Below are 72,089 nucleotides of genomic sequence, written 5' to 3' on the forward strand. Positions count from 1 at the left end.
GATCTTCTACACCTGTGGAAGTAATCTTGGGCGTTATGTAATTGGCTGGTATGACAATGTCCATAATCGCCTGCGAAAATGGTTTGGGGCGAGCCCTCAGTTGGACAATCGGGCCTCGCTTCCCTGCGAAGCGTCCGTCAAACTATTGTAGACTCCTACACAATTCCTCATTGGTCTTGCGTAACGTGTCATTGCTTGCTCGAGACGCGTCTATTTTCCCCATCAACTGGTCTTGTCTAAGCAGTTCTCAGCTCGAGCTTCCACCATGAGTCTCTCCTGTTCAACCCTAGATGTTGTCATTTCCTCCTGGAGAACACTCACAGTTTCCGTAAGCTATTGTAGGGTGGGGTTGTCATTCCCTTCAGATCCCAATGGACCTTGCCTTGTATTCCTCATCACGTCTAGAAACTCGAGCACAATTGTTGGTGGGATCTAGTTTTATCGGCCCCACGGTGGGCGCCAAATGTTCTCGCCGGTTGACCTGCTCGCTGGTTGACTCTAATGACAAGCTCTAACTCCGTTTGTTTCTTCACGAATTCGCCCTATCTCTTGCAGTTTTGGAACGTTGCTCTGTTGAGGCCCTACCCGTTGATTGCACTTTGACGATCAAGTAAGTACAAGGCTTATAAGAATTTAAGAAGTAGTAAGTTCTAGTCTTAGAAACAACGTACCTTAACCTAGGGTCTCAAGCCCCTTTTATAGCTTACCTCTTGTAACAACTTTCCATCACGAGAATCTAATCTCAACTGAAAGCATACTCAACAGGAAAATATTTTGTTCAAGGGCACACTCTCACGGTGTTGCAATAGAACAGAATCTTTCCTCCAGGGAGTGCGTAAAATAATAATAGAATAACCAACGGGGTACCAACTCATGCACCAACATCAGGGGTTTAGTCTGTTTGCATAGGCACCCTCTCTGTGGTGCTACACTGCTTTTCATTATAAATACAACCTAACCACTACGTGCCCCCAAACACATGGGCTTATGTTTAAAAAGAGAACACTTACTCGACCTAGACTCCACAAATACTAAGTGCACCCCTAGGTTCATAATTACTCTTCCTTAGCCGCCTAGGCTTTACATACAAAGGATTATCTTAGTTATACAGAAACAGACTTACCCATACAATCGGGGCCTAATTACATGGCTCGCTACTCTAGCCTAAAAGCCGAGCTGACTTGTCTGCTCAATGTATCGAGGTTCAACCACCACGTGTTGAGTTTTGAGCGCTCCGGTCCATTACAGATTCTCATGAGAGAAAGTTGTTACAAGAGATAAGATATAAAAGGGGCTTGAGACCCCAGGTAAAGGTACGTTGTTTCTGAGACTGAAACTGAATACTTCTTAAATTCTAGTAAGCCCTTATTGGCTTGATCGTTGGAGTGCTATCAACAGGTACGACTCCCTCTGTTTCAACGGAACTACGTTCCAGAGCTACAAGAGATAGGACATATTTATGAAGAGACAGACGGAGCTAGAGCTCTTCACCAGAGTTAACAAGCGAGCAAGTCAACCAGCGAGAACATAAGCATACCTTCGTTCTTGGGCTCTTTAGGATCCCCTGAATTCCTGGACCTTTCTGGATGTGGTGATTTTTAGGGTTTTTGAATTTGGGACTTTCATATTGTGGTGTTTTAAATTTTGTTTTTTTGACTTTGTTTGATTGTAGTGGTGTGATTCGGTAAGAAGCATGGACCAAACTCGTCGGAAAAGTGAGGGGCGTGTGGATGAAGATGGATTTTCCCTCTCCCAAGCAATTGTTCTAGAGTTTGCACGTTCTGAATGCAACTCATGGATAACAATGAATCCCAGAGTATGAGTTTGTATCATGTGTGCAGATTGAATATAACTTTATATTTTGTTTTGGAATATATATTTTGTATTGTTCTGAGTTTCAAAATATAAATTTATATTTTAGAATTTATAATTAAAAATATAAATTATATTTTGAAATATGCATTTAAAAATATATATCTTTTTAGAATGAAAAAATTAATTTTTAATATTTTATTAAAAATATTTATTTTACATATATTTTAAAATATAAAAATTTAACTTTTAATATTTATTCATTGACTCAAATTGAAAAAATGGAAGACAAAAAAGTAAAATTTAAAAATAAAAAATTTATAACAGTGAAGCCTGAAAAATATGGGGTTTGTGAATGGTAAGAGCCTAAGAAATTCTCTAGCTATCTTAATATTCCTTATTGCATTCCTACTTTTTTTTTCCTTCCCTGCAACCTTATTTTTTTTAAATATCCAAAATACCCTTCATAGTATTTTTGAATAATTCTAAAATAAGATGTTCTGTAAGAAAAAGTGTTTTCGAAATGAAAAATTTAGAAGACAAAAAATTATTTTATAATATATTTTTAAAACATATTTTTTACTTTCTAATAAATCCAAAAGTCATAAAATATGTTCCTAAAATATTTAAAAAAATAACGTGGAAATCATTTTAAAAAGTGGTAAAACAGTCTTTTTCAAAACCAGTGAGTTGCAGGCAAAAATTTGTTAGGCGGAGGAAACCCGATATATTATAGCCTAACATACTTCTTGGTCTGTATTTTTTTTTCTTTGCATGGGCTTGAGCCCAAACAATTTTATTCTTTTTAGGCTTCTTCTTCCTGCACCCCTACGTTTTTCTTCCTGCACCCCACAATTTTTAAAATTCCACAACTGACCTTGATCTATTATTTGAAAAGGAGCCCTGGATTTTCTTTGCTACTGTTCATCTTCTTCATTTATCTCAGGTGTTGGTGCATGCAGGGTCTTTGTAGTTGTGCGGAGCAAGGTAGAGAAGTAGGATCGGGATTGAGTAATGTGCTACGGATTGATGAATCCAGAATTGAATAATGTGCTATGGATTTATCAATCCAAAATATTATCGGAAATAGAAATCCGAAATTTTACCATAAACATTAATCGAAAATTTCTACGGATTCCATAATTCAGAATGTGAAAAAACATATACGGATTTTTTATTCCGTAAAATTACCGGAGTGCATTATCTGAAATATTAAAGATGAAGTGTAGAAACGAAAATCCAAAAAAAAAATAGAAGTAGAGATCCAAAAACCATAAATTTTATTTATTTTCAAGTTTACAATATCACCCTAAAGCATAAGCATAAAGAGATGTGGAGTTCTGGATTGGCGTCGCACGGAATGAAGATCTGGATTGGGAGTTGCGGTTGCACTGGGAGGAAGAAAATGAAAGTGAGAGTTTTAGGGTTTTTAGGAATTAGGGGCATTTAAGGGTTTTTAAAAAATAATAAGGAAAGTTTAGTCTTTGCACAACATTGTAGGGGTGCAGGAAGAAAAACGTAGGGGTGCAGGAAGAAACTGCCTTCTTTTTATCATTTCATTTGGGTTGAGCTCAAATCATTTGGCAAATTCTTTCTACACCCAACTTTTTTGAATCTAAATCCTAAGTATTTTTAAATTTTGGAAAATACTTTCTATTCTAAAATTGAAAATTGAAAATTAGAAATAATATATTCTTGAAAAATAGATCTGGAAGAGATTATTTTGTTCTAAAAATACAAATTTAAAAACCAAATTTCATTCCAGAAAAACAATTCCACGATAAAAAAAATCATTCAAAAACATAAAATCCAAGATTTTTATCTTTATTTCCATTTTTTTAAGAATATTTTCGTAGTTTCACACTAAAATCAAGTGCAGTTATATGGTGCAGGAACTAATTGCCAATCATTTTCTTTTTTCCCTTTTGTTTTGACCCAACTTTACATTTTTTTTTCATGAATTCATTTGTTCGAACGTTATAACTTTTTGCTATAGATCTTGTTTGCTTTTAATATATTGGTTTAATTACCTTTTTCGTCTCTATATTTATAGCCAATAGTCAATTTGGTACAGTGGTTTTTAAAAATTTCAATTTGGTCCCTAAGTTTTTTAAAATGTATTCAAAATGGTCATTTCTGTTAAATATCACCAAACGGCGTTAAGTGGTGCTTATGTGGCAGACACGTGTAAGTTACGTGGATTGTGCTTACATTACTTTGGTGAATACTGAATTAGGGTTTAGGTTATTCAAATTGGGGATTTCGAACTTCTGATTTAGGGTTTCTGATACGAGGATTGCTACCCTGGTTGGATTCTGTAGTGTGCTTCCCTGCTTCGATTCCATTCGGAGGTGTGCTCCCTCATTCGATTCTGTGGTGCAATCGTGAGTTACGATGGTGAGTTGCGTTCCCATGGTCGATTTGGAGGAGCGATTATGTGGTGCGGTCTAGAGGTGGTGAAGGGGCAGCGATTGCGATCCATACCGTGGTGTCCTAAATCAGAAATTCGAAATCCCCAATTTGAATAACCTAAACCCTAATTCAGTATTCACTAAAGTAAAGTAAGCACCATCCACGTAACTTACACGTGTCTGTCACATCAGCAACACTTAACGCCGTTTGGTGATATTTAACAGAAAGGACCATTTTAAATACATTTTAAAAAACTTAGGGACCAAATTGAATTTTTTAAAAACCACTATACCAAATTGACTATTGGCTATAAATATAGGGACGAAAAAGGTAATTAAACCTAATATATTTTATTAACTTTTTTACTTTGGAAATATTTGGTCATCGTAATGCTTCCTTTTTTTTCTTCACGTAACTAGACCTAAGTACATATCATCTACAAATAAAAATGAATAAATTCAAGATTAACACGTAATTAGTCCTATATTTTCAAAAATGTTGCTATGACAGCTTGGTTAATCCCAAGAGGTTTCACTTTAGAAAAAAATAATAATAAATAATAAATATATATATATATATATTTCATGGAGATTAGAATTAATTGAAGTTGTTGTTTCATTTAAAAAAGTGTTTTGGTAATATGAAAGTGTGGTAAATCCTTTTTTCTTTCAAAATAGAAATCGCTTCATTAATATTTTATGTGATGATTGGCTTTAAATTAGATTGTTTGGTGAAAAGTTTAATGAGATGTTTAGATGGATGAATGGAATGGTGTAGAAGATTGTTTACTAGAGATAGTCTAGTAGTGTTAAGATGAGTTAGACTGTATAGCGTATGTTTGTTGTAACTCTCTTAACGATTTTTATTTTGAATGTGTTTTTGTTATTCCTTTTTGTTTAGGTTTTATATATAGATATCATTTTAGACTTAGATGATACATTGTATTGTGGGTGGACTTTGTGTATTGAACCTTCCAGTTAATAAAGTTTCTTTTGTTCAATCTTATATATTTTTTCTTTTTTATTGTTAAGAACTCAATAATTAGTGTCGTATGTGGCAACAAAAGAAGAAAGTCAAGGTGTTAAAGAAATAGACAACAAGTTTGACATCAAGAAGTTTTCTAGGGAGAATAATTTTGGATTGTGGAGACTTAAGATGGAGGTCATCTTCTTTCAGTAAGGTTGTGTTGAAGCCATCTAGCATCTATGTCTTAAAAAGAGAAGAATGACATGAGCAACAAAGCTCAAAACACCATAATTTTGTCTTTTGATGATAAGGCATTGAGATAAGTTGCTAAGGAGAATATGTTGCGTCAATGTGGGTGAAACTTGAGTCATTGTATATGACTAAGTTTTTCGCACACAAACTTTATTTGAATCAACAATTTTATTTGATAAGAACGACCGAGTCAAGAATAGTGGTGAAACAACTAGCAAATTATAACAACATATTGAATGACCTGGAGAAAATTGAGATGAGGTTGAAGGATGATGATAAGGCTTTAGTTCTTCTTAACACCTTGCCTAAGGCATATGAACATCTTAAAAATGCTTTGTTACTCGGGAAGGAATAGACCATTACTATGGAGGAGCTGTAAACCCCAATAAGGACTAATGAGATTTAGAAGTTTCATGAGACTATTACAGTATTCAATGTCAGATGATGATCTCAGGAGGAACGGATGCTATGCATTGCAAGATGTTTATGGTCACATTCACAAGCACGACATTACAGTGGTTTGTTGGCCTCCCAGATGGCCACATCACCTCTTTTGATCAATTTTCTGGATTGTTCAGAGAACAATTAATTGTCAACCAAGCCCAACCGCCAATCTCTTTCGACCTTTTCGGTGTGAAGCAAAGACAGGGAGAACCTTTGAAGGATTTTTTTAACAAGTTTGGGGCGTTTGTAGTAAAGCTCCAGACTCAGGATGAGGCCTTGATGGTCCATGCCTTTGGGCAGGGGGTCATGCTAGGACCATTCAACGACTCACTGATCAGAAATCGGGCGAGGATGTTTGGGGAGATCTGACGACGAGTTGTTGCCGACATCGCCGCAGAAGAAGCTGTAATAATGAAGCGTGGTAGCACGTACCCAGGTCAGGCCAAGCCCAAAGAAGGCAGCCGAGCTCAACCCTTGAGGGTACATGAAGCTGCAACCGAGAAGAGGTCGGACGCACAGCGAGTGCCTTACGCACCAAGAAAGAGCCAACCCAGGATGAAGGCGAGAGATGACCTGCCTTTTCGACCAAAGTTCAGAATAACTTACAAGGAGCTGTTGGCTATACTGGGAATGGCAGAAAAACTGAGGTTCCCCCCAAAATTTGGGATCGCGCAAGGAGGTCTGGTGCGAGTTCCACAAAGCGTTAGGGCATGACGTGGAGCATTGTATAGCCCTAAGCTACCAGTTTGAAGGCTTGATAAAAGATGAGTTTTTGAAAGAGTATCATGAAGGCAGTCAAGAGGGGTCGAAGGAGGAGCTTCTTCCAGCAGACCAAGGACATGAGGTACCTGTCCACGACGAGATTAATACTATCGCAAGAGGATTTTCAGGAGGGGGATGTTCCGCCTCCAAGCGTAAGAAGTATGCGAGGGAGGTGATGGTAGTAGAGGCACGAGGGTCTGACCAACCAACCGAGACCGATCTCTGCTTTACAAGGGCTGATTTGGGAGATGTAGTCCCACACGAGGATGATCTAGTAGTGATCTCGCTCGTCACCGTGGGAAGAAGAGTACACAGGGTTCTCATTGACTAGGGGAGCTCGGCCGACGTGATGTTTTGCGTAACATTTAATAAATTACAATTGTCACCTGACCAGCTAAGACCATATAATAGTTGCTTGTTCGATTTTGCTGGAGATCAGGTAGAGGTTCGGGGGCATGTGGAGTTGAGGATGACTTTCTCAGATGGCACCTCATCTCGGAAAATCAGTATCAGGTACTTAGTTGTTAATGTTGTTTCGGCCTATAACATGATTTTGGGTAGGCCCTCCTTGAACAAGTTAGGCGTAGTGGCCTTGAATAGGCACATGAAGATGAAGCTGCCCTCCCTTGAGGGAGGGGTGATCGTCATCAAATCTGACCAGAAGGCGGCGAGGAAATGCTATGAGAATAGCCTAAAAAGAAGAAGGGGAGTATGTATGGTCACTGCCCAAGCACAGGGACCTGATATAACCACCCGAGCGAAAGCCACCAGCGAGAGGCGACCTGAGCCTGCTGGTGAGGTTCAGGAAAAAAAGATTAAAGGGAGGAAGTTCAAGGTCGACTCATCACTGGGCTAAAAGATGCAAGATCAGATCGTCGAGGTGATAGCGAGGCACCTGGATGCTCTTGCATGGACTTCTGCAGATATGCTCAGTATAGCGCCATACTTCTTGTGCCATAAACTTACTATAGACGAGAAGGTCAGGCCATTAATACAGAGGAGAAGGAAGTTCAATGAAGAGAGACGCCTGGTCATCAAAGAAGAGACCTAGAAACTCTTGAAAGCTGGTCACATAAGGGAAATCCAATACCCTGAGTGTCTAGCAAATTTCGAGTTGGTAAAGAAAGCCAATGGAGGGTGGAGAATGTGTGTCGACTGTATAGACTTGAATAAGGCCTGTCCCAAGGATTCGTATCCACTGCCCAGCATAGATTCCTTGGTGGACAACGCTTCAGGTTGCCGACTTCAGAGCTTTCTAGATGCATTCTCGGGATACAATCAGATCTGCATGCACCCCCGTGATGAGAGCAAGACCGCATTCATGACGGAGCTCTCCAGCTATTGTTATAAAGTCATGCCTTTTAGGATGAAGAACACCAGCGCTACCTATCAGAGGTTGATGGATAGGATTCTTGCCCCCATGATTGGGTGAAATGTGCAAGCATACGTGGACGACATGGTCGTCACCTCGGAAGAGAAGGATCAGCACGTCGCTGATTTGGAAGAGCTATTCACTCCAATAATTAAGTACAATCTAAAATTGAACCCGAAAAAGTGTGTGTTTGGGGTAAAGGTAGGGAAGTTACTGGGATTCCTGTTCAATGAACATGGGATAGAAGCGAACCTGGACAAGTGTGCGACAGTCATAGGGGTGAGGAGCCCCGCACCTTTGAAGGAAGTGCAATAACTGATTGGGCGGATCACCACCTTGTCCTGGTTCCTATCAGTAGGAGGAGATAAGGGGTACCCTTAGTTCCAGTGTTTGAAGAAGAACAACCGCTTCACATGGGCTCACGAATGTGAAGAGGCGTTCCTCAAGTTGAAGGATTACCTGGCTAGCTCGCCTATCCTTTGTAAGCCGCTGCCAGGTACTCCCCTTCGTCTCTACTTTGCAGTTACAGATCGGGCAATCAGCTCGGTCATTGTGCAAGAACAGGAACAGGCTCAGAGGCCCATATACTTCATAAGCAAGGTGCTGCAGGGGCCCGAGGTACAATATTAGGACATCGAAAAGGCAGCCTTGGCAATAATGTTTGTAGCTCGGTGACTTCGTCACTATTTCCAGAGCTTCACTGTAATCGTAATGACCGATCTTTCAATCTGCATGGTCCTCCAGAAGCCTGATGTAGCAGGTCAGATGGTACGTTGGGCAGTCGAGCTATCTGAGTTCGACGTACAGTACAAACCCAGGGGGCCTATCAAGGGTCAGGTATATGCTGACTTCGTGGTAGAGTTATCCTTAAAAGCCACCCAGGTAGACGGTGGAGACTTTCAGTGGGTCATTTCTGTGGACGGATCCTCTAATTAGCAAGGTAGGGGTGTTGGCATCATTCGGGAGGGACCTAATGCACTGTTGATTGAGCAGGCCCTTAGATTCGCTTTCAAGACCAACAATAACCAGGCCGAGTACGAAACGCTGGTAGCTAGGATGTTGTTGGCCAGGAATTGGGCGCTCGAAGTTTGTTGGTAAAAAGTGACTCGATGCTGGTAACCGGACAAGTCACGGGTGAGTACCAGGCCAAAGATCCACAAATAGCTTCGTACCTGAGATATGTTACACTTCTGGAGGAAGCCTTTCCAACGTTCAAACTGGTGCATGTCCCAAGGGAGCAGAATGCCTGAGCAGACCTGCTGGCCAAGCTGGTGAGCTCATGCAAGGGAGGTTGACAGAGGTCAGTTATTCAGGAGACCCTGAAGTAACCCAAGACCACTGCAGATGGACCAGCAGAGATCAGTCATGTGGAGACCTTGGAGGTCGGCTCGGTAAAAAGAAGAGGGCACCAATCGTTGACACATGAAACATTGGAGGTGCCCAAGATAAGTGTTTATGGCTTGTTGGGAGAAGAATCGTTGGACATCTTGCAGGTTAGCGTAGTGGAGACCTGGATGACACCAAACTAGCGTTACCTTGCTGATGGGATGCTTCTGACAGAACCTATAGAAGCGAAGGCGGTCAAGAGAAACGCAGAAAGATATACCCTAATTGATGGAAAGTTGTTCTGTCATGGCTACACTCATCCCATCCTCACCTGTGTAAGTAGAGATCAGTGTATCGGTATCATGGCAGATCTCCATAAAGGCATTTGTGGAAGCCATGTTGGAGGGAGATCTCTCTCCCTGAAGGTCGTTCGCACAGGGTACTATTGGCCGACTATGAGGGAGGACTGCATGAGGTATGCACAACGATGCGAGCAATGTAAGACGCATGCTGACTGGCATCATGCACCCCCAAAAGAGTTGCAATCAATACATAGCCCCTGTCTTTCCATACTTGGGGAATAAACATCTTAGGTTCATTCCCTTTGGTGATTCGTTAGATGAAGTACCTAGTGGTGGCAATTGAGTGGTGGATAGAAGATGAACCAGTTGCGTAGATAACTGCCCACAAGGTAAAGCACTTCGTGTGGAGAAACATCGTTTGAAGTTTTGGGGTCCCAAGACACTTGGTGTCTGATAACGGTACCCAGTTTACAAGTCAGTAGTTGGGCAAGTTGTGCATAGAGTTTGGGATCAAACAAGTATTTGCCTCGGTGGAGCATCCTCAGATGAATGACCAGGTCGAGTCCGCCAACAGAGTCTTGCTCAGAGGTTTGAAGAGGAGGTTGGAGAAAGCTAAGGAGACCTGGGCAGAAGAGGTGTCCCAAATTTATGGGCCTACCACACCACTCCTCAATCCACCACGAAGGAGACGCCTTTTAGTTTGGTGTAAGGGTCAGATGCCATGATCCTTGTAGAGATCCAAGAGAGCTCGCCACGATTCCATAACTTCGTGATAGAAGAATCTAACGAATGGAGGAAGACAAACCTAGACCTACTCGACGAGGTGCGAGAGCAAGCACACGTCAGAGTTGAAACCTTGAAGAGAAGGGTGGAGCTAAAGCAAAACACCAAGCTGAGACCTCGGCAGTTTCAGATTGGCGACTTGGTAATGCGAAAGGCTCACCCTTACTAGTTGGAGAATAAGTTGTCTCCCAACTGAACTGGCCCATTCCACGTGGTGGAGGTACTCGGAAACGGAGCCTACAAGCTCAAGACTTTGGAGGGTGGAGCCATACCCCGAACGTGGAATGGGGCCAACCTTATGTTTTATTTCAGTTGATATATTTTGTCAATCTTTTATGAACAAATCGAATAATTAAGGGGACACTCTTTTTCCCTTACGAGGGTTTTTTTAATGAGGTCGCCCAATGAAAAAATTGTTCTTGAAAGGTGATTTATCAGGATTCTTTGTTAACACACAATAAGGCGACTTGAACGGTGAGTTATCCCAGTAAGCACAACATGTGTATGATTGATTATTAAACGAGACGACCTATTACCCTGGTAAGATTCCAGGCCTAGGTGACCTGGCACTCGTACAATTCAGATGGGGAAACCTATTCTGAGTAAGATTCTAAGTCCAGGCACCCTGAATTGGCTTAAGATTGTTTGGCCAAGGGCAGGTAAACTAACATGCCTGGGTGTTGAATAGTAGACTTGGCGTGCAAGCCAACACCCAAGTCAGATACTCCAACCAAAGTCATTAAAAGAGTAGACTTGGCGTGTGAGCCAACACCCAAGTCAGATAAGTGCAAAAAGGTATGAAAGAAATTGTACCCTTGGTAAGATTTCAAGTTTAGGTAATGTTTATGGTGATTTAGATGGGATGACTTTTTCTCATTTAGATTTTGAGCTCAGGTGCCCTAAATTATATTTGGCCATAACTAAGATTGTTTGGCTTAATTCGAGAAGACGACATGTCTTAGTAAGACTCTAAGTCCAGGCACCCTAGGTATCCACCATGGGGTAGTACGCTCTCCTATTAGTAAAATTGTGAGTCCATATGTACCAAGCCAAGATTAGCTATAACTAAGAAGGTGTAGCTAAAAACAAGTAATGCGACCCACCTCAGCGTTGGTGAAACCACCCAAGCTTGAGCGCTCTGAAGGCAGAGCTAAGGTTAACCCTACGGGTTTGCAATCCACCATGAAGGTGTAAAGAGTAGACTTGGCAGGTAAGTCAACACCCAAGTCAGACACTCCAAGCAAAGAAAGGCGATTACTTAAGGGTAGATTTGGTGCATAGATAGACACCCAAGTCAGATACTCAAGCACCTACAATGCAGGGGAAGGGTGCGCGCAGAAAGCCGACAACCCTTCCAAACACACAAGTCCTATTCAATAGGGTTAAAGGACCAGATCCTTGCTCATGTGATCAGTCAACACCCGAGTAAGCAAGACATTCTTCGCAACCAAGGGGTATGAATTATACACAGGTTAGCTCTACAGGAGCATTGTGATTCCCATATTTGGTTGATGCATTATGTTGTTAAGGTAATTAGTTATATTACCCCTAAAGATTAAATCTATGCTAGTCGATTCTTACCAAGGCATGCATTATACTAGTCGAGGTGTACCGAAACCAAGAAAGTTAAATAAGTAAATTAATGTACATACAAGATATTAGAAAGTTTGAAATTGTTCAGAGGGCTACGAAGGGCGGCTGGTTACAAAGAAACGCTACTCATCCACAAGCTGCCAGTCCACCACCGTCTGGCCTAACCAAAGTTGAGAGAAGTTCATCCCGGGATAGATTCCTAAGGTTTGGGCAACGACGTCTTCAAAGCCCGCTATGTATGAATTAACAACATCATCAATGAGGGCTTCCCTTTCTTTCACCAACTCCTCGTCCTTCTGTCAGTTCCTCATCCTTCTTAGCCAGCTCCTCCTTTAGCTTCTCCACCTCGGCTTGGAGCTCCGTGTTCTTGTTGGATATTTCTAAGGCCTCCTTGGACTTTTCAGCCAGGAAAGCTTCTTGTTGTGATCATTGGAGCTCTTCGTGAAGTTTGGGTGTTTCCTGCTTGAGAACCCCAACCTGTTGCAAGTGCTCGGTGACCTCGTGAGACTTCTTCTTGGTTGATCCTTTTCACTCCCTCAGCTTGGAAATGGCTAGGAAGTTTGTGGCTAAGGCCTGTCCCTGTTGCCTCACAGCTTGTTCCACCAAGTGGTCTTCCTCTAGGCCATTCAGCTTTTCCTTGGTCTTGGTGGGCAGTAGGATCTTCTCGAGGAAGGAAAGGGGATCCAAGTTAGGATCCTACAGTCCTTCCTCTAGAGCACTTGTGCCCTCGCCCTCCTGCACCACTACCATGTCGCAAGGAGGAGATGGGATTCACAGAGGAGCCTACAGTGAAGGTGCACGCCTGTCTGAGATAGAAAGGTCAGAGGGTTCAGTGGCAGCCTTCCGCCTCCTTTTGAAGATCGGTCCATAATAGGTATCCACTTCGTCAGTAGGAGTAGGGGCGACTTCAACAACAATTTTTAGCTTGATGTCTTCAGCAGGGAGAGTTTGGGCAGCTGCCTTCATTTTCTTGGATCTAGTTGCCAAGTCTTTCTTGTTAAGCTTACACAATATACTGTCTGCAAGAAAAACAGGGGAAGTTCAGCAAACATATAAGCAAGTCAGCATCAGTAAGAGTATAGGAAGAAAGGATACCAATTTAAGCTTTTAGTCCCCTTGGGGAGAACTCTTGCCTTGTGAGGGTGACTGTGTCAAAAACCACATTCAGGCTGAAGAAGAATAGGCACATTTCTTGATCCCGCTATGGCATGCTCTCCAAGCATCGAGCACCCTGGAAGCTCGGTTTCTGGGTCCAATATGAAGGGAACCCATCTAAAAGAGTTGGGTCCCTCTTGTTGCAGCGCACCTTCAAAAATTTGCCCTTGAAACCCTTATACGACTACTGGAAAAGCGACAACAATGCTCTCCCAACCACACCATTGAAGGAAACCCATAATTGGCGGCCCAAATGCTTGGCCTCAAAAAAATATAGGAAGACCTCCACATATGGAAAAAGGCCAAAATGTGTGCAAAGAATAGAGAAACCCCGAACAAATGCCCAGCTATTTGGATGTAGTTGGGCTGAAGCGACATTGATCTTGATAAGGAGCTCTTTTTCAAAGTTATACAAGGGTAGACGAAGAACAACTTTATTAAAAACAGTGGTATAGAAATAGCATAATGGACCATCAGGGTCCGAGGACTCATCGCAACAGACTAGCTTGTCCTCCTTACATGGCACTAACTTAAGGCCTCTATCGTTTTCCCTACCAAAGATACACTTTTTGGGGCATTTTCTTTTCATATAAATAACTATTTGTTCGTGAGAGGTGTATATGGAGGTTTCCTCTAGAAGGTTCTTAGGAGCCCAAGGGTACATGGTTCGGTAATCCATCATACAGAGTATCTAAAACAAAAAACAACAAGCAAATACAGACACACATTCAGGCAATGAAAGCAACACACATTCCAAATTCAAGAAAAATGATGAGACTAACAGGAATATCAATCAGCATAATCAAAATAGAATGAACACAGAGCAATTCCAACACAAGTAATATGATCATAATGAAAGCATAAGATGATTCCAGTATATAGTCATGAATTGGAGGAGGTACCTTGGTTCAAAGAACGAATGGAGGCGAGGAGATTTCCCAGGTTGAGACAGGAAGTGCGAAGATTCTGAGAAGAGGCGCGAGAGCTTCGTAGAGGAGAAATGAAATAGTGCGAAATGTTGAAGAGTTTTGAACGTTAAACACATGTTGGGAAGAGTAAGCGACAATACCTTCCAACCGTTGATGAAAGGCCACGTGTACGCTCACGATGGAATATGGTGAGATATCATCTCAGAGACACTTCGTGCATCACGCCACTACCCATAGGACATGTAAGCCACCAAGAGCGAGCAAGTAGCCTTTTCGTTGAAGCAAGCTCAGCTCGAGCCTGAGGGGCTTGTGTACTGGACCAGAGCGCTCATAGCTCAGTGCTCGGTGGTCGAACCTCAACACTTGCCATAGACAGGTCAACTTGGCTCTTGGGCCAAGTTGGCAGGCCATGTGATTGGGCCCCAGATGTATATATTAGTCCCTTTTTCGTATAACCCTCATGCATAAGGCCTAGGCGTCTAGCGAGGGGTAGTTATGGACCTAAGGGTGCGCTTAGTGCGCATAGGGTCTAGTTCAAGTAAAACATTTTCTTTTAAACCTAAGCTCATGTGTGCTAGGACATGTAAAGGTTGGGTTGCATGTATGCAGAAGAGGAGCGTAGCGCCACACTAAGGGCGCCTACATAAACAAACTGGACCCTTAATGCTGGTACATGAGTTCGTACCTTGGTGGTTATTCTGTTATTATTTTATGCACTCCCTGAGGAAAGATTTTGTTTTGTTGCAACACCGTGAGGGTGTGCCCTTGAGCATAATATTTTCCTGTTGAGTATGCTTTCAGTTGAGATTATATTCTCGTGATAGAAAGCTGTTACAAGAGGTAAACTATAAAAGGGACTTGAGATCCTAGGTTAAGGTACGCTGTTTCTAAGACTGAAACTAGTTACTTCTTAAATTCTTATAAGCCTTGTACTGACTTGATCATCGGAGTGTAATCAACAAATAGGGCCCCCTCTGTCTCAACGGAGCCGCGTTCCAACGCAACAAAGGGAAGAGCAGATTCCAACAGAGATAAACGGAGCTAGAGCTTGTCATTAGAGTCAACCGACGAGCAGGTCAACTGGCAAAAACAATTGTTATAGAAGGATTTATAAACATTAATTTCGAAGGGAATGGTGATACCAAAAAATCACCTTTTAGGTATGTTTTTACATTTTTTGGTACTACAATTTTCTAGAAATCTAGTTTGCAATCAATGATGGTTTTATCTACTACCCAGATAGAGTATATCATGCTCACATAGGTGTTGAAGGAGGCACTGCAGTTGAAGGGGATGATTGGAGAGCTGAGTATTGTGTAAGATTGTGTGATTGTTACTGTAATAGTCAAAATGCCATACATTTAACTAATCATCAGATTTACCACGAGAGGACAAAATACATTGTTGTCATACTGCATTTTCTGAGAGACATTTTTTAGTTTGAGGAGGTCAAGATCAAGAAGATAGTCTTGAAGGAAGCACATGTGTTACTAAGACCTTGTCAAGATCAAGATTCAGATAATGTTTGAAGTTAATTATTTTATCGTTTGAGGACAAAGGAAGATGATGCTGGAAGCTCTACCATGATTTGGAGTGAAGATGGAAAATTGTGATGATTGACTCTATATCATGTGTAGTAGACCGTCTGTTGAAGAGCTTAGTTAGAGGCTTAGACCGTTTGATGGAGTGGTGTAGAAAACCGTCTACTAAAGACAATCTAGTAGTGTTAAGACGAGTTAGACCGTCTATTGCGTATTTGTTGTAACTACCTTAACAATTTTTGTTTTAAATACTTTTTTGTTACTTTTATTTAGGTTCTATATACAGAGTTCGTTTTGGACTTAGACAATACACTATATTATAAGTAGACTTTGTGAATAGAACTTTTGAATTGATGAAAGTGCTCTCTTTCAATCTTATTTTTGTGTTTCTTGTTTTGTTATTCTTAAAAATCTAATTGTGTATCAAGGATATGCCACTAGTGGAAAAAAGAAGAAACAATGACGACTTATTATGACGGGTGTAGTGTACCTATCATAAAAAGTGGCGCGGTAACATTTTTGTAATAATATAAAATTTATTATGATGGTTAAAATTAGAACTAACATAGTAAGTATTTACTATATTAGTTAAGTGTAGAATCTTCACAATAAATGTTTACTATGTTATTTTTTTTATTTCAATTGACATAATTAATAAGTGTTTTAACATAGCTCTTCACTTTCTCTTCTCAAACAGCAAAAACTTTTGAACCCTCTCGCTAGGTAGTTTCGAAGCTTTTATTCCATTGAAGGAGTTCCGAAACTTCTCCTTCCATTTGTGCAATTCAAATCCTTTCGCGAGGTAGTTCTGAAGCTTCTCCTTCCATTGAGGTAGTTATGAAACTTCTCCTTTCCTTTGTGCAGTTTCTCATTTGTGCAAATTTGTTTCGCTGGGAGCTTTCCCATTTTTTCCCCTTTTCTTTGAATCCCTAAATCCTTCTCCATTATGCGACTACTTCTCCTCCTACATGCAATGTACGCTGTGGACCTCCTTGGCCTTCCGACAGCTTCTTGCAAATGCTACCTCCTTGTGCGGTGAATAGTTTCTTCATCTTCGTGGTTCTCTTTGTTTGCGTTGAAGTGTCCCGATGACTGCTTTTTCTTCTGGTGTTTTTTGCATTCACTGTAGTTATGATTTTATGTTAGGATGTGCAACTTAATGAGATTATGTGATTGTAATTGCTTAGGTGTTTGGATGTCTGATAGATAGTACAATTGAATGGGGTAGAAGGGATGAAAATGGAATAAATTGTGTTCTATTTCCATACATTCAAAAATTGAAAGATATTTCGTCATGTCTTACTCTACATTTTTTTGGCAACTCGTTGTTCATAGAGTTCTTTTTGTATATGACTTACAAATCCATTAAAGTAGAGCATATATTATTAATTAATAGGATTACGGATAGTCAGTCATATGAGAATGTATATTTATCTGTTAAATTTCCAACTGCATTGTTATGTAATCTCAAAATTATTAAAATAACTATTAGTTTTTGGTTTTATATTTAAAATCTCCAATTTATTCCAATAACTAAACATGCAATGGTTTACACTCAATCTTATTTTTATAACAAGTGTCTTCTAAATTTTAAAACAAACAGCCACCTCTTGTCTATTTCTCTAAGTGGCATAGATAATTTGATATAAACTAACACCATTTTGTGTTGTTTTAAGAAGAAGCAAATGATTAAAAGAGTAGTAGTAAAAGCACAAAGCAAATGATTAAGTGTTACTTTCTTCTAATCCTAATTACGTGGTCTAATTTGATTGGGCAGTGGTGTAGGAACGATGGAGAATGTAAAATTTGGGTAATTATTAAGTAAAATCCACCATTTTGTACATATTTCAAAGCTTTTTAGCAAAAACATAGTTCAATTCACTAGTGCAAAATATATAAACAAGTGTGGTTTATTTAGTGTGACTTTCGTAAAAAATGCGGTGACATTTTTGTAATTAAGTTCATTTACAAGTGCGACTATTAATAAAGCCACACTTGTAAATCAAGCATTTGGATTTACAAGGGCGACTATTTGTACAGCCGTCCTTGTAAATTAAAACGCTTGATTTACGAATGTGGCTTTACAAATATTCGCCTTCTTAAAACCTTTTTACCCTAATTCAGAAACACGCCACTTACATTTTGATACTCTCATTTCTCTCGCGCTTCGTTTCTCTTATGTGCTTCCTCCATTAACTGTGCTTCCTCTTTTCTTTCTCTCTTCTTTGTATTGTCTTTCTCTCTTCTTCTTCACCATTGATTTTTGTATGTTTTGCGTTTCTCTTATGTTTTGTCTTATGTCATTGCTAAGGTCATGCTTGGGAATGTTTTTGTTTGCGCTTTCTACTGTGCCTTCCTCGTCGTTGTTGTCGCCTTGCTCCGTCATATATTTGCGTTTCATTGGAAAAAAATTTATTTGCGTTTTTTGGACTTCCATTGGAATGAAATACGAAGATGTATAATATGGATGAACCCAGAGATCAAAAGAGAAGCTAAAATAATGACCATGTTCTTCCGAAAAGATCAAAATTGAGAACTTTGATTAGAAACTCAATCAACAGTGAAAAAGAAAAAAAAAACCCTAAATGCCTCTCGTAAATGCGATTTATAAATGCGGCTATGTAAATAACCGCATTTATAAATCGAATTTACGAATGCGGCTATATATAATCGTCTTCTTATCTCTTCCATTTACAAATGCGTATTCATCAAATGCGGTTATATAACCGTCCTTATAAATAAAAAATAGCCACACTTGTTTTTCTTTTCTGCAGCAGTGAGTAGGTTTTAATCATTCAACTTCACTTGCGTTGCCACCCAAATCTAATTAATTTTCTTTATGAAATTATCAAGTACGTGTAAAATATGCTAAGCCAAGTACATGATATGATATGAAATCTTAAAAGGATGAATAATGTGCTTTATTGAAGAGATATTGGTGAGTGGTTATTCACTTTTATTGATTTAGACATATAACGTGGCTTTTTAGTTTGTTCTATAAAAAATATTTTTAAATGATTAAATTATGTTTTGTTACCATCATAAAAAAAGTAATCTCTCGTTGTTAGTACGATAAATGTAAGCTTACATTGTATTTTTTTAATTACTACAGGATGAATGTAATCATTAGGATATTATCACGATATTTTAAGGAGAATAATTTTATATAAAAATGAAAAAAACGATTGATAGGGTTATTCAAGTTTCTTTTTCTTCAACGATTGGTAACCCATCCTCAATTTTGTCTAAAAAATTACGCAACTTTAAATATATTCATAAATACTAGAAGTAAGAGTCACCCTTATAGAGTACTAACACATATTATCTTTCTTTTACAAGAAAAGCGATAAAATAAAGTTACATTCGTTTTGTAGATTCCATTAAGGATAACCATTTTTAGAAAGGAACAACGCAAGTGTTAACACTTTTTTTATATGTTATTGAATTCGAAACCTTAAATTGATTTCAAAGACTTTTGTTAAAAATGGATTTTTCAAATGTCTTTTCAAGTGTTTCTTTGGTGGAGACTTTTTCCTTTATTAATATCGTTTTTTGAATATTTTTTAGTTTATAATTCTATAATTTATTTCAACAATTAACTTTTATGTGTTTGATTTATTATTTACATACTATCATAACGGAAAAGCATATGAGAAGATTGAAATGAACATCGGGGAGTATCTCACTAAAATCCAAACACATTAATTATTCATCTTTAATATTTCTAAAACATAAATTTAATTGCTAACTTTGTCGCACTATTATTGAAGACCAAAATAATTACCACGCAATAACGTTGAAGATGAAAAGTAATAAACCAAGAGTGATTAAAGTTATGAATTAATTACATTTGTTTTTTTGTAACATTCTGAGTCTAATTAATTGATGGTACGAACTTTTGAACTACATAATTTTTTTCCAATGTCTAACATTAATTGCCATGTGATATCAAAATCAAGGGCCAGATGAATATTTTATTCTTTACTATAAAGTACTATAAATTCACATGTGGTCCCCTCAAATAACTCGAGTCTGTCAATTTGTGAGACATAAATTGCAATTGCATGAATAACATCTCTAATAACTTGCTCTCTACCACTTTTTCATTTTCCCATCCTCATCTCTCTCTCTCTCTCTCTCTTCTTGTACTTCTCTTTTTGTGCATCTTCTAAAGCCTACATGAACCTCCTCTAATAAACAAAAGATACATGATTACCTTAACTCTTTCAAGGAAAATGATAGATTGAAATTTCTGTTCTATATAATTTTTTTATGCGATGAGTTTAAAAATATGATTGTATAAAATATGTGAGTTGGGATTGTATCATTACCTTTTTCAAATTCCAATGACAAGAATCGAATAAAAAGCTTTTGTGTAGTGTGGCTTTTGTTCTCGATAGTTGACAACATATGTTGCTCTAAGTTTGATTATACGTGATCCCAAATTACACATGTGCAATGTCCACTCTAGAACCCACTTCAATCCAAAAGGGGAACTATACATCACAAGACTAAGTAGTGGGGGCAGACAAATAGAATTGCACAAACCTTAGCTTTAACGTTGGGCAATCCAAATCATAGGAATTTGAACTTAGACCGTAACTCACACGAAGTTGGGACTAGTCAACAACATCTCTTGTCTACCACTCCACGTGATAGTGGCTAGGTTTGGCTTATAATATTTTATCTATATTTTTCATCTTTTTTTGTACACAATCTTGCTCCTATCCTTGCGATGTTTGAGGATGATGTTCAGGCCCACCAAGAATTGACAAAGTAATGGTCCTCTTAACTAAAAAACCACTCAAGAGTGGAAGTGAGAAGTGACAAATCGCTTCTCTCATCAATAATCAAATGAACCCTTTTTTTAACATCAACACAACAAATCAAGGGCAAAAAAAGTCTCTTAAGTTTATGGTTGATCATTGGGTTATATACTCTTGGTTTGGTAGTGACGTATTTAATTTTATGGTGAAGGAGAAAAAAATCCTGACATTTATCAAGGATCATGATCTAAGCACCTTGATTACAAGGTAGAAGGAGAAGCAAGGTAGAAACAGTTGAAGGTTTGTAAAGAGAATCAACCATATTCATTTGATCTTGTGAGTTTATTTCTTGAACATATGTTGTGACACATATGGTGGTGTTAGACACTAACATATATACTAAATTCTGACTAGTTTAACTTTAAAAACCATTTCAAAAGAGAAAACTTGAACACAACCAAAGACTTGAAACATTTGGCTTCTTCATTCTTCCACTCACTTCATACTAGTGGCAGTGAAAACAAAATTTAAGAAACAAGCAAAACAAAAGATGTTAGTCATTACAGTTGTGAGAAGCAAATGAAAGAAGAAACAGGTTGTAGCAGAAGTGAAAGAACCTTGAGTGGTGGTGCATGATGAATGAATAAGTTCAACAACAAGATGCTAAGGCAAAAAGCAAAGGTAGAAGGTTCCATTGTGAAGGATGTGTGTAGAAAGAAGCCATGAAACTCAGGATGGATAGCGCAAGAGAAGATCAAAGAGGCAAAGGGAGGAAAGAGAAGAGAGATGAGCAATGACCATCCATGGCGCTATCCCTCCTGAGCTTTACAGATTCTTCTACACTAAAAAACAAGAGCACAACAGCACAAGGTGCAGCTAATAACCCTTTTAAAAAAGCTAGCTTGCTAGCTAGCTACCATTATGTGACATTAAATGCTTCTGATGCATTGTGGGGAGGGACGTAGCAGAGGTATTTATAGAAGCAGAGAAGGGGACGTGGGAAAATTCAGACACAAAAACAAAAAAAATTTAAACAATTTCTATCAAGTTTCAAAATAAACAAATGCATTCTCTCATGCATAGTGTTCACTATTTCACTATACTTAAATTAAAAATTATGTCTGTTGTTGTCTTAGGAGACATAATAATTCATAATGTTTTTTCTAATTATGCTTAGAACAAGATAGGGATTCAAAAAATATAAATATCATTCTTAACTGAATTGATTTTTTTTTTTTTATAAATTGAGGAAGTGGATCTTATTGTTAAAATTAGAGGAAGTGTTTTTTTTCTAGTACTCATCTTAATATTTAGATTTAGTTATTTTCTGTTTTCAACATGATCTCTCCTATAAAAACAATATTGTTTATTGTACACTTGAGCACTTAATGTTGGAGACTTTTATGGAGTACTTTTATTCATCACGTCATAAGATACTAACTCCTTCATGTAGCCTTAATTTTGATTAGTTTAATTTCAATTAGATTATCTAAATTAAAAAAAAAATTGTCATATTTTAAAATATTTGTCCAACTAACCTGGTCTTTACATTAAATTATCATAATAACTTGGTCAACTTTGTAACATGTGATGAAGGGTGAGAAATAACTCATCAAATAGATGTCTATGATCTTAGCTGAAAAGTATTTATAAAGAATTAATTTAACCTAATAAATACGAGACACTAACATGTGTGACTCTTTTGGTTATGTGATGTGTAAATTGTTGTAAATTTAAATAAAAAAATAATCTAATAATTATTTTTAAATAATTAAGATGATTTTTATATTTAGGAGATTAAACTAAAAAATGAGTAGTAAAGGTATATATTTTATAAAGTTCTTAAGTAAATTGTTGTTACATAGGATTAAAAAATTTGTTTTGTTTTGTTTTAAAATTTAATTTCAATTTTGGTCTTTATCGCTACTTTGTATTGGTTAAATGATGAATTTTTCTATGAATAATATGTTAGCCCCTAGTATATGTATGTATTTTGTGTTTTTTTCCTGGTCTTCCATAAGTTTTACAAGTTCTTAGTGATTTTTATTCCTATAAATTTTTTATTATAAATTATTTCTAAACGGTCAATTATTTATTAAGTGATTAAGAGTAGCAAAGGTGAAAAATGTAATTTTAAAATATTATTTTGTCAAAAAAAAAAAATCAATATAGTGTAGATAATATTGTTTTCCTTGTATACATTATGTAACATTATATACTCTTTCTAAAAATTGAAGTGTTAATATATTTCATGGTATATGTCGCTAATGAATGTAATGAGAAAAATTGATAATTAATTGAAAATGTTCAGATTTATTAAATCACGAGTAATAAGTCAATCTATATAAAAGACATGAGACAAATTAAAATTTTAACACAATAAATATATAAGTCTTTTTTTATATATATATTACTTGTGTCACTCCCTTCTCCAGATATTCTCAATTTTATACTTAAATTTCTCATATCATTTAAACTTTTTACATTCAATTTCAAAATTCATAAAGGCTAAAGATTAATACATAGAGTTTATCTTTTCTAATTGTTTGGGCTTGGTAATCATAAGGTTGAAAGAAAAACAATCCTAACTATATTAAAGAGAAGCAATGCTATTTGCCTCATATTGATTACTTTTTTCTTCAAACAAAATAACCTTTTAAAAACATACACGTTAATTTTACTCAAATTGTAAAGGAAAGAAAATGTGAATAGGCACATATAGGTGGAGAATATTTAGAAAATACACATGTTATTCTTAGTTAATCCCTCACACAGTCAAAAGTTAAGTATTTAGAAAACAAAGAATGAGTTGCAGTTAGAGGGCAAGTGAAAAGGTGAGGGCAAGTGAAAAGGTGGAGTACTTAGTAGCATTAAGTAATAGGAATTCAACATGTAGTAATAGAAATCAAATTTTTAGAAACCAAAATAATTAGTTGTAATAGTAATTAAATTAGAGATCATTTTAAAAATTAAATAAAATTTTGGTTTTAAAATTAGTTTTTAGTATTGTTAAATAGTTTTTAAATTGATATCTAATTAACAACCAAAGTTTTAGAGACTAAATTTAAAAATGAAATAATTGGTAGTTAAAACCTTGATTGCTAATTAGATACCAATTTAAAAACTATTTAATAATAATAGAAACTAATTTAGAAATCAATTTTTTATTTAGTTTCTGATTTCTAATTTAGTTACTATTGCAACTAATTATTTTGATCTCTAAAAATTGGTTTCTATTTCATGATTTTCTTACGGTGATATATATTGATAGAGTAATGATACATTAACAACCAACATTTTTATACAACTCTATTATAATCTTTAATAATATTATTTTAATATTTTTTTATATCATTTAATTATAAATTTATTTTTTATTATTTATATTTGAAAAGAATCAGGTGGTTGCTTGGTTGCGTAGATGGGTGGGTCTAAGTTATTTCCAATTTCACACTGTGTCTTGCTTTTGTCCTTTGAATACCCCTGCCCACTCCAATACACTCCATACTTCCCTCCCCATTCAACCCTACGTACGGCTTTCCAACTTTTAATTTAATTACAATTATGAATTCTTTTCATCTCTTGCATTCTCAATTTTGGGTAACACAACATGCTTTCTACCAATTCCCCCTCTTCTTGTCCTTCCCTTGCTCCCTCTTTTTCATCAATCAAAACCCTATCATCATATGTCTATTTTTTTTTTCACCACTCTACTTTTCACACACCTAACTCAACATTATTATATTCTCCATTTACCCCCCCCTTTATGTGTGCAACGTTTTTCTTCTTTTTCTTCCATTGTTTTTGTACTTACATAGTGCCAAGTATTTTATTTGTGTAACTAATTTAGGGTTTAGGATGATCTAGTGGATCACTTTTAATAGACTTTTTTTCCTTTTAACTATTATATCTTTATTCATCTATGTAACTCAAAATCAAAATTTTACTTAAGAGGATGAAATATATTATCTTAGAGTTGTTAAAATGAAGTTATTTAATCATAAGATGATGAAAAAAACGTTTACATCATGTGCTTGGGATTCAGAAAAGAAAGTAAAAATAAGAAATAAGATACATGGAAAACAAATAAAGTTTCAAACAAAAATATACATAAGAAAAAAAAATAATGTTAAAGATTATGTCTTCGTATGGAGTTCTCGGACTCTTTTTTTCAAAAGTATCATCTACCTATATATAATTTTTTTAAGTAAGTAAAATAAATAAATAAATAAAAAAGAAAGAAAATGAAAACAATTAGTAGTATAAAGGAAGGGAAAATAAAAACTAAAATCAAAGGAAAGAGAAAGCAAATTTGTCTTTAGGGGTTGTCTTTAAGTTAACTCTTTTTAAACGTCACTAGCTATGCTTGACTCAAGAAAGAAGTTTGAGCTAGTACCTTAATGTCAAAACTCATCTTTTTCTACATGAATTCAAAAGCATCAAAAGTAATCTCTTCTTCATGTACCATTATCAATATTGATGAGGGCTTGTGTAACTGTCATGAAGGGTCCTCTCAATTTAAGGGCTGACAGGGAATTTAACATTTTCATATGTACTTTACATATGCAATTGGAGTTATAAAACAAAGATAAAGTGACATTTAACGAAAGAGTTAAAGTAAAAAAAATATAGTTAAATATGAACAAAATTTAAAACAATTATTAAATCCTTGGGAAAAAATTATCAACAATATAAATAAATATAAGCAGTTAAATAGTTATATGACATGAGTTTCTGACAACAACGTTATTAACTTGGCAAATGTACCAAATGGTGGCAAATAGTAAATAGACAAAAGTCCAATTATCGTATTAACAAAGATTTGCTACATACTTATTTAATCAAAGAGAATAAAATATAGGGGTTTGAATTTTGAAAAAAAAAACAACATTTTAAAGCATAAACCATAATAAAGATAAAAATACAAATTTAGGGTTTTGATATAATAAAAAAAATAATAATAAAAAATATTAAAATAACAATAGCGATAAAGTTAAAGATATAATGTATTAATGAGATGTCAGATATTGATTTCACAATCTAAAAAATTTATTTAAACTTGATTACTTAAAAGGAAGATTCAAATCCTATGGTGAAATTTTGTAGTCATTATTAAAGGATACGGATACCAGAGTTATTGAAGGATCCAAATATTAATTGAGTATCTTTTCGAATTATCAGTTGTTTCTCTTTACAGAGGAGAATAATTTGGTGTCTTTTCTAATTATCAGTTTGTTTTCCTTTATAAAAAGTGAATAACCTTTATATTTGTCTTTGTGTATTATGATTCTAGTATTTAATTATTGACTCTTTTCCTCTTTAGTTAAACGTAGAATGAGTGTACTACTTGTATATATTCAGACCATTTGTTTTGATTTCAATAACAAGAAAAGAGAGATATTCATTCTCATATCTTTTACCTTCCTTTTACTCTTTTGTTCTCTTTTGTTCATTTTTGTTATATTTCGTAATATGGTATCAGAGCTCTGATTAGAGCTCTGGTTGCTACATTTATCTATGGGTGAAGTTGTTGATCCCTCACAAGATCTTTGTTCATCTTACCCTATTAGTTCATCAGATAATTCATCCTTGAATAGAGTTTACTCTCTCATTACACAACAAGAGAGACAAGTTTTTGGTGATCAATCCAAGGCAATGATTGCTACTAGCAAAGGAGGTTATAATAACAATGCTACGACCTATGGCATAGGTGGTGGATATGGAAGAGGAAGCTATGGAGGAGGATATACTTCTAAAATTTGCAGTTATTATGGAAAGACAGGGCATACCATTGATACATGCTATAAAAAGCGTGGCTTTCCACCACATTTCAAATTTAAAAATCAGAACCATCATCAGAGTCAAGCAGCCTTTCACAATACAAATTTTAACAATAATGAGCAGAATCATGAAGGTTCAAAGTCAGAAGTGGGGTCTCAACAAATTGGTTTTACTCCTGAGCAATATCAAACATTGTTAGCTCTTTTACAACAGGTCAAATCCTGTGACAATGTTTCTAGTCAAGTCTCTGTTTTTCCTTCCAATATGACAACACAAACTGGTAATAACTTTATTTCTTCTTTTAGTTCTTAGATTATTGATAGTGGTGTTATTGATCACATTTGTTCATCCTTAACTTACTTCACTTGGTATCATCAAATTGATCCTATTTATGTCAAATTACCACATGGAAATCAAGTCATTGCCAATTATTCAGGAAGTGTTTTTCTTAATCAAAATCATGTCATAAACAATGTTTTGTATATTCCTTGCTTCACTTTTAATCTTCTTTCAGTAACAAAATTGATTGATAGACTATCTTGTGTTCTTACCTTTGATTCTAATGATTGTCACATTCAAGACAAAAAATCCTTGAAAATAATTGGTTCTGCTAAGATGCAAGATAGAATTTATATACTCAGGATCTCATCTTACCAGAAATTTCAAATTAAACCCCTTGAATCGACACACATCATCAATACTGTTAATGTCAGTGCTAGTGATCTAGAAACCCTTTGGCATTTTTCGATTAGGTCATATTTCAAATAAATGTATTGATGTTATCAAGAATAAATTTCGTTATGTTAAATATAACAAATCTTTTGTTTGTGATGTTTGTCATTTTGCAAAGCAAAAAAGACTTTCTTTTTCTATTAGTACATCTAAATCAAAAAATGTTTTGATTTGATTCATGTAGATATTTGGGGACCATACTCAATACCATCAATTAATGTTCATAAATACTTCTTGACCATAGTTGATGACTATTCGAGGTGCACATGGATTTTTCTTTTGAAACAAAAATTTGAAGTTGTTAAGATTTTGGAACATTTTGTTATTTTTGTTCAAACACAGTTTGAGACAACAATAAAAATAATAAGAAGTGATAATGGAATTGAGTTTGTCATGACTAATTTTTTTGTTAGTAAAGGAATAATATATCAAACATCATGTGTCAATACTCCACAACAAAATAATATAGTTGAAAGGAAACATGGTCATTTATTAGATGTAGCAAGAGCTCTTATGATACAATCTCATTTACCCAAAATTTATTGGTCATATTTTGTGATACATGTTGCGCATATTATAAACATGCTTCCCACACCTGTTTTAAACTATTCTTCTTCTCATGAAATGCTTTTCAAAACTGATGCAGATTTTAATGGATTAAAGGTGTTTGGTTCTTTATGTTATGCTAGCACTTTGTCAACAAATAGAAGAAAATTTGATCCAAGAGCATCAAAATGTGTTTTTATTGGTTTTCAAAGGGGGACAAAAGGATATATTTTGTTGAATATTCAATCAAGAGAAATTTTTGTGTCTAGGGATGTTGTCTTTTATGAACATGTTTTTCCATACCAAAGGGTCCAAGATACTAGCAATGAAACTAACAGTTATGACATTAATGATCAAATTTTGTTTGCTGAAGATCAATTTGTCTTAAGTCAGCCATCACAAGCCATTCTTGCACCTTGTGATAATACACCTTGTGATAATGTTAAAAATAGCAATGATAGTAATTGTGAGTCAGAAATTGAGGTTTCAGAACAAGATTGTTCCGATATAGATCAAAACCTCAATGAAAATCATGATATAGAACAAAGTTCTGAATAAGATCCATCTGTCCGGATGAGCACAAGAATAAAAAGACCACCTGAGTATTTAAAGGATTATCATTGTAATATTAATGTTTCCAGTACATCTTCAAGAGTTAAATATCCTTTGAATTTTGTTTTGTCTTATAGCAATTTATCACCTTCTTACAAATCTTTTGTTATGTCTCTTTCTTCACATGTTAAGCCAAACACTTATTCTGAAGCTATGAAACATGACTGTTGGAGAAAAGCTATACAATGTGAGATATCTGCTTTAGAGTCAAATCAAACTTGGGAGACTGCTCTTTTGCCTAAGAACAAAACTACCATAGGTTGCAAATGGGTATTCAAAATAAAATATAAGGCTGATGGGACAATTGAAAGGTATAAAGCAAGGTTAGTGGCAAAAGGATATACACAAACAAAAGGCATTGACTACCTTGATACTTTCTCTCCAGTAGCAAAGATGACCACCATAAGGTTGCTTCTTTCTTTAGCTTCTATTTATAATTGGGAATTGAAACAATTGGACATAAACAATGCTTTTTTACATGGAGATTTGAAAGAAGATGTATACATGGTTGCTCCTCCTGGATTGACTTCTATTCCACCAGGAAAAGTTTGTAAACTAAAAAAGGCTTTATATGGCCTTAAGCAAGCCAGCAGAGAATGGTTTGCCAAACTGTCATCATTTTTGCTTTCTATGGGATATACTCAATCTATGAATGATCATTCCTTGTTCATTAATTCTTCTGAATGATCTTTTACAACATTATTGGTATATGTGGATGATATAATATTGGAAGGAAATGATAAAGAAGAGATTGCTCGAATCAAACAAGTCTTGAATCAGACATTCAAGATTAAAGATCTTGGGAATTTAAGATATTTTCTTGGTATAGAAGTAACAAGAAGTAAGATAGGAATAATGGTAAATCAAAGGAAATATGCATTGGAATTATTAACAAATGCATGTCTTTTAGCTTGCAAACCTGCACCCACTCCTATTGATAATCATGAAAAATTCTCTTCTACTAGAAGTGTTCCTTTCACAGATATTCAAGCCTACAGAAGATTGATTGGAAGACTTATGTATCTCACTAATACCCGACCTGACATAACATTTTTTGTACAACAACTTTCTCAGTTTCTTGCTAAGCCTACAATTGCTCACTATAATGCAACGATTAGAATTCTCAAATATATCAAATGGGCTTCAAGTCTTGGTTTATTTTTCTCTTCCACTACCTCTGTTCATCTGAAAGCCTTTTGTGATAGTGACTGGGGCACCTATAGGTATTCAAGACAATCAGTGACTGGTTTTAGTGTGTATCTTGGGAATTCTATCATATCTTGGAAATCAAAGAAGCAAGGAACAATATCAAAGAGTTCTTGTGAAGCTGAATACAGGGCAATGGCCACTGTTACATGTGAAATGCAATGGCTAACTTATCTTCTTCAAGATTTCAAAGTTCTTTTTGAGTAACCATCTCTTTTATATTGTGACAATGACTCAACAAGATACATTGCAACAAATCCAGTGTTTCACGAGCGTACAAAACATATAGAAATAGATTGTCACGTGGTCTGGGAAAAATTAAAGAAGGGTCTCATCCATTTGCTTCCCATTTCCACCACAAAGCAACTGGATGATATTTATACCAAAGCTTTAAGTCCCCAATCTTTTAAGAATATTTGTTCCAAGCTGGGTCTCATCAATATTTCCTCCCCAACTTGTGGCGGGGTATTAAAGGATACGGATACCAGAGTTATAAAAGGATCCTAATATTAATTGAGTGTCTTTTCTAATTATCAGTTGTTTCTTTTTATAAAGGTGAATAACCTTTATTTTGTCTTTGTGTGTTATGATTCTAGTATTTAATTATTGATTCTTTTCCTCTTTAGTTAAACCTAGAATGAGTGTACTACTTGTATATATTCAGACCATTTGTTTTGAATTCAATAACAAGAAAAGAGAGATATTCATTCTCATATCTTTTACCTTCCTTTTACTCTTTTGTTCATCTTTCGTTCTCTTTTATTCATTTATGTTCTCTTTCGTTATAGTCATGTGTTGTACTAGATATTTTACCTAGATAATATAATTTACAAAAGGGTTTCCAAACAATAGTTAAAATTATGAAATTATGATTTTGTTGATTAAGTCAAACAAGCAACGACAAGAAAAAATAATTAACTAAATGATCAATTTTGTTGAGAAGGAGAAATTGAATTATATGAGTCATACAACTACATCAATCTCTAACAATATGGTGCTTAGTCACTCATGGGTTCACACTTACACTAACACTAAAAGAAAAAAAAAATACTAATATGTATATCATAGGGTAATACCCCGTGGTACAAGGTTGTATGTACAAGATTGTCTTTTATGTCTTGTCTTAGTCCTAAATTTATAACAAGGAAAATGGCTTTTTGACACCCATGCTCCACCCTATATCCCTATAAATATTAATATTTTAATTATTTTTAATTTTTTTAATTTTGAAAATTATTGTAATATTTTCCATTCTACTTATATTTTCATTAAGAAGATTTTTCTTTTTTCTAAAATTTTCTTTATTATAAATATTAATATTTTGTTGTGGGTGTAAGGTGGAGTAGGGTGTCAAAATATCATCACCCTTTATAACAATTGTAGTTGAGTTTTTTTTTTTCACAACCCCTTAAGAACGTCTTTTAGGTAAAGTATTGATAGCAACAACAATGACATAGTGTTCATGTGGTTCTAATGAATGTTGATTTGAAGTGTGAATGACACATGCTTATTGCTTAAACGCCCTCGAGACTTGGTTAAACAAAAGTCATTCACAACTTTCTGATGCAAGAATGTATTTCAACTTTTGGTACCATTTTTTATCCCTTTAGACCACAACTTATATTCACCAAATGTTGCAAGTTTCCATTAAAAGATTCCCAAAAATTTACACTTATAATTTGGTGTTCAAAATACAGACACTTAAGAAGTAAAAATTTATCTAGAACTCGTTGAGACCCTAAATGGTCTAACCCTGTAAATCTCACTAAACATTCTAGTACCAGTAGACCATGTATGAGTTTTAATGATAACAAACAATCTAAGTGTCTTATATGCTTATATGTTTTTTTGATACCATAAACCATCCAATGAGTATAACAAGTCTCACGATAGATGGTTTAATAGACCATATGAGTTCTTAGTTTGAATTTAACGTATAAAAAACATAACAATAAAATGTTTTCTCAATAAGAGTGCTCATTTGTTTTTGAGAGTTCTTAATGGGGGAGATTATGAAGGTATAACCAGGGTGGTTTATGTATTCGTCTATAACTAGAAGTGGTTGGTGTACTCGGTTTGTAATCAATTGATTGTTAATGGAACCTCTTAAGTAGTATGCTTAAGGGAGAACTAGACGTGGCGTGTTTGTTTAGGTGAACTAGTACAAAATCTCCTGTGTTGTTTTTTCTGATTGTTCACTAGTTTTGTCCAGTTCACTAGATGCTCTAGTCTAGTTGTCTATTATGAGAGTCTAGGCTCTATTCAAACCCCCACTAGTGCAAAAGGCTCATTTACGATAATACATTCACAACGCTTTTACGGCCAGATGTTGTCCTTCAAAACGCGATGGTATTTTTGAAATTAAATTACTTTAAAAAGGCAATTATGAGGTAAAGCCACCGTTTTACACCAAAGCGTTTAGTCTAAAACTGTAGATATGAGGTAAAGTTGCCATTTTACAACAAAGCGTTTCGTTTAAAACGACGACTTTACCTCATAGCCGTTGTTTTAGACGAAACACTTTGGTGTAAAATGGCGGCTTTACCTCATAGCTGTCATTTTAGAGTAATTTTATTACCCTAATTCATAGTGCGCTAGTTACGCTTTCATATTTCCTTGTCTTATGGCACTTCATTTTCCTCTTCTTTGGTCTCTGTGCTTCTTCTTCATCTCGAGCCATTGTCATCAAAATGTAAAGCTTACCAGAACATTCTCCCAGATCATGTTCTGATCGACCTCTGACACCTCATCCCATGAATTAATCAAAATGGAGAGCCTTTCACGAGAAACAACTCCAAGATAGCTCATAAACTCATCTACTTTACGACCAAAAGCCACTCCAATGTTAACGTCAATGTCAACACGTGTCTTATCACCAGCAGCACGTCTCAATGCGAGACGCTTCAATCTAGTAGGTCCTCTACTGCCTCATCCGAATCGAGGTCTGATTGGGGTCTGATCGTCATCCATGTCTCTGTTAAAAAAATTAGGTAACAAACATTAGTTAATCTGCATCGAATTAAAATCATATAAAAATAATACATAAAATTCTAAATGCTTATTTACGGGTTGCATGTGGGTTGAATGTTCATATGTAAATTCCTTCACTGTGGTCTTTACGGGTTGCATGTACATCACCAAGTACATCGTCATCTTTATTAATTATCATTGGTGTGAATGAACGGGGGTCACCATTTTCAATATCATCTATGGCCTCCCCTTGTTTTTTCCCGTGTAAAACGACATACCAATGTTCTGACGTAGGATCTTTCACGTAGAAAACTTGAGATGCTTGTTGAACCATTATAAATGGCTCATCTTGATACCCTATCTTTCGAAAGTCCACTAGTGTGAATCCTGATTCAACAATTTTAACCCCACTTTTATTGCCAACCCATTTACACTTGAAAACTGGAACGGAAAACTTAGTGTAGTCAACCTCCCATATCTCTTCTATAAACCCATAGTATGCCATTGATCCAAGTACTGGATTTGTATCTTTCGAAGTCGAAAACTACATTGACTCGGCTTCAAGAGTAACACTAGAATTTTGAATTTACTCTTTTCATCTATGGACTTCGTGTAAAATATACAATTATTCACTTCGTACGATGTACATGAGATGACATCAAACTTCAATCAAGCAGCCAACCAGGTCAAGGTCTCTGATGTCGTTGAATCCTTGAACACCTCGTCTTTAAACCAAGGCATGAAAGTTCTATTATGTTCCATCAAGACCCATTTCTCTACTTGTCTTGGGTTAGTTGCCTTCACAATGGATTTATGAGCTTCTATGTAAGGTATAACTTCATTTGTGTTATTCAATATGTACCAATGTTCTTGCAAGACTTCTGATCAAGATTTTCTTACAATATTCATGTTGAACCAAGTGGTGTTCAAGCTTTGAAGAATCCAAACCCTTTGAAGGATGTTGGAGCCTTGGCTGTGCTTGCTGTTGCTGAGCTGTTTTAGTTAGGATCTGGGGTAGTTTGAGTATTGTAATCCACTTCTTGATTGAATCCAAAGCATAGGCATTCTCAATCTTTTTGAAAGAAAAATGTTTTTCAAACTAAGTTAAAAACAACCGATTGTTTTGTCGAAACAACCGATTGTTTATACTTAGATGTTTTTAGAAAAGATTGAAAACTGTTTTTCAAATGGTTGAGTTGTTAAAACCAAAACAACCGATTGATTCGAGGAAACAACCGATTGTTTGTTTTGGTACCATAACAGAAAAACTGTTTTATCTTTGACTGAGCTTTAAATGATTTAACTGCTTACGCTCCAATCTTTAAATGCTTTGACCAATCATTAAATGCAATTAAAGAGTTTGTTAAGATTTGATAACAAACAACATCTTTGAATAAATTCAGAAAAAAAGATTTGAGTAATAAGATTTTGAATAGAGTTTTTGAGTTTTTCAAAGAGTTGAGATTGCTTAGAGCTTGTGATTGATCAAAGTGTGTGGAATAGGATTTTGGCTTGTATTTATTTCAGATTATCTTCTGTAACAAGTGTAATCCTTGTACTCTATTGAACAAGTTTCGTTTGTGTGTTTGCTGAGATTTGCTGTGTGTTCTTGAGGGGATCAAGATCAGCAATCTTAGTGTTGGTGTGTTGGCCAAGAGAAGTGTGTGTCTTGAAGGGATCAAGGTCACTTTCTTGGTTGTGGTGTAAGTGATCAAGGTGTGGTTGCTTAGTGGATTTCCTCAGTGGTTTCTGAGAAGACTGGATGTAGCTCTGGGTTTAGAGTGAACTAGTATAAACATCTGTGTGCAATCTCTCTATCCTTAATCTCTTTAAATTCAGTTTTGATATTTGTTTGCTGGTATAAACAACCGATTGTTTCTGTGAAACAACCGATTGTTTTTCTGGTACTGCTGTTTTTGCTTACTGTTTTGGTAAACTGGATTCCTTATCAATTGTTTCTTGAGAGAATTTCATTCTTGACTTAAAAGTTTGCGAAAACCCTCTTTAAACAATTCACCCCCCTCTAGTTTAAAGCCATCCATTCTAACAATTCACACCACGTAAACATTTACTTGTTGAACGCCTGTGGTGACATGAATTAGCTAGAAGACCTATTGGATTTGCTTTAGTCATGTACTCTGAACAAAATTCAATACTTTCTTCAGCTATGTACCTTTGAATCATTGAAGCCTCTGGACGATAATGATTTTTCACATAACCTTTCAAAATTTTCATATACCTCTCTTACCAGATGCACCGCTAGATGAACCATGATGTCAAAAAAAGATGGAGGAAAAAACATCTCCAATTCACACAAGATAACAACAATTTCATTTTGAAGTTCATCTTGTTTTGATGGATCAATGATTTTACAACATATGGAAGAGAAGAATGAGCACAAATGGGTTATGGTATGTCTAACATTTTTTGGTAAGATCCCACGGATAGCTACCGGCAACAACTGTTGCATCAAGATGTGGCAATCATGAGACTTCAACCCAATTAACTTCAAATCTTGCATTGACACTAGGCTCTTCACATTTGAGGAATGTCCCTGTGGCACTTTCACACCTTTTAGACATTGACAAAAACTAATTTTTTCATCTTTTGACATTGTGTAACAAGCTGGGGGCAAATATGTACGCTTACCCATTTCTATGGGTGCCAACTCACCGTGTATGTTCATCTCAATCAAATCTAAAAGAGCATTTAGACCATCATTCGTCTTCCCGTTAATGTTAAGAATTGTACCAATTAAGCTATCACACACATTCTTCTCAACATGCATTACATCTATACAATGTCTGACTTCTGACCTCGACCAGTATGGAAGATCAAAGAAGATTGATTTCTTCTTCCAAATGTTTGTCACAGATGACTTTTTTTTAACTTACTGAAGGTGTGGTCTATGTTATTTACCTTTTCGTAAACCTCAACACTGGTTAATGGATTTGGTGGACCATTAGCCTCTTGGTGTCCATTAAAGGTTTTTTTCAACCTCCGGTAAGGATGATGATATCAAAGAAACCTCCAATGCAGAAGATATACTGTCTTCCTTCCATGTTTCAATTGTTGAGAAGTAGTGTCTTCTTCGCATATTGGACATGCTTTATGACCCTTAACACTATAACCTGATAAGTTACCATATGCCGGAAAGTCATTGATGGTGCAAAATAACATGGCATGAAGCTTGAAAGTTTCATTAGCAAATCCGTAAAATACTTCAACACCTTAGTCCCATATTAACTTCAAATCTTCAATTAGAGGACTTAGATAAACATCAATATCATTCCCTGGCTGTTTCAGAACGGATATCATCATAGACAACATCATGTATTTTCGCTTCATGCACAATCCAGGAGGTAAGTTGTAAATAACTAGTAAAACAGACCATGAACTGTGATTTGTACTCATATTACCAAACAGATTCATTCCGTCTGTAGCTAAACCAAGTCAGATATTTCTTGATTCTTTACCAAATTCTGAAAACTCATCATCAAATTTCTTCCACTAAATAGAATCAGCTGGATGTCGTTACATGCCATCACATTTCCTCTCATCTACATGCCATCTAAGATTCTTAGCATCGTTTGGGTTTGCAAACAAACGCTTCATCCTTGGAATGATAGGAAAATACCACATAACCTTCATTGGGGGTCCATGCTTTTCTATATCTTCAATAGTATCATCATCTTTTTGTTTCAACTTATAACGTGATAACCCACACCTCTGACAACTTTTCAACAATTCAAAATCTTTCCGGTATAATATTCAATCATTAGGACATGCATGTATCTTTTTATACTCCATACCCATTGTACAAAGAATCTTTTTGGCCTTATAATTACGATTAGGTAGAGTATTTCCCTCTAGAAACATATCCTTCAACAACTGAAGCAATTATGTGAAGCTTTTATCAGTCCATCCATTTATTGCCTTCAAATTCATCAATCTTAACATCGCCGACAACCGTGTGAAGTTAGTTGATCCAGGATACGATGGAGTCTCTGCATCGCTTGACATACTTCCATATCCATGCGCTTTTGCAAAAGACTCAGCTCCTACATCACGAATCATGTCCTCCAATCGATCATTATCTACATCATCGTGTACTGCTTCATCCATGGTGGACCCCATGTATTCTTCAGTTACGGAAACACGTGGTAAATTTAATAATTCACCATGCCATGTCCAAGTTGTATAAGATCGAAGAAACCCATCACATAGCAGGTGCTCCCTCATTATATTAACATCCAGTATCCTTCCAAACAATTAATGCACAAACACCTGATCTTTGTTCCATCATGACCACTATTAATCACGTTACATTGTGCAAATTGTATAACGTCTTCTACTCCTCTTTCGTACTCCTCACTTATACGAACAAAATTCATCCAATTTCGATCTATTATATATTTTGGAATGGTTAGGATTTTTATATCAGTGTTTTATCTTACGCGTTTGCCGAGGGTCGAACACCCTCGGACTCAATACCAGAACGTATTATTGCCAAAGATAACATATAAAGTAACAACTAACTACTAAATAATATAAATTTTAATATAAATTACATAATACATAAAAAAGAACAAATTCAAAATATAATAAGTACTAATACTAAATAATATAAATTTAAAAAAATAAAAATTATAATACATAAAAAACATACAATTTCAAAATATAATCAATACTAAATAATATAAAATTTAAAATATACAAATTATAATACATAAAAAAAATTAAAAAAATTTAAAACAGCACACCAACCTTGTGCGTGAACCAACGTTGGAGGTGAAGAGTGGTAGGGGAGCGCGAGCAACAGCGGCGATAGCAGAAGCGGTGGCGGAGCAACCAATGGAATAGTACCTTCGACCACCAACGCAAGGAAACGAAAGCGATTCAAAAACAAACATTTGTGAAGATTGGGAGGAAGAAAGCGATTCAAAAACTTATAATGAAGACTACGAAAGAGATGAACTTCTTACGCCAGCGCAAACGAGAGGCAAACGAAAAGGTGAACAGTGAAAACGAGAGGCAAGAACAGAAAGAAACTACAAAAGTTGTGAGGCGCGTAAAAAAATTTAGGGTAAAAAGGATTTACAAATGTGGCTAAACGTAAAAACCGCATTTGTAAATCAAGCGATTTCATTTACAAATGCGGCTGTTTGTATAACCGCATTTGTAAATCAAAGCGCTTGATTACAAATGCGGTTTTACAGATAGCCGCATTTGTAAATCAAATTAATTTAAAAAATGCCACTGTGTTTTTTACGAATGCGTTTAAGCGCAAAGCCGCACTAAATAAAGAACGCTCTTTTCTTCATTTTGCACTAGTGATTTTGCTAGGTGTTAGCGGTGCTGTGATGAGTGCAATTGCAGTTGGACTTGGGTTTTACATCTATTATGATCTTCAAAAGAAGAAGAATTATCTCCATGCAGTAACATCATCTGTACTACGTAATTCTAAAGGAATCCCACATAGTTCTTCTTTAGAAGACTCAAAGAACTTCTTTAGTGAACTTGAAGTCCACTTCTTCACCTATAGTGAACTTGAAGATGCCACAAACTTCTTTGATCCTGACAGAGAACTAGGAGACGTAGGATTTGGAAAAGTCGAAGGATTTGGAAAAGTGTATTTTAGTAAAACGTGATTGTTTGTCTAATTATAGAAAATGGGTGTGAGTTACACTTAAAGAAATGTAGATATTTTAAATGTTAGCAATATATATTTAAAACCTTCTATTACTTTCTTTCAAGCACTATTATCATTATTAAATGAAAATTTAAAATCTCTACATTTTAATAAATATTATCTAAATAATAGTATAAGTATTACATTTCCCTCCTTATTATAATGATATTAAAAGATTTATTTAACGTGGTTTATTTAACAACATGGCTTATAGAGAAAAATCGTTAGACTATTTCGGTTTACCATTTTTACTATTTGTCATCTACTTTTTTATATATGCACCTCCTATAAGTAATGGGGTTCTCAAACCGTTGGAAATAGCGGAGATTTTCAAACCGCTGGGAATAGCAAGGGTTTTCAAACCACCGAAAATAATGGAGGTTTCAAAACTGTTAGAAAGTGATTATTTTTCAAGGGTTCGTAGAAATCGTCGGTAATCTATTAGCAATGTTGGATCTTTCAGGAGAAAACATAAACTGTGGGTAACACACTTAACGGGGGTTAAAACTGCCGATAATGCAAAATATAATTCCGTTAATTTTCTTTTTTTTAGTGTATATTGGATTTTTGTTTAACTAATTTGAAAAGATGAATTTTTTAATGAAAATAATAGAAATTATAAATAATTGAACTGTTTTTACAAATATTACAATACTAAAAAAAGTGGTCTTTTTTTAACATTTCTTTAAAATTTAAATGTTTAAAAATATATATTTTAGTTTTTTTTATCATTTATTTTAATTTTCGTGTTTTAAATATATATATATATATATATATATATATATATATATATATATATATATATATATATATATATATAAATGGAAAAAAATTAGACCGAGTACATTTTTTCTTAAAAAAAGAAATAAAATAAAAAACTGCAGAAAATCAGACAAAACCAATAAAAAAAAACCCTCACTCACTCACATAAATCACACACTCTCTGCACACACTTTCTCACATTTCCTCACCACACATTCCTCCCCACACTCACAAAAAATACAGAGCTACTCATAAGAACAATACGACACATGCTGCTTACGCTACTCTCTCACCCATTCTCTCATTCACCTACAGCACACCCACCACCCTCACTCCACTCCACACACACCTCTCCACTCACTCTCTTCATTCTTCACACACATAAATATCACACCACACTCCTTTGCTCGCAGATCTCATTGCACACATTCTCTCACTCACGCCACCCACACACTCAAATAATAAGAGGAGGCTGAAGCGATTGTGAAGAAGAGGGACTGCTAGCAACAGATGATGACGAGATGAACGAGCCTGCGAAGGCCTTCCACATGCATGGCGTTGGCGGTGGTGATAGCGACGGTACTGGAGTCTTCCAGGGTGCTGTTAATGGGAACGTGACTAACAAACACGATGCAGAAAGGGATTGTATTGGACAACGCCCGGCTCTTCGTTGTAATGGCAGCAGCAGGAGCAGCTTCACTTAGATGTTATCAGTTCTGGTAAGTGTAACCAAGCTGCAGTAAATAACAGTCTAACGCAACCATTCTGGAGAAGTTGCTGGAAAAGTGGAGTAGTTTTGTCTTTTTTTTATTAAAATAGAATTCTTTTCGAAAAAATTATGTCGAGGTAACGATTTCTTAAGTGTCAAGGTGAAGTCGTATAAAATTATGTTAAGACAATACGATTTTTTAGTCAAGATAAGTCGTATTAATGTATATTTTTCTTTGTGTATTAAGCTATATATCCTGCATGCGGCACTTGTTTTTGTGTAGCTTTTCTTTTACTTTGTCTTATTATCTGTGTATACAAGGGTTGCAGGGTACTTTTTTTCTTTTGCTTTGCATGAAGGATGTGTGGTTAGGCCAGGCCACCATCCTTACGGTTTCCTTCTTTCTTTCTCTGCCCATTACGCTTTTTGTATGAGCATGTGAGCAAAGCTACAATCTAACTTTATTTTTCTGTTTCCTTTTCTTTGCCCATTTCCGTGCCAACCATGTGAATGTGGGGGCTTTTTCTTCTTTCTTTTCCTATCATCATGCATGCAACTTTCTTTTGTGTTTTTCTCATATAGAAGCAACCAGCCTCTTGATTCATGTAAGATAGTACACGCGGGGCCTTCAATGAACTAAACTACCTAAATGGTGTAATTTTAAATTTTTATTATTGATTTGGACAAAAATATTTTTTTTACAAAATTGGGTTAAGTTGTTTTGCATGAACACAATTTTAAGTGAGAACTTGGAGATGAGGAAAGAATTTGTTGATGAAGAGAAAGTTGTGGCCATAGTACACGCTTTTCTGAAATTATTTTTTTTGAAATCATGTGTCATGTGCACAAGTTTGTTAATTTATGTTAATTAACTGAATTTGTGTGTGGGTGACACAATTTTAATGAAGAATAATAGAGCTGAAGTTGTTTCACCCATGCATAAGTTTATTTTTGTTATTTTTTTATGTTTTTAAAAAAAGAAAAGAATTAGGTTAAGTTTTTTTTTTTAAAAAAAAACCAATATTTTCATTTAAGTTATTGGTTTATAGAGTTTATGGTGGAATAATTTGATGACATGAAGCGGTTAGGTTTTTTGAAATATATATTATTTGTGAAGTTTATTATTTATGTAATTATGTTGTATTTTTTATTGTTTGAATTGAAGAAATTTGTATATATAAATTTATTGAAACAAGAATAATGAAAAAACAAAAATAACGACATTCACACAAATAGTGAGATTGTTTTTTATTACATAAATGAAAAAGGACTATGGGAAGAGGTGTCACATGGTGGTCTCCTTCTCTGCTTTTGTGGTCGTCATGGAGGCACAAATTCGATTTGTTATGGACTATCGTTAGTAGGTTCCGATTGGTTTTGGTCAGGTGGTGGATTATCAAACCCTTGTGAGGCATGGAAGGATGATAACAATGTGATGGTGAAAGTGAACGGTATGTTGATGGAGGTGTCATGGTGGAAGTAACAAATATGTTGGACATCGCATAAAACATGTTTTCGTGTGATGCAAATGTATGGAAACTAGGTGGAAATTGTTGGTGTGAAGGGTGGGAAAACATACTTTGTTGATATTCTTAGTACCAAAACATATGGGTTGGTTGACGAAATGGTTGGTGAGCATTAGAAGAAGGCCCAATATGATAGTTATGTCGTGGAAATGAATATGGTTGTTGAGCATTAGAAGAAGGCCCAACATGATAGATGTGCGAGGGCTCTGAATATGGTTGTTGAGGTGGTTGCGGTGTGTCGTACTGTTGAAGAAAATGTGTTAGTTTTTGTTAAGAAAAAGTATAATAATGCAGAAGGGTTTTTAAAAAAACTTACAACATCGTCGTATTCTTCTTCTGGCAGAGAAATGTATCAGATAGTGTATCTGATATACCATTGCATGCATGGGGTACTATCACGCAAGTGACTGTTTCCACTGAAATCAGTTCCTTGAATAACACGGTTATGACGATCGCTCCACATTGTTATCCAAGATGCATGATATTGTGACCAATATCTATAAGTTCTTCCCCTCATGTCCTTCTTGTGCAGTTTATCGAGGTTTAGAGGCTTAGTTGAATACTTTGCCAGAAACCAAATTGGTGCATAACTTGATCAACTTGATGTATTTCAACCGTGGCAAAACAAATGAGAGGAACAACAGCGTGACTCACTGGAGATATTTCAACGGTTATCATACGACTCAACTCATTGTGGTAATAAGGAGTCCATAAGAACTGTTAACAAAATTGTGGTTAGCACATGTGCAAAAGTGATCTATTGTGGAAAATTGAAAAAGAATAAAGAGTAGTTGAAGTTGTGAACCTATCTTGGCTTTAGGTCATCCATTTTTTTGTGTAATTGAAAAAGAATAAGGAGTAGTTGGATTCACTTTAAAAAAAAATTATCATTAGAACTATGAGATCCTTGATTTTTCTTTGTGAATGAAAATACCTAAGAGCAATGTCAACCCTTGCCACACCCAAATAAAAAATTCAAATATATTTTCTCTATTTTTTACATGCATTTTTGTTTCTTTTTTTGGGGGAAAATAAACATTTTTAAAAACCAAATTTGTTTTGCACATTTAATTAAAAGTACAATCTTAGGACGAACGTTGTAGGGTGCTATCACATTCCCTACATGTAACTGACTCTCGAACCCTAAATCCGATTTCATAGACCATTTCTTTTAAAGGTTTTTTTTAGCTTTCCTTGATAAACTTTAGTGGCGACGCCTTTGTTTTTCCAAAGTTTTTTTCATTGTCCCGTCCTGACCCTTATTGTGACAATTAAGCCCAAAAGTGTTTTATTATAAGGTTATAATTTCTCATCGTTCAAGCCATTTATTTTAAAGCATGATTTTTTTTAACAACACCATTTTGATGTGGTGTCTTGTGAGTAAAAATGTTATGCTTAATACCATAGATTTTGCAAAGCTCTCGAAAGTTTTGATTTTCAAATTGTCCATCATGATCACTTCAGACAATGACAATTGATAATCCCTTTTCACATTTGATGTTTTTCATGAATTTAGAAAAGACTTTGAAAGCCTAGTACTAAAGTGTATCAGCTAATAGATTTTTCTAAAGATTTTGCTTTTGATTCAAGAAAGCTATTTGCACTTTTTAACTTGTGACCAATAACAAAAAGCCTATTTTTCTCCTCATGTGTTTTATGAAATGCAAGTAACAGTGATCATAACTTTCAAAGTCAGTAGAAAAAACACTTACTGAATCACTGTTCGATCCTTCATTACTGGCCATGAAATAAAGATTGGCCATTTTACTCTCTGCAGAGGTATCACTGGATGAAGACATGTCATTGTCTTCTCATGATATATATGCTCTCTTGCCTTTGTCCTTGTCTGTTTTTCTGTTCAGTGATTTCTCCTTGTTTTGATTGCTTGGGATTGGCCTTTTCACTCTCAACAAAGGTATCACTGGATAAAGACATGTCATTGTCTTCCCATGATATATATATGTTGAAGAAGAGCTTTGATGACTCCAAATCTCCCTGGATTGCTTGAAGGTTGATTGTAGCTTAGTTGGGTGTGTTCTGGGGTAGTTTGAATTTGTTAACTCACTCTTCGTTTGAATCCAAAGTTTGTTTAATTCAAATCTTTTTGAAAAGAGTGTTTTGTGAAGAAGTAAAAAAACAACCAGCTGTTTTATCGTTTCAATCAGTTGTTTCGTACTTAAGGTTTTTGAAACTTGGCAGATTTGAATTTGGTTGACTTTGCTGTCAAACCAATTTAATCAGTTATTTCGACAAAACAACCGATTGTATTTTTAACTGTCTTAACATAATTCTATTAAGTTTGTTAAATCTTCTTTAAATGATTTAAAACTGATTTGGCTTTTATAATAAGTGTTTTCAACTGCTAATTGGAGTATAAATGTTTTGTTATACGCTCCTAGAATTAAGGTTACAAGATTAGTTTTTGAAATCAAGTTTTCTCCAAGATTGCTTAAGTCTTTGGATATTTTCTCTAAGAGTGAAGTAGGACTTGCTGTGTACTTTGATTTAATTTGTACCAGGTATGATCAATCCTATTTCTTCTTGATTTGTAATTCTGTAAGTACTGGTGTTCACAGAGTTAGAGGGTGTTTTGATCTGTGGTGTGTTTATGGTGTGCCAAAGGAAGTGTGTGTTCTTGAGGGGATCAAGATCACTTCTTTGGTGGTTGTGTGTTTGTAATCTGGTTTTCGATTACTTAGTAGATACCTAGAGGTTTCTGAGAACTGGATGTAGCTCTTGGTATAAGAGTGAACCATTATAAAATTGCTTGTATGATTCTTTCTCTCCCTTAACTCTTGTATATGTATTTTTAGTTGTTTTTACACTCTGCTGATAAAACAACCGGTTGAATCGTAGAAACAATCGGTTGATTTTCTGGAACTCAACTAAAACTATTTTTTATCTTGTGTTCTTTGATTCCTTTGGCTGTGATTCTTCTTTGATTTTCTTCATACCTTCAAAACTTTCGAAAAACGTTTGAAAACAATTCACCCCTCCTCTTGTTTAAGGCCCTCAATTTCAACAATTGGCATCAAGAGTTAGGTTCTTGAAAGATATTCAAGTTGATCAAAAGTTTTGAACTGATGGCTGGTAAACTTCTTTTTGGGGAAGGTGCTTCTATAAATAGACCACCACTATTTTGTGGTGTGAACTACCAATTTTGGAAGGTACGAATGAAAATCTTTGTTGAATCTATTGACAAAGGTATTTGGAATGCAATTAAAAATGGACCTTTTATTCCCATGGTTGAAGATGAAAAAGTTATTTCTGAAAAACCTTGGTCCTAATGAACTGAGCAAGAAAGTAAGAAAGCTCAATATGATTGCATTGCTAAGAACATTATCACATCTGCTTTAAGTTCTTATGAGTTTTTCAGGGTATCTCAATGTGAGTCTACAAAGGAAATGTGGGACACTCTTGAGGTGACTCATGAATGGACAAATGATGTGAAAAGGGCAAGAAAGCATACTCTCATACAAGAGTATGAGATGTTTAGAATGCAGAAGGGTGAACCCATTGTTGAAGTGCCAAAACGGTTTACCCACATAGTAAATCTTCTTATGAGTCTTGGGAAAACTTTTGATAAAGAGGAACTCAACATCAAAGTTCTCAAGTGTCTTGATAGGTCATGGCAACCCAAAGTCGCTGTCATATTTGAATCAAAGGATGTCACCTCCATGACCATTGCCTCATTGTTTGGAAAGCTAAGAGAGCACAAATTGGAGATGGATAGGTTGAATCTTCAAGAAAATGAGGATAAAAGGGTGAAGAAAATTACATTGAAGGCTATTGGGAACAAAAATTGTAAAGACTCAAGTGATGAAAGTGAAGAGGAAACATTTAGCTTTTTGTCCAAGAAATTCAGCAAGATCCTCAAGAAGAGAAATAACAAAAATCACCTATCCAACATGTATGACAACAAGAAACCTATCAATTTTAATTCTAACCAATATACTTGCTTTGGATGTGGTGAAAAAGATCATATTAAAATTGAATGTCCTAACAAAGAGAGGAAAGACTTCAAGAAGCATGATAAGAAAGGAAAATCAAGAAGAGTTTACAATGATAACTCCTCAAGCTCCTTTTCAAGTGAAGAAGAAGAAGAAGCAAATTTATGTTTAAGGACAAGGCAAGAAAGTGATGCAAGCAGTGCAAGTTCCAGCTCTTCTATTGATAGTGAAAATTATAGTCAACTTCTCAATGCTCTTAAGGAAACACATGAAGAAGCTAACAAACTGACTCTTTCAAACAATAGGTTAAAAGGGTTGAATAATTGGCTGGAAAAGAGAGTCAAAGTCTTGGAAGAAGAATTGGAAATCTTGAAAACTGATTTTGAAAATCTGAAACAGTCTTACAAAAGATCTTCTTGCAAGAATGACTCAAATGTTTGTGAAAATTGTGAATCTCTTGAAAAGAAGATTCACTATCTTGTGAAAACTGTGGACAAGCTTTCTAAAGGAAAATCAAAATTTTGAAACTATCCTAGCATCTCAAAATTATGTTTTGGGAAATCTGGACTGGGGTTTAATCCCCAGAGCAAGAAGAGTGGTGTTTCAAAGCTTTATTCAACTGTTAGGAAATTTCAACCGGTTGAAAAATCGAAACAACCGATTGTTACTTGCTTCTATTGTATGAAAAGATGTCATTCTGTCAGGTACTGCAAAATTAGGAAATTTTCTGTTCCTAAAGTTTTTATAAAATGAATTCCTAAGAATCTTAAAGCTTCAACAGATCCAATTAATGATCATGGACCCAAGTTTGTAAGGGGACCAAATCTTGTTGCTTGATTTTTGTCTTATGCAGGATCCCCTGATAGAAAAAACAACACATGTGGTATCTTGACAGCGGCTGCTCCAAGCACATGACAGGGGAGAAATCCATGTTTATCAACCTTGGTTTAAAGCAAGAAGGGCATGTGACCTATGGGGACAACAATAAAGGAAAGATCCTTGGGAGAGGCACCATTGGTGACAAGAGCAACTTCCTAACTCATGATGTTCCATATGCAGAAGGATTGAAGCATAACTTACTCAACATTAGTCAGCTGTGTGATAAAGGTTATCAAGTAACCTTCAAATCCAGCACCTACGAAATTCGTCAACCAAATTCACAGGAAGTATTGTTGATTGGTAAAAGAGTCAACAATGTTTACTTACTTGATATCTCCCATCCTTCTTCCATTGGTTGTCTTCTAACCAAACATGAGGAATCATGATTATGGCATAACAGAATAACTCATATCCACATGCTGCATTTAAATAAGCTTATTTATAAGGATTTTGTTGTAGGATTACCCAAGCTCAAGTTTGAGAAAGATCACATTTGTGAAGCTTGTCAAAAGGGAAAACAAATTAAACACTCCTTTAAACTGAAAAATGTGGTTTCCACTTCAAAGCCCCCCCTGAGCTGCTTCACATGGATCTTTTTGGTCTTTCGAGAACTATGAACTTTGGGGGAAACTACTATGCTCTTGTTGTTGTTGATGATTTTTCCAGGTTTACTTGGACACTCTTTCTACAATCAAAAAGTGATGCTTTTGCTGCCTTCAAGAAGTTTGCTAAGAGGTTGCAAAACACCACCTACAACAACATTTGTTCTATCCGAAGTGATCATGGTGAAGAATTTTAAAATTAAAAATTTAGTTCATTTTGTGAAAAGCTTGGAATCTTCCATAACTTCTCTGCTCCAAGAACTCCTCAACAGAATGGAGTTGTTGAAAGCAAGAACATGTCTCTTGAAGAGCTTGCAAGGACCATGTTGAGTGAATCTTCCTTGCCTAAGTACTTTTGGGCGGATGCTGTCAGCATTGCTTGCTATGTCATGGACATGGTTCTCATAAGGCCTATCTTGAAAAAGACTCCATATAAGTTATTCAATGGCTGGAAACCAAACATTGGTCATCTAAAGGTATTTGAATGCAAATGCTACATTTTGAATAATGGTAAGGAAAGTCTTGGAAAATTTGATGAGAAAGCTGATGTTGGTATTTTTCTTGGTTATTCCTTATCTAGTCATGCTTATAGAATATATAATAAAAGGCTCGTGATTGTAGAGAAAGCTGATGTTGGTATTTTTCTTGGTTATTCCTTATCTAGTCATGCTTATAGAATATATAATAAAAGGCTCGTGATTGTAGAAAAGTATATACATGTCATTTTTTATGAAACTAACCATGCAGAAAAGGAATCTCAAAGAAATCTTGCAAAGGAAGATGAGCAGATCATTACCTTGAAGAATATGGAGAAATGTCCAAAAAAAACCTACTGTTTCTACGAAACAACCGGTTGAATTTCTGCAGCAGGAAGAATTACCTCAAGAATGGGGAATTCCCAGGGATCTTTCTGTGGAGAACATTATTGGGCAGATTCAAAAATGTGTGTCTAGCAGAAGAACTATCTCAAACTACTGCAAACACATGGCCTTTGTCTTTCAAGTTGATCCTAAGTCAATTAGTGAAGCTCTTATGGATGAAAGTTGGATTGCTGTTATACACGAGGAACTTAACTAGTTTACCATAAATGATGCATGAACTTTGGTACCTAGAACAGATCAGATGAACATCATTGGAATCAAGTGGGTATTTAAGAACAAGCTAGACGAATCTGGAGTGATCACAAGGAACAAAGCTAGACTAGTTGCACAAAGGTACAACCAAGAAGAGGGAATTGACTATGATGAGACATTTGCTCCAATAGCCAGATTGGAGGGTGTAAGGTTGTTTCTTATCTTTGACTGTATGAGATAGTTCAAATTATTTCAAATGGACGTGAAGAGTGCCTTCTTGAATGGAATCATCAATGAAGAGGTATATGTATCACAACTACCTGGATTTGAGGATCATTTGCTTCCCAATCACGTGTATAAGCTGAAAAAGGCTTTATATGGGCTAAAATAAGCTTCTAGACAATGGTATGAGAGGCTTAGCAATTTCCTTTTGTCTCATGGGTATGAACGAGGGAAAATTGATAAGAATATTTTCATTAAGAAGTCTAATTCTTCTATTATTGTAGTACAAATATATGTTGATGATATTATTTTTGGTGCTACTAATGATAACTTGTGTAAAGATTTTGTGGCAACCATGCAGGGGGAGTTTGAAATGTCAATGATGGGTGAGCTGTCTTTCTTCTTAGGATTGCAAGTCAAGAAAACTAAGGATGACATTTTTCTATGTCAATCTAAGTATTGCAAACGTTTGAGATGGAAAACTGTAAAGCTGTAACAACACCCATGTCTACAAGCTACTACATGAGTATTGATGAGGCTGGAACAGCAGTGGAACAAACTAAATACAGGGGGTTGATAGGCTTCTTACTTTATCTCATTGCAAGTAGGCCTGATATCATGTTTGTTGTTTGTCTTTGTGCAAGATTTCAATCTAGTCCAAGAGAATCTCATTTTAAAGCTCCCAAAAGAAGCCTGAAATATCTAAAAAGAACAACATTTGTGGGTTTATGGTATCCTTCACACTCTCCTATACATTTAGTTGGATATTCTGATTCTGATTTTGTAGGATGTAAATTGGATAGAAAGAGAACAAGTGGGACTTGTCATCTACTTGGCTCAAGTCTTATATCTTGGCACAACAAAAGGCAAGCTTGTGTGGCTTTGTCAATGATAGAAACTGAGTACATTGCTGCTGGAAGCTGTTGTGCATAGATTCTTTGGATCAAGCAGCAATTGGATGATTTTGGACTGCATGTTAGCAAGGTGCCTTTGCTGTGTGATAACACAAGTGCTATAAATCTCACAAAAAGTCAGATTCAACACTCCAGAACAAAGCACATTGAGATCCGACATCACTTTATCCGGGATGTCAGTAATGGAGATTGTGAAGTGAAATTCATTGAAACAGAAAAGCATCTGGCAGATATTTTCACCAAGCCTTTGCCAAAGGACAAATTCTTTCTCTTAAGAAATGAGTTGGGAATTGTTGATTCTCAAAACCTTTCTTAAATTTGATATTGTCAAAACTATTTTTATACTCTTTTACTCTATTTGTGAAGACAAATAGGGGGAGAATATGCTGGTTTGGTTGCTGGTTTATTGTTGTTTATAACTGTTTTAATTGCTGATATATAGTTGTGCAGGAAACTCTGATTTTCACACTCACTTACAATGGTTTTTCACACTGATTTTGTGGTTTTTCTTTGTGGAAATCACATAGTTGAAGCTGGTTCATTAGTGTCAGAGATTCTGGATGGAATTACTCTTTGGTACAACTGTTTTGATTGTTTTTTAGGTACCTTCTAATTCAAACAGAACTCAAAAAAGCAAACCAGATTTGTCTTCATCAAATAGGGGGACATTGTTGAAGAAGAGCTTTGATGACTCCAAATCTCCATGGATTTCTTCAAGGCTGATTGAAGCTTAGTTGGGTGTGTTCTGGGGTAGTTTTAATTTGTTAATTCACTCTTAGTTTGAATCCAAAGTTGGTTTAATTCAAATCTTTTTGAAAAGAGTGTTTTGTGAAGAAGCAAAAAATCAACCAGTTGTTTTATCGTTTCAATCAGTTGTTTCATACTTAAGGTTTTTGAAACTGGTTTTGGCAGATTTGAATTTGGTTGACTTTACTGTCAAACCAATTCAATCGGTTATTTCGACAAAACAACCGACTGTTTTTTTAACTATCTTAACAAAATTCTATTAAGTTTGTTAAATCTGCTTTAAATGATTTGAAAATGATTTGGCTTTTATAATAAATGTTTTCAACTGCTAATTGGAGTATAAATGTTCTGTTATACGCTCCTAACATTAAGGTTACAAGATCAGTTTTTGAAATCAAGTTTTCTCCAAGATTGCTTAAGGCTTTGGATATTTTCTCTAAGAGTGAAGTAGGATTTGCTCTGTAATTTGATTTGATTTGTACCAGGTGTGATCAATCCTATTTCTTCTTGATTTGTAATTTTGTAATTACTGGTGTTAACAAAGTTAGAGGGTGTTCTGATTTGTGGTGTGTTTGTGGTGTGCCAAAGGAAGTGTGTGTTCTTGAGGGGATCAAGATCACTTCTTTGGTGGTTGTGTGTTTGTAATCTGGTTTTTTATTACTTAGTGGATACCAGAGGTTTCTGAGAACTGGATGTAGCTCTTGGTATAGGATTGAACTAGTATAAAATTGCTTGTGTAATTCTTTCTCTCCCTTAACACTTGTATATTTGTTTTTAGTTGTTTTTACACTCTAATAAAAACAACCGGTTGAATCGTAGAAACAACTGGTTGAATTTTTTGAATTCAACTAAAATTGTTTTCTATCTTGTGTTCTTTGATTCCTTTGGCTGTGATTCTTCTTTGACTTTCTTCATACCTTCAAAACTTTCGGAAAAACGTTTGAAAACAATTCACCCCCCTCTTGTTTAAGGCCTTCAATTTCAACAATATATGCTCTCTTGCATCTAACATTGTCTGCTTTTTTGCTCAGTGATTTCTCCTTGTTTTTGATTGCTTGGACAATGTACTTTGATGTGTCCTGGCTTACCACAACTGAAACAAGTATAGTTACCAGAACTAGACTCGTTATGTTTAGAAACATACCTCTTTTTAGGTTGAAACCTTTCACGATTTTTCTTCTTCAAAATCTGTTGAATTTCTTTGTGAGCAGACACTACAAAAGAAAATGTATATTGTGGCAGTTATTTTCGTATAAACTGGCGTTTATAACCGCCACAATATACGCTTGTGGCAGTTTCCCAAACCGCCATAGAACTGGCCGCCACAAAGTTTGGTGTGGCAGTTTTACGCTACCCGTCGCAACACCCGCCACTTTAAACATAGTGTAAGTAGTGACAGTTTTTATATGTAAGTAGTGTCAGTTATAACTGTCGCAATTTACATTCATTGAAGAAGATTTTGGCGCCATAATATATGTAAATAGTGGCGTTTTTAACTGACGTAATTTTAATTCTTAATAAATAAAATTTAACTACCACTTTTTTATAATCTGTTTTATACAATTAACCTATACATAATATATTTTATAATAAAATAAAATAATGTATAAAGTTATAATCATCCATTCATTTCATTGAAAATTAAAGCACACATAATATTGTTCAAAAGTTTATACATAATTGTAAATTAAAACACATAAAAAGTTCATACATCCCTAATCAAATTTAAAATTACAACACATAATTGTTCAAAAGTTCACATCAATTTCAAATAATCCAAAGACACGCTTGAAGATCCTTATCACCGCATCCTAGAGGAAAGAAGTATCTCTGTCTCTTCCCTCTCGGATACAAGTACCTATGAGAAATATAAAAAAAAAAAAAATTAACCAAATTAAGTATAGAACAGAAACAAATGATAGTAATATATTTTTAAGACCACAAAATCTTTCTTTTTTTCCCACTTTTAAGAGCAACAATGATAGTAATATATTTGTACTAAGAGTTTATTTTAGAACAATAAAAGTTTTAAAAAAACCTTCAGGGAGAGTTACCATGATAGTCTCTATGAGGCACTATGAGGACATCCAACTAGAACACTATCAATACTAAATTTAATATAATAGTCAGAAGGGGAAATCAATTCACTTTAATAATATTAGGAGTAGAAGAGATCAATAGAAATGAAATCAATATTGTCTCAACCCGATAATAAAGACTTAAGTATACTAATACATTATTCATGTACCAAATTAAATGCTATTGTAGCAAAATATTCCAAATGATCAATATATAATTAACATTAACTCAATAATATTTTCTTGGATAAAATTAAAAATAATGATCAATACTCTGAAACCCAATATAGTATACAAATAGCCAATACAATCCAGATTTACTTAAATGAATAATGACATGCACACTTGTATATTCTTAACCTATAATTTTTATTAATGTGAAATAAAGTTCATATTTTCACTTAAAAAATTTCAATTTACAAATAGACACTAAATAGTAATTTATGAACAATAAAAACGTGGACCCTACATGTATTATTTCAAGATTGAGTGTCTCACATGCATCAAAACATCATAGACTGAAAAAACTCATGTCCCCACAAGTATTAAATTTGGAAAATATATAGAGAAAAATGAAAACCAATTCGACGGTGGACTCACTCACACCAAGAAATAACCATGCAACAATTCTAAATCGTGAATAATTGACTTTAGTCACCATGCCAAGGAGATTATTCTTTAAATTATATTGTAAGAGATTATTCTTTAAATTATATTGTAATATAAATTACAATAAAAGAAAGAGAAAAACAATGAAACATTAATCTTGTAACTTAAACTTGAGTAACACAAAATCAATTTATAAAATAAAATTTAATTATATATTATTATTTGATCATATTTTTAATTGACTTAAGATTTTTACACTTTATCCTACTGAAAATATAACCTCTCTGTAGAAAGAAAAAAACTTTTATAGAGTGATAAGATAAGTTTAAGAAAAGTTATGATGAAATTTTAAGGTATATAGTGTACCGTTTATTTCTTTTTGTTTGATTATTCATCTTCGTCTTTGTATGTTACTGCTAAAGCTGAAATGTTGCATGCTAATGAACTTGAAAAGCAGAAATATTTTTTGAAAGTTTGCTTTTAACATCTTAAATACTATGAAAATTATTAAAATTGTTCAAGAGTTTAATTTTGTCCCTCTTTAACATTTTTGAGAGTTATAGTACAAGCCCTTCATTATAAAAAGGTAGATGAAATAAAATTAATGAAACTGCTCATACAAGCAGCAAGGTAGAGAAAAGTAAGTAACTTGTCTTTGAAGTGTAGAAGCAGACTGCATGTATATATATCATCAACATCATCCATTCCATAGCTGACGGTTGCATCTCCAATTCCCTTTTCACCTTGTCAAGTTCCATAGACCAGAAATTTAACATAGGAGTAAAATTATAAATCTACACTCTAGAACAAAATATTTTTAATAAAAGATGAACACAATCAATGATTAAGTAGTAAATTACATTTACAAGTTGGAAAAAGGGATAACGCGTAAATCAATTCAATAACATTAAGTTGCAATCCACAATTCTAGAGTATATGTTTGCCACTTCTGAATATCTCAGTTCACACATCTATAATTGATAAAAGGAGAATGAGTGCAGCAAGATACAATTAATATAGAGAGAATATGCTCCGTCGAAGCCATGCCCACACCACTATTTGTTGTGCCATAGGCAGCTCCCATACCTTCCTCTGTCATTTCAAACAACTCTTAGTAAGATAAATCAGAGAATGAAGAGCTAACAAAAATTCTCACAATCCCTCTTTCTATGTTTAAATACACAACTATTCAAGCTCTTCTACCAAGCAATTTCAAGAATCAAAACAGAGTGAAGAAATTTCAACAAACTAATTTTGTCCATCGAAAACCTAACAAAGCAATGAATAACCAAAAACTATCCGGTATCAACATCAACCTATATCTACGAGAAACTAAATCTACGATTTGAAGTTACGCAACTGAATCCAACAAAACAATTGAACCACATAAACTACAAAAAAACCAACTGAATCAACCAATCATAACATATATTGTTTACCTTTTTTCTCTTTCATGCAAGGATCAAATTAAGCATAGGACAACAAAAGTTCCTAAAAAATTGAAACTCGAAACACATCATGTAACTATTCCAAACATAAATCTAATTGAGAAGTTAGGGATTGAATTACAAGAGAAGACGAGAGCAACTGCGGCTCCAATAAATTTAAACCCTCTCTGCAGTCCCTCGTCGACGCCGATCCTGACGACCTCCTCCACTACTTCGACAAGCCTAACATCCCTCTCAACAAACAGAAGCGTCTCGCCAACATTGTCCTCGATAGCGTCCATTGCCACCACCCACCGATGTCGACCTCTCCACACTGACTAGTGGCACGTCAATACATCTTGGTGACCGATGTCTGACCACTCTTTGGCTCCTTGGCGCTCGTGCCTTGCAGGACACTGACTTACGCCGCTCGTGGGACCCTGCTTACGTGGCCCCAACATTACTAGTGGTCAACTACGCCCGAGGACTGGTCGGTACACAAGCCCCCCAATCTCGAGCTATAACTTGTTTAGCGAAGAGACTAAGTTCTTGCCCTTGGTGCCCTACGTGGCTCTGTTTGACAGGACGTGAATAGTGCACCAAAGTGACGTCTCTCTGAGTCTGTCTTAACTGCGCACACGTGTTTTGATCAACGGTCAGGACTTAACGTCGCTTACGCTTCCTCATTTACTTTAAATGTTCGAAAACGCGCGCGTCCAATCACTGTTCCATCATTCTCTGAAACACCCTTGATTGCTTCATCTTCTTCCTCGAGCGTTCTCGCGTCTTCCCTACAGACTCCAGAACCTTCATCCTACCTGATTGAAAGGTATGAACTTTGATCTTTGATCGCCCTTATCTATCGATTCCGATGCTTGATAACTGCCTGGGGCTGTTTAACTCCTTGTATTAAGCATCCCTATTCCTTCTTTCTGGGTTTACTTCGAGTGTGGGTTTCCCTGAGTTAGGGTTCAAGAAACCCAGGACCCTTGTGGAACTGATTCCTGTTATCGTACTGTTATGCTTGCACATTTTGCCCTGTACATTCGCATGTTTTATCCTTGTGTTTGCCAACCTCTTGTATCTTGAAATTTGCACGCAGGGATGGTCCTGACTGAGGAGAAGCGGGCGAAGCTGGCTGGTATCCTCACTCGCCGTCGAGGAGTGTCTGGGGTGCGGGCACCTCTAGCCCTCGCGCCATCTCTTCTGCCACTGTTGCGCCCTTGCCTACTCCCTTTGTTCCTGCAGTCGCGGTTTCTCTTGCCGCCGCTCAAGCATCTCCCGCTCCATTTCCTTACGAGAGGAAAGTAGTAGAGATCGAATTTGATGAGGACTTCGCTGAGGGGCCAATCTCTAAAAGGCTTAGGCCTATGACGGCGACGACCTCTCATTCCTCCACTGCAGTTCGACTGACATCGCCCCGAGTCCAAACGCCAAGCGCTCCCTTGTCCCCCGACCTCTTCGCGCTTGAAGACGGTGGAATGAGTGCTCTTGCGGCTCCACCTGCCCTCGAACTGCCCGTTGTTCTGCAACATGCCCTCAAAGACTTTGAGGCGAGGGTGGCGCTGGTAGAGGCGAAGGCTAAGGAAGAAACGATCCTGCTGGCTCGTTTGTTTGCTACCCGCGAGACCGCACTGAAGCAGGAGTTGGCTTGCCTCTGCCGTTCTGAAAAGGATCTCTCAAAACGACTTCATGACAGGTACCAAGAGGTTGTCGAGCTGGAGGCAAAAATCCTGCCCCTGCGAACCTAGGTCTTTGAGTTGGAAGAGGCAGCCGAGGCATCCAAAGCCAAGATGGCAGGGTTTGAAGAAAGGTCCATCAATCGAGAAGTGCAGCTGGGTCGTGTGGAGACCGAGCTCCTACAACAAGCCAAGAGGTTCGAAGAAGCTGAGGCTGAGCTGACCGGAGATTGATGCTTACGACGCGGGGTTCGAGGACGCCCTCGCTCAGGTTTCCTGTGTGCACCCCGAGATGGACGCTTCACCCTTCACGATATCGAACCGTGTTGTCTACGAGCAGATCGTTCCAATGATTCTTCATTTTTAGCTTGTATTTGGTTGTCAAACAAAAAGTTTATTGTCCGCCTGCAATTTTACTTTCTTAAGCTTGATCTGACTGAAAACTGCTCTTTATCTTACTCAACTGTTAACTCGTGGTGCCTGACACCGTGATGCTTCTACTAGCGCCTTTTGGTACCCGCCCTCGCTGTATGAAGCTAGACAAGAGGGGGATTTAACTGTGAACTAGGCCGTTCCACCTTGGCGTTCTCACTCGAAAGGGGAGGTGTTCTCTGCGAACCTACATCTCCACTCACGAGGCCTCTAACGCAAGGAAAACGAGCCCTTAATTGACCTCGGCTTCGCTCAATGCGAACTATTTCGTTCAACCTTGGCATTCTCACTCGAAAGGGGAGGTATTCTCTACGAACTTACCTCTCCACTCACAAAACACAAGTCCTTAACTGACCTCGGCTTCGCTCAAGGGCGATATCTGGCGAACTATTTCGTTCAACCTTGGCGTTCTCACTCTAAAGGGGAGGTATTCTCTATGAACTTACCTCTCTACTCACAAGGCCTCTAACGCAAGGAAAACAAGTCCTTAACTGACCTCGACTTCGCTTAAAGGCGAGGAGGATTTATCTGGCGAACTATTTCGTTCAACCTTGGCATTCTCACTCGAGGGGGGAGGTGTTCTCTACGAACCTACCTTTTCCACTCTCGAGATTTCTAATGCAAGGAAAACGAGTTCCTAACTGAATTGTACATAACTCGAGAAAATATTTCAATCGAAATTCATTGGGTGACCTCATTAAAAAACCCTTATAAGGGAAAAAGAGTGTCCCCTAGTACCATGTACAACGTTACTGCTTAACTGAAATAAAACTTGAAGCCGGCCGCATTCCATGCGCGAGGAATCGGGCCTAGTATGAAAGAAACAGTCCATACGGGGGAGATCTGACGTGAAACCAATGGGGCTGCCTTCTCCGGTACCTGGTATCTTTCCTCAGGTCCTTTCCGTACTCTGCCCACTAAGCATGAGTTTTTGAAACTGGTCCTGTTCTTGAACAAGGACTGAACTGATCGCCTGATCGATCACCGCTAGAGACAAACTAAGTGGCTTGCTTGGCTGCGGTTTGCACAGGACTGGAGGGCTGGCTAAGTACTCCTTCAACTTGATGAACATCTCTTTACCCTCTTGGTAAGGGAGGCCGCCCCCTCCTCCAACTGGTGCAAATCCAGACAAGACAGACATGCGCCTCGTTAGTGTGCACCTTCCTAGGTTTGTTTTCATACCACGCTCAGTGAGCAAGAAACCCAGAAACTTCCCTGCTTCTATTCCGAACACACACTCCGGTTTGAGATTGGACCCAACTATCTTCGCGAACAGACCTTCTAAGTCAATTAGGTGTCGTTCCTTTGCCCTTTGGTGGACAGGTCGGACCTTGGCATTCAGATCCTGCGTCGTTTGGTCGGGGGTGTCGCTAAGTTGAGAGACCTTTCCTCCAATCTCTCTTTCCCCTGGATCGCCAAACGGATCAGACCTGCTCTCCCGGGCTATCTTTTCGTGGGCAATCCTTGCTTTGGTATAGGCGGTTTCGGTGTAATTGACCTCGGGCTGGGTGACCTCTTGTGTGTGCGGTGGTCGTGTAGTGACCATGGATACCCCTCTCTTTGTTTTGAGGTTGTTCTCATAACACCTCTTGGCCTCCTTCTGATCTGACTTGATGGTAATCACCTTTCCCGCTAAGTCTGGAAGCTTCATCTTCATGTGCCTCGTCGATGGCACCGCTCCTAGTCTATTGAGCGTAGCTCTACCCAACAACATGTTATAAGCGGAGGGGGCATTGACGACGAGATACCTGATGCTCTCCGTACGGGATGCGGTACCATCCGTGAAGGTGGTCCTAAACTTTAAGTGTCTGCGCACCTCCACCTTGTCTCCCGCAAAACCATACAGGCAGCCAATATAGGGCCTTAGCATGTTAGGAGACAGTTGCAGCTTGTTGAAAGTTGTCCAAAACATTACGTCTGTCGAGCTTCCCTGATCCACTAGCACACGGTGCACCTTCCTTCCTGCGGTTACCACTGAGATCACAATCGGGTCGTTGTCATGGGGAACAACATCCTGAAGGTCGGCCTTGGTGAAGACAAGGTCGACATTGAAGGCGTCGTCGGCCCTTTGTGCTTCTACCAACATCACCGCCCGTGCGTATCTCCTCCGCTGAGAGGCGGTACAACCTCCTCCCTAAAAACCTCCCGCGATGGTGTGAATCTCACCATGCACGGGGACTTCATGCCCCGGGCCGCCGCCTGTCGTCGTCATGTCCTCGGTTCCCTACTTTTCTTGCAAGTAATCGCCCAGGAAACCGTTCTTCACCAACTCATCTAGCTGGTGTCCCAGTGCCAAGCAGTTGTGTATGGGATGGTCGAATGATTGGTGGAACTCATACCAGGCGTTCTTGTTGGGCCCGAGCCTCTTGTCGGTCTTGGGGGGTACCTTCAGCCTCTCCGCTACGTTTGGGATAGTGATGAGGTCCTTTAATTCTACCACGAAGTCGTGCCTTGGTGGCACATTCTCCCTCTCTCGCCCCCTTGTTTGAGGCTTCCTGGTTGATAGGGTTGCTGTTTCACGGGGGTCTTCTTCTCTGTCTCTGCCTCATGCACCCTTAGGGGTTGAGGGTGACCTGACACATGCGGGCGCGTGGGAACCACACACGTGCGCTTCTCGTTAACTTCCTCCTCCGCCACAATATGAGCCACCGCGCGCCGCCTTATCTCGGCAAAGGTCTTAGGGTTGTTTCGGATAAGTGATTCGCTGAAGGGGCCTGACACAATGCCCTTCCAGAACGCGTGCACCATCATCCTTTCATCTTTTAGGTTCAACCTCTCTACCTGTGCTCCAAAGCGGTGGAGGAATTCCTTCAAAGACTCTCTCTGATATTGTCTTATGTCAAAGAGATCATAAGAGATACACGGGGTGCCCGATTCGCGCTGTATTGTGCCCTGAACAACTTTGTAAGTTGTGGGAACGACATCACATGGCCATCAGGGAGGCTGATGAACCAGTCCATCGTTGTTCCCACCAGGGTGCTCATGAACAACTTGCATCTCACCGCATCGGAGCCCCCAACCAGCATCATCTGCGTATGGAAAGCTGTGAGATGGGCCTCCGGGTCCTCTGTACTAGTGAAGGTCACCTTGGGCTCTACAAGTGTGGCTGGTATCACGAAATCCACGATTTCTTGCGAGAATGGCATCGGGAACTCTCTGGGTGGCATCACAGGTTCTTGATCTTCCTCCTCACGCTCGCCTGCGTGATTTTGCAGATCAATGCACAGTTCCTCATTCGAACGACGCAGTTCTTCGTTCGTTGCCCGTGACGCAGCCAGATCAGCCTGAATGCGTTCTTGATTTTCTATTGACACAACCACTTCTTCTTGAAGGGCCTGCATCGTTTCCATAACCTGTTGTAGGGTGAGGCTTTCGCCTCTGTTTGGTGCAATAGGTCCCTGCCTCGTACTACGCATCTCCTGGATTTGTCTGGTTCTTGCTGGTGGGACAATGTTTTGTCTCGTGCCCCACGGTGGGCGCCAAATGTTCCTGGTAGTTGACCAAAAACGTCTTTGTGCGTCTACGTCACTCTCACACCTAAGTATCCCTGCGTTTGTACGTGCTTCCGTTTAAATGCCTGAAAACACAAAGACAAAGGGCGCCCTAGAGGTCGTTTGCACTCTGACGCTCATGTCAGTATTAGGGCTAGGAAACACCAAAACTTTTTAACGTAAGACTGTAACTGTATGTGTGTTAAGCGGCGCAAATGAATATCGTACCTTGTTAAGTTTGTTACTTCCCTTTATATAGACTGAAACTAGGGTTTCCTCTTTACCCAAAATGGGCTTTCTAAGGGGGGTGGTCCAACACTGTCGTTACCTTCTCTTAAGATAGCCTAGCGCGTGGGTTCCCTTACTGGAGTGCAACCTCTGACGGGGTGACCACCCGGATGCCTCCTCGTGCACCTGATCTCTAGGGTCACCCATTCGTGGAGTGCCCTAGCTGTTCACGTGTCATGCATGTAGCTCACCCCTGGAATATGACCCTCACAGGTCGCATCTTTCCAGTGGCTCTGTACTTGTGTTACGCCTAAACGCGTCATCCAATCTACACACATGGACTCTCGTGACCTGGGCTTCTCCTTACTGATAACTGGTGTGTGGTCTGGGATCCACCTCCCGTGGCCCAGCTCTGTTGTTTGAGTCCCGATGTCCGACCTCTCCACACTGACTAATCCTGGTGACCAATGTCTGACCACTCTTTGGCTCCTTGGCACTCGTGCCTCGCGGGACACTAACTTACGCTGCTCGTGGGACCCCGCTTACGTGGTCCCAACATTACTAGTGGTCAACTACTGATGAGAATCAACTAAAGGTGGCTTTTTATAATGAAGAACAAGATCATTCGCCTTCACATTTAAAGTTTTTCTTGTTAATCTTTGCAAAAGATAAAGCCCAAGCCCAAGAAGGCCAAAGCCCACAAAAGCCCAAAGACCATCCCATGAAGGGCAAGGCCAAGTTTTAAATAAATATTGTTTAGAAAGGTGCTTAGAGGGAAACATTAGAAACCTCTATTGTTAAAGCATCTTTTAGTCTTTAGTTAAGAGTCTTAGGGGGGGTGTATTAGTAGATAGGTGTAGGAGTAAATAAGGAGGTGCCAAAATTAGAGAAAGGATCACACCTTCCTCATGCCTTGTTTTAGGCGCAAATTCTAGAAGCTTTTTGGGAGGGAGTTTTTTTTTAATTTGTGTAGCTTACATTTCAGCACCTTAGGCTATAAATAGATGTGCTCTCTTTGTAAAATTCAGATTGGAATTAATCTAAGAAAACTATACTCAAATTTTGAGTGACCTTTGGAGAGCTTTTGGAGCCTTCTTCCCTAGTCTTATCTTGATGGATCCATGGAGTCCTCAAGTGGCGGCATCACTCTCATCTAGGAGCATTCCACACTTCTAGTGGCGAGATCATCCATCCTCCTTCCATCTTCATGAGCATTCTCTTCTCCTTCCTTTCTTCTTCTTCAATTGTTCATGTTGCCTTGTGTTTTGAGTTGTTTTAGTTTCGGTTCTTCCATTTTCCAGCACCTATATTCTGTTTTGTTTCTTAATTCTGTTCGGTTCAATTGAGTATTGGTTTATTTATGTTCGGTCTTTTCAATTTTAATTCCTTTGTTGATTCAATTTGACAATATTTGGTTCATCCAAATGAGTTTGGGATTTGGTACTAGTAATTGGTGAGTTCTTGTCTTAGAACCATGATCCAACTCTAAGAAAAGTGCCTCTATATTTTCCAGCTCAAGGTGATTCCTAAAAATGTCAAGAATCTTGTTCTATGTGGCTATTGGAATCACATCATGTGGTATCATGAGTCTTAGGTTCATTCTTGTTTAATTGTTGAGTTGTGTGCACTTTATTTCAAGAGCTCTTTAATTTCTTGCAATTTAAGTTTCTGTTTTAGAATTTTAATTGAGTATTCTTGCTGTTTTTCTTTTGCTCCAAGTGTTTGTGGAAAGGTTTATGGCACTCATAATTCTTATGAGTATGGTTGCTCTTTTGGAATGGCATTATCCTTCCTAGAGTTTACCTTAAGCTTCCTTTCACTTGTTACAATTTGTGATGTGTCTTTTAATTTTTGAATCATGTCAAGTTTTGTCTTAGTCATGTTATTCCATATATGTCATTACTTCTAAGTAGTACTTTTATTGTTTTGATTGTTTCTTGCTTTGGTGTCATATAATTTTCTGATTTGATGTTGATCCTTTGTGCATTTTCTTTTTAGATTTGAGTTCATACTTGTATTCTAGACCTATACAAGTTCCAATACATCATTTTCTATTATGTCTTTGCTAGTTCATCATCCTGTTTTTTATTCCTATTAGGATTCCTCTGTTTTTGAAAAAGTGCTTACTGTTTTTCCTTATTGCAACTGATTTACGTACTGTAAAATTCTGAAATTCTGGATTTGAGATATTCAAAGTGTTAGAAAAGAATAGAAAAAAGAATCATTCAAAAATATGAAGTACACAAAAAATGATAAATAAAATAAAAAAAGTGTACATTCCTGCCGAAAAAAATACGGTAATCTGGCAGTGATTTTAAAAAATTTATTTCTCTCAATTGGCTTACTGTTTTTAATTGATTCCAGTGCCATTTTTGAGTTAACATCTTGAAGTTTCTGTGGTATAAATTTCATAATCCAGTTCGCTCTACAACGTTCCAGTTAAATCAGTGAATATCAAACACAGTTTGCATAAAAAAAAATTTCCAGTAGCTAAATTTTTTGTTTTCTTCATCTACTCTAGTGCTTTTCCTTAGGTATTCTTTTGTGTGCCTACTTTTCTCATTGAGTTCTTTATTTTCTTGATTGTCTTTCATTCTTACTCTTTGAGTTTGTCTTACATATAGTATTCCTTTTGCAATTACCTTTCCTTGCTTATACCTTTTCTTGTTTGTCTTTATTGTTTCTTTGGTTTTGTGGTGGTTTGCTCTTAAGATTGGTGTGCTTGCTTTGACATATTTCATTTGAGGATTCCAAGGCCTCAAGATCAGATTGGTGCAAGAACATTGTTTCTTTGAGAGTGATCTCTTTTTTCAGCTTCATTTCACTTCGGCAGTTTCATTGCCAAAGCTCACTGTTTTTGCTAATTTTTAACTTGTTTGCTGTTTTTGTGTGTTTGCTGTTTTTTAATTACAAATGGCTGGATTTTCAAGTGATGCATCCTACAAGCAGAATTCTCCTTCCAAAGCTTCAATCCTTGGTGAATTACATGAAGCTCAAAGAACCATTAGACGGTTGGAGGAGAAAATGCAAAAGATGGAGGTCCAACAAGCTAGACCATCTCCTTCTATCCATGATGGACGTCATTCTCATAGACCATCTTCAAGAGCTTCTTCAAATGATGTTGGCCGTGAAGATGACCATAGGAGAAGGAGAACTCCACCCCAATTCCTTGGACATAGACATCACAACCAAGGGGAGAGACCTCACTATGGCAATGGCTACTACCAAGATGCAAAGGCTAGGCTACCTTCGGTCAAGCTTCCTTGTTTCAATGGCTCAAGTGATCCTAATGTATATTTAGATTGGGAGGCTAAGTGTGAACAAATATTTGAGATCCATGAGATCCAAGATGAGCATAAGCTTAAGCTAGCCACCCTAGAGTTTAGTGATTATGCCATGAAATGGTGGCATGGAATTGTAAAGGACATTATCTATCACAAGGGTCCTCCCGTGGACTCTTGGAACTCTTTAAAGGATCAAATGCGCGCTAGATTTGTGCCCCCACATTTTAGGAAAGACCTCATGTTGAGACTCCAACGGTTTCAACAAGGCACGCTAAATGTGGATGAATATTATAAAGAGCTAGAAACGCTTGTGCTTAAAATTGAATTAGAGGAAAGTGAGGAAGCTATGATTGCTAGGTTTGTGAGTGGTCTTAGGAAGGATATTCAAGACTTTGTTGAGTTACACGAGTATTCATCATTGGGCTCTTTAGTTCATCTTGCAATGAAGGTGGAAGCCCAACTTGCTAAGAAAAACTCTTTCAAAAATGCTTCCAATGATGGATACTACTCCAAGTCTTGGAGAACCAAAAATTCTTTTTCTAAACATCCTTCCAAAGATTCTTCTTTCAAACCCAAGGATCCTACGCCATCTACTTCTAGGCCTAAATCCCCAATTAAATCGTCTAGTCAAAAGTGTTTTAAATGTTTGGGATATGGTCACATTGCTGCTAATTGCCCTTCTAAAAGAAGTATGTACATGCATGAAGGCATTGTAGTTAGTGAGCATGATTCCACTTCACCTAGGCATTCTTCACCTTCTAGACCATCAAGTGAAAATGAGAGTGAAAGTCCTTGTGAAGGTGACTTATTGATGGTAAGACGTATGTTGGGCACAATTCCAAAATCTTTGAATGATACTCAAAGAGAAAATATTTTTCACACCCGATGTCTTATCAACAACAAGTTATGTTCCTTGATTATTGATGGGGGAAGTTGCACTAATGTGGCTAGTACAAGAGTTGTGGAGAAGTTAGCCTTACCCACTATCTCTCATACCAAGCCCTACAAATTACAATGGCATAGTGAAGTAGGTGAAATCATGGTGAATAAACAAGTCCTCATTAACTTCGCTATAGGAAAGTATAAAGATGAGGTTTTATGTGATGTTGTGCCCATGGAAGCTTCTCATCTTCTTTTAGGAAGGCCTTGGCAATATGATAGACATGTTTTACATGATGGCCTATCCAATACAATGTCTTTTTCCTTCCTAGGGCGCAAGGTTATATTAAAACCCCTCTCTCCCAAAGAGGTTCATGAGGACCAAATAAAAATGAAAACTAAAAGAGAAAATGAGAAAGAAAAAGAAGTAAGTACTACACCGAGTCACACCATTTTCTCCTCTAAATCCATCATGTTGACTCGTGCTATACCTCAAATGGACCCTCCAAGGTCTTCTTCTTCTTTATCTTTTTCATTACCCAAGGTTCCTATTTCAACACCACCTTGGTTAAAATATGTTAGGGATGATTTTTTCATACCTCCTAATGGGTTTCACCATTTAAGAGGTCTTTTTCCAAAAAATATCATCATTCCCAAACAAATTTTTCCAACATGGTTGATTCATAGGACCTCCTTTTCTGCAATCCCTTTGATTCCCTCTACTCAGTCATGTATTCCTTTTTCTTACTCTTTTGATTGTAAAAGTACACTGACTTTGTTATATGCAGGGATTCAGAATTCGTGGGCGAATTCTCTCCAACTCGGGGAGTATGATGAGAATCAACTAAAGGTGGCTTTTTATAATAAAGAACAAGATCATTCGCCTTCACATTTAAAGTTTTTCTTGTTAATCTTTGCAAAAGATAAAGCCCAAGCCCAAGCCCAAGCCCAAGAAGGCCAAAGCCCACAAAAGCCCAAAGACCATCCCATGAAGGGCAAGGCCAAGTTTTAAATAAATATTGTTTAGAAAGGTGCTTAGAGGGAAACATTAGAAACCTCTATTGTTAAAGCATCTTTTAGTCTTTAGTTAAGAGTCTTAGGGGGGGTGTATTAGTAGATAGGTGTAGGAGTAAATAAGGAGGTGCCAAAGTGAGAGAAAGGATCACACCTTCCTCATGCCTTGTTTTAGGCGCAAATTTTAGAAGCTTTTTGGGAGGGAGTTTTTTTTGAATTTGTGTAGCTTACATTTCAGCACCTTAGGCTATAAATAGATGTGCTCTCTTTGTAAAATTCAGATTGGAATTAATCTAAGAAAACTATACTCAAATTTTGAGTGACCTTTGGAGAGCTTTTGGAGCCTTCTTCCCTAGTCTTATCTTGATGGATCCTTGGAGTCCTCAAGTGGCGGCATCACTCTCATCTAGGAGCATTCCACACTTCTAGTGGCGAGATCATCCATCCTCCTTCCATCTTCATGAGCATTCTCTTCTCCTTCCTTTCTTCTTCTTCAATTGTTCATGTTGCCTTGTGTTTTGAGTTGTTTTAGTTTCGGTTCTTCCATTTTCCAGCACCTATATTCTGTTTTGTTTCTTAATTCTGTTCGGTTCAATTGAGTATTGGTTTATTTATGTTCGGTCTTTTCAATTTTAATTCCTTTGTTGATTCAATTTGACAATATTTGGTTCATCCAAATGAGTTTGGGATTTGGTACTAGTAATTGGTGAGTTCTTGTCTTAGAACCATGATCCAACTCTAAGAAAAGTGCCTCTATATTTTCCAGCTCAAGGTGATTCCTAAAAATGTCAAGAATCTTGTTCTATGTGGCTATTGGAATCACATCAACTACGCCTGAGGACTGGTCGATACAGTAACACTTTATAATATTGCTTATCACAATTGTTTTAGTTGTTATAGAGAATCAAACAAGTCTGCAGAGAACAAAAAACAGCAGATTGATTTTTACAAACAATCGATTGATTATACCAATACAAAACACTATGCAGAAAAATTGTAAAGCAATGATAAAGAAAGAATAAAATACACTAAGATTTTATACTAGTTCACTCACATCCGGTCTCACTTCACACTAAGGTAGATTTCACTAAAACAACACAATTCGTTTACAAGAAATACAATAATAGTTATTGGTTTGGTACATCAATGTGAGTATGATCCCCTGAGGGATCTAAATCAGCAACACAACTCCCTTTCATGTCACTCGAACAACCTCAGGAAATGTATATGTTCATTGAGTCTGTTGCTGAGAATGAAGGGACTTTAACTTCTTCTCAAACTTTTGCTGCAAGGACTGTCGAATTTTATTCAGTTTCATTTCAAACTACATCTCCATCCTCTACAAGGCATCTTCATTACAAGAGTGTGCAATTCTCCATGGTGGTAGAACACTTACTAGGTGCTCTCTATTAGAATCAGTGGCCTAAACGGGGGGGGGGGGGTTTAATTTTTTTCCCAAGATTTTCGTAAAGTTTTGAAGTAGAGTGAAAAGCTCTGAAAAATCAACCAATTGATTTTCTGTTCAACTCAATAAAATTTCTGTTTTAAGGTTATTTCTAGAAAATCAACCTGTTGTTTTCATAAAACAACCAGTTGTTTATACCAGCAGAATTTAAAAACAAAGTTAAAACAATTTATGAGTGTAGGGATAGAGAGAATCACACAAGATGTTTATATTGGTTCACTCTTAACCAAGAGCTACATCCAATCCTCAGCTAACCACTGAGAATTCACTATGTAATCAACCCTAGATTATAAAACACACACCAAGAGTGATGATCTTGAACCCCTCAAGAACATACACCACTCCTTGACAAAGCAACAGTTTCTAAAAAACCTTTATGAAACTGCCCTACACAAGAACACACATAAATACAATGTTCAAAGAGAATAGAATAGAATACACTTGAGTATACAAAGCTTAAGTTCAGAAGAATACAAAATCCAATCCTATTCCACACACTTAAGATAATCCAAAGCTTTTGAATTCTTGAAAAACGTTTTAAGAAAACTCTCTTTCTTAGTCAATGCTAAGGAGCATTAAACAACCTTTATATGACCTCAATCAATTGGTGAAAGCATTGAAATAAAAAAACCAAAAGCAGTTGAAATCATTTAAAACAATTCAAACCACTTAAGAGAACTTTGTTAAGGTTTTCACAAAAAACAACCAGTTGATTTTGTTTGACAGCAAAACCAAAACAAAGCTAAGCTTTTCCAAACCATTTTAAAAACCACTAAGTTTCAAACAACAGATTGATTCGACATTTCAACAGGTTGAAATTTCACAGCCTTTTAGAAAACCAATCTTTTCAAAAAGATAAAGATTCAAATGAACTTGGATCATCCTAAGGAGTGAATTAACAAGTCAAAAACTACTAGACAACACACACACACACCCAACAACTATTGGGTTCAATAGTGTCAAAGTTCAAGAGGGGGGGGGGGGTGAATTGACCTTTTAAAACTTTCGCGCAGATTCAGATTTTATCACAGTACACAGAAAATAAATTGATTTATTTAGCAATGAACAGATTTCTTTTTACACTGTTTATGTATTAAAAACGTTTATATCAGCCAAGTAATTCTTGAAGTTATGCAAATTAATTTGCAAGCTACACACACATTGATTATAAAGAGGAAACTATGAAAAGCAAAATCAGTGACCTTCAACTTCTAAAGCAAGAGATAAAAGTTCAATTACTAGCTTGACAATTAATTGGGTAACCTTCCACAATCAAACTGTTCCAGTTGTATTCAACAATTCATATATCTTTTAAACAGAACAAAACAAATTTTCCAGAAAATAAGAATAGAACGAACAAACCCAGAAAGAACATATTTATTTGTAATTGAACAGATTCAATTTCTGACAGATTAATAGATAAAGCAATAACCGAGTGCAGGGAATAAGAGAAATTGAACACACAACAATCATATTGGTTCACTCAAATGAGCTACATCTAGTCTCACTTAATCCAAGGTGAAATCCACTAAACAAACGTATCAAACACACTTACACAACCACTTTTCTTGAACCCTACAAGAAACTTGGCACACTAGCTGAAAAACATTATTCCAGCACACACACTCTTCAAGAAACACTATCAAGAAGAGTTTACAACCACACTTTACAAGAAATTGAAATAAGAAACAAATACACCTGATAGATAATGCAGAAATCTGCCTTAGACCAGTAGAACAGATTGCTCACACAGTGACAACACCTCTAAACAAGCCTTAGAGCCAACCAAGAACAAGCACACTTTGTGATTTGGAAAATCTTTCAAGAACACATGCTAATCCTCTGAAAATCCTTAGTTCTCTGTCATAAAACTTGTTTTTCTCAATTGTATGATCAATTTTTAAACGCAGGACCAACCTCTCCTTTTATAGAAAAACATCTTATAACAGATTTTCAAAAAACAGTTAAAGTTGTTATAAAAAGAATAGATTGAAAATAAAACGAACATATTTATTTTCAAAAGCAGTAAGAAAATCTGTTATATGAAGGATACTTAGTCAAACACCCTGGTGCAAGGATAAAACGAAAAAAAACCTTTTAAGGTAAACATGGCACCAGACTAAAAGAATCTATTCATTTACAGATGAACAGATTTATTTTCAAAACGATAACAGAAACTTCTTAACAAGTGAAACACAGTCGTTTTAATGGAATGAAGATTTAGTCAAAACACTTGATGCACAAAACATGATTTTCAAAAACATTTAATCAAGGCATCAGTTTAAGAAAAGAATCTATTCATTTAGAAAAGAACAGATTCATTTTTTATGCAGTATGGATATTTTTGCAAAACATGTGAAAAACAGTTTCATAAAACTTGTGCTTGCTCTTATCACATGGTCAGGGGTTAAGAGGTGAGTTACCTAGCAAAAAGCCTACTCTAAACAACCTCTAAACTATACCTAAGACATTATTAAAGCAAAAGTAAATACTAATGAAATTTACACAAATGGCTTCATCAAACACATGTCTTGAAGGGGCAGCAACCATCTTCAACAACAACAGGTCTTCAAGCTTTTCTCATGGATTTGGAGACATAAAAGGATCTTGTTCAACACTATGGTCTTCCTATGGTTGTCGTCATAATATCTTCTCGATCATAATGAAAAAATAAGCCCCGCGTTTCTTTCTAAACTAAGGAATCCTGCAACATATGGACAATAATCAAACATAAATAATACTACTTCACCTATTAACATATGAACAAGGGGAAATGACAATGATAGTATGTACATTTAAACTTACAATTTTTTGTGCAATGATTTAAGCAAACTATGAAGTCATTTTCCCATCTGATTTCATGCGAGCAGCCATCAAAGTCTCATAAAGTGGAGGTGGAGATACAAGGTCAATAAACTCTAGCTATGCTACCTCTACTCGAGCCTTTATGAGACATTGCTACAATAATGTGTATCCCCTTAACAATAGATGGGGGGCATCATTTAACTTCTACTTCTCCTTGGTAGTTATTCTTTTTCCTGCAAAACAAGTAAAAATACGAAACAACCAAAAAGTGTAGGTAGAAATTTCTATAAGTGTACAAATGTTGAGCTGAGCCGAGTTGCGTTGCCTACAACAAACGCTGATGTCCAACCTCCGAGCATTGAGCTCTGAGCGCTCTGTTCTAGTACAACAATTATTATAAAATGTATATACATAATTGATTATATGTAACATATAAATTCTATAAACTTAATAGATTATGTATTGAAATTTATGTATATAATCAAATTATATGTTATATATAATCGATGTACCGGGCAGAGTACTCGGGATCTCGGGACCTCGGTCTAGGCATGTGGGTAGGTCAGCTCGGTTATTGGGTCCAAAGGATGGGGTCATGAGTTTGGTCCAGTTTTATTGGTAAGCCCGGTGAAAAATAATTAAAATAATAAGTTGGTCATATGTTGAAAATAATTAAAATAATAAGTTGGTCATATAGTTAAATATATACATAAATATATTCATTAATCGGTTAGAGTAAAATATATGTCAATATATTTGTAGTAGTTGATTGGATAAACATATGCATAAAGCTGTTAATTGAAAAGATAAAATTGTTAATAAGTAAAGAGCACCCAAGAATAAATGTGCATAAGATTCTCTTCTATTGTAGCACCGTGAGTGAAGGTGCCCATGAACAAAATATTTTTCTGTTACGTATGCTTTTGGTTGTGATTAGATTCTCATGAGTGAATGTTGTTAAACGAGTAAGCTATAAAAGGGGCTTGAGACCCTAGGTAAAGGTACGTTGTTTCTGAATACTAGGCTGAAACTGAATATTTATCTTATTTTAGTAAGTTCTCACTGACTTGATCGTCAGGGTGTGATCAACAGGTAGAGCCTCCTCTGTCCCAACAGAGCCACGTTCTAGTGCAACGAGAAGACGCGGGACAAAATCTAAAGGAGACAGGTTAGAAGCAGAGCTTCCCACTCAAGTCAACCGACGAAAAAGTCAACTGGCAAGAATAAATTATAATATAATTAATTTTTTTATTGTATATAATATTTTATTTTTATTAAAAATGTATTTTATATTTTTATAATTAATATTTTATAATCTTTTGAATTTGTTATATTTTTTATCGTTTTATTATATGTGCAATGGATAGTTTAGAAAGAAAAATGTACAAACTTATAACGTGTGATTAATTTATGGCAAATTTTGTGAATAAGAATGAGGACACATATGTTATTGTACATATTTTTACCTGGTTTTCTTCTATCATCTCTTTCTTGTTTTCATGCAATTGTAAGAAGTAACTCTCATTTCTTAGCTACTCACGTCCACACTTCTTCATCAGTTTCCATCTAATGATCTAAATAAAGAGTACACCTTGACTATCGTATTTAAGAATAGTACACCCCTGATCCAAACAGTTCATTAAAGATTTTTTTTTTCTTTCCTCAATCTCATCTTACACTTGCTCTACTTGTTCTCCACGCATGCTCTGAATCTCTTGCTCTATTATTTTTTCTCTTTAATTAATATGAAACATCTTTTTGTTCCTGCTAGGGAGATGAGACCTAGAGAACTATTGATGAGCTTCGTGTTCCTCCTTCCTATCAGACGGTTGTTCAAAGCTTCAGCTTCCTCTTCCAGACCTCCTGTTATTCCTTTGAGTCTCGGTTGCTTGATTACTCGGCCTTTTGGGGAATATCGAATGGGGGGGTACCTGCAGAAGGCACTCTGACGCTCAAGTCAGCAAAGGGTGTTCGATACTCGGATGTCAGAGTACAGTAATTAATGACGTACCAACTTCTTGGAATGTGCGTTATTTATATTATTTAATGGACTTACCGTGTTGGGCCAGATTAGTGAGGTGGGACGTACTTAGAGGTGTATTACCTAATTATTAATGATGGTTTAGCTTTACTAACCTTGATTGAGCGTAATTGGATCGAAGTTATCGGTCGGTCCACACGGGCGTGCATCGTTCGGTCGACCCGACCCTGAGATTCGAGCCATGGTATTTGGCCGTTCGACCCATACTAGTACACTTTCCCCCTAGGCTTGAGGATGAATTAATCCGAAGAGTTTTAAATGTTGAGTGTCGGTCGGTCTTTTGGGTTTAATGTGACTGTTGGAGTTTGAGGCCTAACGTGACTTTAGGCGACGGCTGCGTGCGTGATGTAACCCGCATTGATGAGAGTGTTTTGGGCGTGAAGGGTTGGGAGTCGTTGGATCTGGGAGATCTAACGGTTGAGATTGTTGTGACGCTTCGTCTCCCGAGGCCCTTGGAGGCTATAAATAGTGGTCCCAACAGTGCTGAGACACTGTGCTATCTCTCTGCTATTTGCTCTGAGAGCCGAGTATTCTCTCCTCCTATTACAGTGTTTCGGCTTTCTGTAAGGTTAGTGTTGTCTTCTTTGTCTCGGCCTACTTCTTCTTCTGCTCCCCCTTATCCTTCTTCCATGCGTCCTTCTTCTTCCTCTTCATCTTTGTCCTTGTCTTCCGGTTCCTCTACAACTAATTCCTTATCGGTCGGTGCGGCTAATGTGCCGCGTCTTGTAGAGGTTGTTAGGGGGGATGATCTGGCCAATGTTGTCGACCAGTCAGACTCCCCCAAGCAAGCCATCTCCCGAGTGGAGTTTGGTTGAGCTGATCCTAAAGTGGCTGGGATCGCCTTCACCTTATCGACCGAGGAATCTGTCTCCAAGTTTTTTGGGAGGTTCCTGGTTCTGAAGGAGGATGCGCGTTCAAGTCTCTTTAGCATCGTGTCTTGCTTGCCGACAGAGAACGTGTGTATGGGTCAGCCTGGTACTGGTCCCCCTTTTTTCTACTTGTACTTTTGTTTTTTTTCGAACTTGCATGTTTCTCTTCCCTTTGATAGTTTCACGTTGGGTGTCCTTCGAACGCTCAACGTGGCGCCTACCCAGCTTCACCCAAACACCTGGGCATCCATCCAGGCCTTTCGCTTGTTATGTGACGTCCTTCGTCTGCACCATTTTCCTTCTTGTTTTCTAAGTTACTACTACACTTCTCACCCGACCAACCCTATTTTGTGGCATTCTCTGATCAGTCGGTCGGGTAATGTCATTTTCGGTTCTTTTGCCACCTCTTATAAAAATTCAAGGAAAGGCTTTTCAAATTTCTTTGATGAG

The 72,089-nt window shown here is 36.7% G+C and overlaps 1 protein-coding gene and 1 long non-coding RNA gene across 2 annotated transcripts; one reads left to right on the forward strand and one right to left on the reverse strand.

The window, feature by feature from the left end:
• Positions 1-20,716: 20,716 nt before the first annotated feature.
• LOC137818732 (uncharacterized) lies at positions 20,717-21,361 on the reverse strand. The gene is made up of 2 exons (XR_011082133.1): positions 21,033-21,361; positions 20,717-20,920 (listed from the first exon to the last, which is right to left on the reverse strand). It is a non-coding gene; the product is annotated as an uncharacterized lncRNA (long non-coding RNA).
• Positions 21,362-39,346: 17,985 nt separating this feature from the next.
• LOC137814811 (uncharacterized) lies at positions 39,347-45,426 on the forward strand. Its single transcript, XM_068617726.1, has 2 exons — positions 39,347-39,435; positions 44,328-45,426. The coding sequence occupies exons 1-2, from the start codon at positions 39,347-39,349 to the stop codon at positions 45,424-45,426; spliced, it is 1,188 nt and encodes a 395-aa protein (XP_068473827.1).
• Positions 45,427-72,089: the final 26,663 nt, after the last annotated feature.

Source organism: Phaseolus vulgaris, chromosome 10 (assembly GCF_000499845.2).
Source record: "Phaseolus vulgaris cultivar G19833 chromosome 10, P. vulgaris v2.0, whole genome shotgun sequence".
In the NCBI taxonomy this organism is placed as follows: domain Eukaryota; kingdom Viridiplantae; phylum Streptophyta; class Magnoliopsida; order Fabales; family Fabaceae; genus Phaseolus; species Phaseolus vulgaris.

What these genes read in the sequence shown, in the direction of transcription:
- LOC137814811 (XM_068617726.1), top strand. Translation starts at nt 39,347, where the DNA reads ATGCAGAAAGGGATTGTATTGGACAACGCCCGGCTCTTCGTTGTAATG. An exon ending in CTTAGATGTTATCAGTTCTG is followed by an intron (nt 39,436 to 44,327) that starts GTAAGTGTAACC and finishes TGAGTTTTTCAG; the next exon opens with GGTATCTCAATGTGAGTCTA.